Genomic DNA, 65,078 nt, shown 5'->3' with positions numbered 1-65,078 from the left:
TCCTGCCGAATGCCAGGTCCTCCTGGGAGGCAATATCCAACCGATAGTGCTTTGCAAATGTCGAGGAACTTGACCACGTTGCTGCTCGGCATATTTGGTCCAGAGATGCACCCCTTTTTTCGGCCCAGGATGTCGCCATGGCCCTAGTGGAATGGGCTTTAATATCCCCCGGAAGGGAAGTGTTTGTGGTCTTGTAGCAGAGAGATATAGTGGATTTTATCCATCTGGCTAAGGTTGCCTTTGAGGCTTTCAACCCTCTATTCTTTCCCCCAAAGTTAACTAGTAAACTGGAATCTTTACACCACTCTTTTGTTGCTTCTAAGTAAAAGAGAACACATCTCCTAACATCTAAGGTTTGCCACTTCCTTTCCCGTTCAGATTTAGGATTAGCACAGAAGGAGGGAAGAATAATTTCCTGTTTACGGTGGAATTCAGACACAACTTTAGGGAGGAAGAGGGGATCTAGTTTGAGAATTATTTTGTCATCTAAGATATTTAAAAAGGGTTCTCTGCGAGAGAGGGCCTGGATTTCACCCAATCTGCGTGCTGTGGTAATTGCTATCAGGAAGATAGTTTTAAATGTGAGGATTTTTATGTTTGCAGAATCCAGAGGCTCAAAGGGGGGCTCTGTGAGAATATTCAGGACCAGAGAGAGATCCCAAGAAGGGACTGGGTTGTGTATACGTGGTTTAATACGGGAACAGCCCTTAATGAATCTCCTGATCCATCTGTGATCTGCTAAGGGAAGGTCAAAATATATACTTAAAGCCGAAATCTGGACCTTAAGGGTGCTTGGTTTAAGACCTAGAGAAAACCCGGCCTGTAAGAAATCTAAAATTTGGCCTAAGTTTGGATTTTCTGGAGAAGGAGGATAATCCCCACACCAAGTACAGAATTTTTTCCAGATCTTGGCATAAATAGCGTTAGTCACTGGTTTCCTGCTTGCTTGAATAGTGTCGATCACTCCGGTAGAAAGGCCTTTGGTCATTAGGTATGCCCTCTCAGGATCCAGGCCGTAAGCTTTAGATGTCGCACGTCCTGATGAAACAGTGGACCCTGTAGAAGAAGATCCTGACGATAAGGAAGATGAACAGGATTATCTATAGCTAGTTCCTGAATAACCGGGAACCAACTTCTTTTTGGCCAGAATGGAGCAATAAGGATTAATAATGCCCGTTCTGATCTTAGTTTCTGCAAGATTTTGGGAATTAGAGGTATGGGAGGGAAGGCATAGACTAACCCCGACCCCCATGTATGACTGAAGGCATCTAACCCCGTAGGAGAGCCCCTATGGTCTAAAGAAAAGTATTTAGGGGATTTATTATTTAGATAGGTTGCGAAAAGATCTAAGGTTGGGGTCCCCCAGATATGACAGATTTCCCCGAAAGTTTGTGGGTTTAAAGACCATTCATGAGGATCTAATGTAACCCGGCTTAAGAAGTCTGCTTCTATATTTTCTGTACCTTTGAGATGGATAGCTGAGAGGGATAGAAAGTGTGTTTCTGCCCACCTAAAAATTTGATGTGATAACTCAGACAAAGATTTAGACTTTGTGCCCCCTTGCCTGCGAAAATAAGCTACTGTAGTAGTGTTATCAGAGAGGATTCTTATGTGTTGATTTTTTATATGCAAGTGGCCCTTTTTGAATGTTTCTAGGACTGCCTTTAACTCCCGAAAGTTTGAGGACCTAGAACAAGTCTGGCTGTCCCACTGACCCTGAAAATAGTGGCCTGCCAACGCAGCCCCCCAACCTGACAGGCTTGCGTCTGTTTGAATTGTTAAGATTGGGTTTGGATTCCACCAAACTCCCTTCTTTAAGTTTATGGGACTCTTCCACCATGATAGTGAATGTTTGACTAAAAGGGGAATCTTTACCTTGTGGTCTAGATGTAGAGGGTTTTTGTCCCACACCCGGATAGTCCAAGCCTGCATAGTCCTTGTGTGGTTTTGAGCCCAAGACACGCACTGGATACAGGACGTCAGAAGGCCCAGAAGACTCAGAGCTGCTCGAATGCTGCACGACTCTTTCCTCTGGAAGAGACTTATGTTTTCCTTTATTTTTTGGATCTTTTCTAACGGTAGGAAAGAACTCTGCTTCACGGAATCTAGTTTTACCCCTAGAAATTTTTTCACCATCTCTGGTTTTAAATCTGATTTTTTCCTGTTTATGACCCAACCTAAGTCCTGGAGGAGACCTATGACTAACTGAAGGTGGGTCTTTAGGTCTGATTTGGTCTTTGCAACTAGAAGAAGGTCGTCTAGGTAAGGAACTATAATTATGCCCTTCAATCTTAGGTGGGCCACTACCTCTGCCATAATTTTTGTAAAAATACGGGGTGCCGAAGAGATCCCGAATGGTAGGGCTTTGAACTGAAAATGAAGTATTTTTCCCCCCGGGGAACGAACTGTGAATCTTAGGTATTTTTGGTGATCCTGGCAAATAGGGACGTGATAGTACGCGTCTTTTAGATCGATCGTACAAAGAAAATAATTTTTTCCTATCAAGGGGGTCGCTGACTTTATCGACTCCATCTTGAAGTGTTTGTACTTTATAAATTTGTTTAGTTTTTTTAGATTTATAATTAGACGGTAAGACCCATTGGGTTTTTTTATAAAAAAAAGAGGGGAATAAAATCCTTCCCCTTTTTCTATCTCCTGGACTGGAACAATCACATCCATCCGAAGCAATTGTTGGATGTTGGTCCAGAGATGGAGAGTTTGACTTTCTGGTAGATTTGGGTTCTGAAAATGTTGTGGGGGAATATGGAGAAATTCTACCCTGTAACCTGACTGGATGGTCTGGAGAATCCAAGGGTTTTGGCAGATTTTTTCCCATTCAGGCCTGAAATGGGAAAGTCTCCCCCCCACCTGTACGTCATTGTTTCCTCTGCTTGTGGTCGGGGTTAGAGAAAAACCCTCGACCTGCGCCTCCTTTTGTGTAGCTCCATCTACCTGTCTTTCCTTTGCCCCTAAAGGGAGGTTTCTCTTCCCTGGAGGAACGAAAGGGAAAGGGAAAGGAAGGTTTTTTAGGGGGAATTCTATTAATCGGAAACCCCTTTTTTCTGTCTGCAGCATTTTCTAGTATAGAATCTAATTCGCTGCCAAACAAAAATTCACCTTGGAATGGGATACCGCAGAGCATAGACTTAGATTTCGTATCCCCACCCCACTGTTTTAGCCAGAGAGATCTCCGGACAGAATTGGTTAAGGCCGCCTCTTTGGCCGAAAACCTTAAAGCTTCAGCAGAAGCATCTGCTAAAAAGGCTGTGGCAGATTTGAGGAGGGGTAAAGACTCTATAATGGAATCCCTAGAGGTTTTATTTACCAGGTGTGATTCCAATTCTGACAACCAAAAATATAAAGTCCTGGCGACAGAAGTGGAGGCAATGTTGGTCTTAATATTTAAAGAAGACGTCTCCCAAGCCCTTTTAAGTAAGGCATCAGATTTACGGTCAAGGGGGTCTTTTAATTGGGCACTATCTTCAAATGGGAGATCCGTCTTTTTTACTACTTTAGCCACTTGAATGTCGACTTTAGGTATTTCCTCCCATAAAGTATTGTCCTCAAATTGTAATCTATTTCGGAATTCTTTGGGGATAGAAATTCTTTTTTCTGGCTCCTTCCATTCAGATAACACTAAGTCTTTTAGTGTGTCAATTACAGGAAAGAAACTTTTCTTTCTGTATTTGAGTCCCCCAAAGAGATCACTCTGTACAGAGGTTGGTTCAGACACATCCTCTATTTCTAGTGTGTTTCTCAAGGCTTTTAATAAGCTGTCTAGATCCTCGGACGCAAACAAATACTTTGTGTGCCCCTGATCTTTTGAATGTCCCCCCTCTAGACTTTCTTCCGGTCTATCATCTAAAGAACAGGAAGGAAAATCTGAGTCTTGATCAGAAGAGGAAGACTGAACGTATCTAGGTTTTTTCCTAGGTGGTTCGGGTAAATGAGCAGCAATAGAGGAGGAAACTTCTTCCTTTATTGCGGACCTTATTTCGTCCATTAATGACGACCTTTCCTCTTTTAAAATTTTGGTCAGACAATCTGAACACAGGCTTTTCCTATAGTCCTCTGGTAATTTAGAACTACATAAGCCACATCTTTTAGAGGGTTTTTTAAGGGGTTTATCTCTCTCTCTCTGTTCTTTCTCTTTAGGTTCTTTCTGCTCTTTTCCCTAAGAGAAGCATACATGATAACAGTTAATAACAGGTATGAAATGTATGGTGAGAGAGAAGAGGACAGCCCAGGGCTTGTACTTACGGGTACCAGGACCTGGAACAGGTTGGATGCGTCATCAGCCATTTTGCTGGAAGCACCAGAGCCACCGACTAGGTTTTCCTTCCAGGAACGCTTAAATTTGATTTTTTCCCGCGTTCTGGAGAGGCTCGTCCCTCCTCCCCCTTCCGGTTCAAACCGGAAGCGATCGGGCTCCTGGACTGCGCATGCGTCCACGGAGCCGGCTTTCGGGTCCGCCCCCAATGACGCGACCCTGTCGCTCTGACGTGTATACCGGAAGTCGCGTCTGCGGCCGACTTCCGGTACGCGGCCATCCCGGACCACGCACACAAGCAGCACGTGCGCGCGCACGTAAACATCCTACCGGAGCCGGAACCCCTCACCGCCGAGGACCGATGCCCCTCACACACCGGTCCTCCAGCAGAGAAAAGGGCCCCAGCACAGGTACCGCTGCATGTCCCCCCCGCAACCACCCAGCATTGGTCTCCCGGGACCGTTGGTTGGGCTGGCAGAACGGGGGGCGGGGAGGAGGTACATTTTGGTGTTCCCCCCACTCGGTTGTGAGGCGGAACCATTAAAGTAAAAAGTAAAAAGAAAAGGTAAAAAGTAAAAAGTAAAAGAAATCTCGTGTCTCCCTAGGGAGACTCTCTTGCATCCTATATCCCGAAGGGACAGGAAGACACTGGTGTTGGGTGCTAGGGAGGAGCTTTTAATCTCTTGCGCTTCCTGTCCCTACAGGATATAGGAGCATCCTCCAGGTGGGGGCCGTCATGGAACGTGGTGGAAAAAAACTGTATTGGATGGCGTTTTCCTGCACGACAATCTGCAACGTGCCTAAACTGCCTAAACTCCTTAGCCTAAGGTAGCTCCTACACACACACACACACAATCTTGAAAAGGTTAAATTCCCAAATAGGTCTTTAACCCCACATCTCCAGATCAGTAGGACACAGAATCACAGCCCTGGTGTCTTGAAATATGAGATCCACACCCTTCTAATGAAGTTATGAATCCATCTGTTTTGGAGACCAGGATGGGGGCATGTGTAGGGATGCCCACTCTGGCCTCTGCAAGGGACTCATCCCAGGCAATAAATAGTGCTATTTCTAGTGTTGAAAGTCATATGAGGTGAGAAGCTAACTGAGTGGTCAGTTAGTTCAGTGGTATAAAAGGTTCATTTTAAAGAACAAAAACAATAGATTTAGTTTACCACGTTGTTCAGAGTGTTGTAATCTTGTAATGGGACTTTACATTCTCCTGTCTCGCGTGATGCGCCCATCATAGAGCGGATTGAGTTTGGACTAAATGGGTAGGTCTGGAAAAAAGAAACTTTTTAGTTCTCAATTTACTCTTTTTTCTTCCTTTATTATACACAACATTGGCATGGTTGTAGTTATTATTTAAGTAGCAGTGGTACATATAGTTGCCTCTTACTTAGATGAAAATATTCCAAACCACAGGTTTAGGGACTGAAACAGTTTTCTTTTTCAACTATTCAAAGCAGATGAAGAAAAAAAAAAATTACACATTGCTCCCCCCCCCCTTCTCTCTCCATCTCCATCTAGGATTTATGGTGGCAATCATCCTGCCTAAGCTCTAGTATCTTTGGGCAGATAGTTGGTGAATTAAAGGGGTTGTCCAACATTAGTAAAGATTTTACTGGGGGTTGAGAGTGAAAAAAAAAAACTAAAAAAAAAACCAACCCTATCAAAAAACCTATACTTTCCTCCATCAGCGCTCCCAAGGTCCTGAGCCAGAGACTGTTGCTTCCCTGTTTGTTTACAGCACTTCTGCTCTGACAACTTCTGTCAGCCTGGCACACCCACTGTCACTGGGACTGGAAACAGGTAGTCGTGCAAGGTGAGTGGCATTGTTGGAGCAGAGGTGCCATGGCCCTGTAAACAAACAGGTATGACAGTGACGGACAACGGTTAGGGACACCAGGAGTGCAGAGGGAGACAAGTATAGGTTTATTTTTTTCCCATAGCCCCCCTCCCCCAGTAAAGTTTTTATTCATATCGGACAACCCCTTTAAACTGTGCCATCTTTTTTCAATAGTGGATGCAATGACAGATTTACAACATTCAAGGTATGGTGTAGCAGCGCATAATGCAAGTCCTGCCCCTTCTGCTATGCCAATATATCTAGAGGCTCTGGCTTCATGATAGGTCCAGTGGCCAGTATACCATTCTACGCCAGGCTATAGCTAGTGCATAGGCAGTAGGAAAGAACACTCAGTGATGTGGCATAATGGGGATTGGTTGTAATACCTGGCTGTGCACCAGAAAATGTAAATATTTCAGGAAACTTGTGTACAAGCTCTGTAAATCTGCCCCAATGACCGCGTTCACTATAGAGGAGAGAACCCTTGCTTTGGCCCCCAATGGGTTTTAAAGGATTACTGCAAAACTCCATTAAAGGGATCCTTTCTGAGTCTTTGTATGGCAAAAACTGCTGGTAGCATTAGCTAGCAGTGCTAGACATATATAACTTTTGTAGGTGTCATTTGCAGTGGCATTTATATTCCAGGATTGTAGCTGAACCTTGGAGCACAAGGCGAGTCTAATCAAACTGTTATGTTCGTTGATCTCTGTATTCTATCTGCTCAACACTCCCTTCTGTAATATCCAAAATCTAATATTTTATAGCACCAAGCTGTTATAGGAAGATGTGGGACACTAAACTAAAAAGTGGTTTCTTTAACCAAATCACCTTGACATGTTCTCTTTAAAAAACAGTCAGTCAGTCTCTGCAGCTAACTGTCACCACTACCTGTTGGAGCAGCTCACAAGGATTTCATCCCAGCCTTTATCTAGTTAATTCATACATTAATGATTAAAATCATATTTCCTTTATTATCACCCTTGTTACCCCTCCCCTCATGTCTGTGTGTAATGTATAGTAAAGCATTGCTAGTGTCTGTGCTTTATCTGCTGACATGCTCTCCATCCTAATACACATGTGTGAGACAGACATCAGCTACACAAGTACCTGACATGTTCTGCTATATCATGGCTGCCTGGAGCGGTTGCATCTCTCCTATACACACACAGGCTGCAGGGGGCGCCAGCACCAGGGAGCACATGGAGGAGCCATACACCATTATACAGGCTGTCAGTCAAGCACTGGGGGTGTGGCTGTACCTCCCACTCATGAATAAGCCAGACAGCTTGAATATGATAAGGACTCATTGGACATTTCACAGGTAATTTGCATACAGCTTTAGGACCTCATTGCTCAAGTTTACAGGCATGTAGAGGGACAATGAAGGGATAGAGGCAATGCTTTCTATGGGCAGTTTATGAAAATATATTTAGTTTAGGGGGTTAATTTGCCTGACGGGTTCTCTTTAAAGGAAATCAGATCATAATAAATAATGTGTCGGCAAAGGTATATTATGAAGCAAACCTTATCTATACATTATGTCTCACATTAAATATTCTTACCCCAAATACTTTGTAGCCATTTCGCCGTTTGAAATACCAACATCCAATGATCATGACAAGGGCAGCTATGATGGCAAGAATGGCAATGCCAGCAGTCCTAGCAAAATATAAGGTAGAGCTTTCAATGTGTTTAATGTCAAAGTACCACCATAATGACAAATAGTATTTTCAGGTCACCTTGTTAATTGAAGCAAAAAAAAAAAAAAAAAAAGGAAAATAGGGGCAAGAATTTCAACTTAACAATTCTGTCAAGTCAACCTTTAGAAATGGATTCAATGAAGATCATGAAATACTGTAGTTAAATTTTGATACAGATTATACTTTAACAGTATGATTCTATCGTCAACATTAAAGACCAAGAAGGACATTTACTTCTGTCAGTGTCATACATTCCACTCATACTATTCCTGGTGGTGGTTTACGGGTGATAAAATTCGGAATATGGGTCACCTCTTAATGGTCCAAGCAATCTAAGCCTCTATCCAAGAAGTCACCTTCACGATATACAGATGTAGCAAACTGGACAGTTAATATTTACAGTAAAAGGAGTATTGTTTATGAAGGGTCCCCCTAGATATCACTTTGCTCGGGGCCCTTAGGACAGTTGTTGGCGTTGTGTGAATAAACCCTTAGAGCTTTTTCACAGTTAATGACCACAGACTGTAGAATCCAGCGTCATAGGCTGACCACATGGAAGGAATCCTGTCGATCTAAAATGCAAGGAAACCCTGCTTCATTGCAGTGCCAATACTGTAGTCCATTACATTCCAGTTTTGCTGTATAATAGGGGGAGCAAGAACTCTAAGGCTATATTCACACTGCCGTTGCCCGCCCGTACCGTACCGTAGCGGGCAACGGCAGTGCACGGGGAGAGGAGGAGGAGGTGAGCGCAGCTCACCCCCGCCCCTCTCCATAGGAAGTAATGGCGCACGGCGCCGTATTACGGTAAAAGATAGGACAGGTCCTATCTTTTTCCGCGTACGGAGCCGCACGTGTGCTGCACCGTACCGCTCCCGTAGGGCGCCGTGCGCCCATTGCCGTCTATGGAGGACGTATATCGGCCCTATATACGTCGGCCGTATATACGTCCTCCATACGGCAGTGTGAATGTAGCCTAAGGCCGGCGGCACACGTGGCATTTTGAACCCGTTTTTGGGCCATTTAAGCAGTCCGGTTTTACCAATTTTCTTAATTAAAACAGGTAAAAAATGCATGCGTTTTTCACGGACTGCTTAAAAATGGTCCAAAAACGGGTTCAAAGCGCCACGTGTGCCCGCCGGCCTGACTCCTAGATTTATATGATGCAATGAATGAGGTGTGTAGTCTGATCAAATGTCAAGACAAAGTACTGAGGCATTCACACCAGGGTCTTGGGTTTTCAACAGCAACAATTTTTGCAGCCATTATTAGCTTTAACTATGCTGCTCCCCTATACCAGCCAAATAGGGCCCAAGAGTTTTAGGATACATTTATGAAACACCATTGCCAACACTGTTAATTGGCTGGTACAAAGACAGTTATCTTATGACCCGAAGTCATATTGTACAGCAATTTGGCAGCAGAGAACAGCCAGTTTCAGTCGCAATTTTCCTCTGTGCCCAAAGTTAAATTCTGCATCTACTGTAGTGATTGACATGCTGCATAATGTTTAACCTGCAGTGTAGTTCATTTTATGCTGCTAGCAATGCAAATTGCTGCAGGTTAGGAGCGGTCACATGTTGTGTTTTTAAACAGCTGAAGTGCAGATTTGCCTACAGGTACTGGGGAGTCACTCACTAGTGGACCACAGGGAACCAGCTATGCATTTCCAGCCCAAGTACTTAAAAAAAAAACAAAAAAAAAAACACACCACACACTGAACTTCTGTATCCATTACCAAGGGTAAAATGGCCCAAAAACACCATGTGTGCAGCTGGCCTAAAGATTATTCTACATTGGTGCTTTTACTTCCCTAGTGAACTTATATAATTTTATAAATGCACAGGTTTGTAAAATGCAATGTAAACATGATGCTAACATGCGTCAACATGTGGATTTTGTTAACGCATGCATTAACATTGCTTTTTCTAAATGCAAATGTTATCAGTAATGTAACTAGGCACATCACCGCTCCTCAGCTGTAGTAATGAGTTTCAAAACGCAACGTGTGACTGCGCCCTGTGTCTAACACTTCGCTTTTAATTAGTTACTATTTTATCATCTGGTTTTTAGGTTCTTATTTTTACATTTATTGAAAGAAAACAGAGGTGCAATGCAAGGAGTGCAAAAAGGAGTTACAAAAATAATGCAGCAGCCTGCCTTATTATTTTCATTAAAATGACAAAAGTGAGTTCAATGAATATGAACAGACACCATTACAAAATGCATTAAAAATGTTATAAACAGAACTAAAGGAGGGCAGTAAGCTAACACCCATTTGTGTATTCATACATCAGCAGCATTTTCCCAAAACACTGACTATTTAGACAAAAGCAATTCCACTTACTCTTCAGCACTGAGCCCCAAGTGTGGCCGACCCCTGCTAGCACTGTATGCTCCTAGTGCACGAGATGAATCTGGACGAGGCATTCTCCAAGGTTCACAGAACCAGCTTTTACTAAAGAGAAAAAAAGAATTGTTTAAAATCATCACTGCAGTTTTGAATAACATCTATGAACTACCTTCAAGAACATACCTAAATACCCTCCCAGCTATCCAATTAGTAACTGAGAGGAACATTAACCCCTTCATTAACCTGCAATGTGCTAAGTATAGGAAGGTGCATTCCCACATTCAGATTTTCTGGTGCAGTTTTTGATATCCAAACAAGGAGTGGAGTAAAATAAAAAAAAGAGGGAGGTGATATTCACACCTGCTTTTGGTTTCATAAAGGCCGCGGTCACACGTACCGCTAGGTGCCCATCATAACGCAACGCTAGCGCACAGGGGGAGGTCCTCGGCCCGAACGCACATGCGTTTCCAGGGAAACGCATGCGATTGTTAAGCCGATTGCATGCGTTTCTCTGGAAACTTATGTGCGTTCGGGCCGAGGACCTCCCCCTGTGCGCTAGCGCCACGTTATGAACGGACGCCTAGCGGTACGTGTGACCGTGGCCAAACTGCACCAGAAAACCTGAACACGGAAACACATCCTCAGGGCGCATTCACGCGATGCGTTATGTTGCTTTTTTATGTGTTTTTGACGCATTCCAAAGGCTCCAACCTTGATCACATGAAGTAACATTGCGTTTCCATTGCATTTGCTAAAATTTGCTAGATTTGCCTAATTACATCACTATTTACATGTGTTAACGCTATGTGTTAACAGTAATGTAATTAGGCAAATCACCTCATCTCAGCTGTTGTAATGCGTTTTAAAACGCAATGAAAACCCAACCAAAGCGCAATGTGTGAACGATTAATTATACTCAAATAGAAAATTCTTTGTGTCTTCTACTATATCTTTTTCATGTGTTTCCACTAAATGTACATGAACATGTATGCATTGTACATTAGTACTTAAATATCCATATTATTCAGCTACATGCTGAACAAATGAGAATATAACTAGTCAGGAAGATTACTCAATGAATCTCTTGTATTCTATGCTCAGTTGTAAAGACTTGAGGTTGCATGGTAAATCTAAATAAAAACAATAAAATTAGATTAGCTGCACAAGTTCTTAACATGCAATATGTGTAACTGGTATTATCTTAATTTGACATAAAACTGCCATAGGCAGAAAGAGGTTACCCATATCCGGATAGTAAATGTGATAATTTAAAACGTCATTTTTATTATTCAAAAATATAAAATGACACTAGCATTGCTCCTGAGTGCTCAACTGAGAAGTGTTTAAAAATCTCAGATTAGCACTCAGTAGCAATGCTACTGTCATTTTATATTTTTGAATAATAAAAGTGATGTTTTAAATGATCACATTTGCTGTCGGGATACGGGTAACCTCTTTCTGCCTATGGCAGTTTTGTGTCAAATCTAGTTAAAACTCCCTGCTGTGAAATTAGGTCCAGTTATTTGTAAAATATGTGGTAATATCTTAATGACCTAATGACCAAATTACTTTATTGGTAAAATCTGCAGTTAAAAAATATTTGAAGTTGCCTCAAAGTTCATGAGGCTTTAAGATTATTCATCAAGCATAAAAAAGAATCAAATTTTAAAGGAAAATAGAGGCATGAGCTTAGACTTACCTCTTGCAGTAGATATTTGTTTCTGGTCACAGATACTGCTTTCCTCTCTTAATCTTTTCACTTTGAATCTTGTGACGGTCATGTGTTGAACTCTGAAAAAAACCTTTTGATATGTTTAATGAGCGTGAAAGCTGAATCTGTCCATTCCTTCTAAATGCCCTCTAGATATGCAATTCTCCTAAATATCTACTATATATGAAATAAAATATCTATAATATACAACTTTATGTTAGTTCTATGCTATTTCTGTAGTGTACTTTTGGCAAATATACAGATAATTTTTCAGATGCATACACTGCTTTGCCCATACAAATTCTTAAGCAAACATTTGGCAAAATGGTGCCCTTATTGCACAATGGTGGTGGTGGTGGAGGATTTATCAAGCACTGGTGTATCATGTGCCAATGCTTGTTGCTATCCCGAATCCCTTTGGTAGCACTGGATATACCAGTTTAATTAATTGGCAGAAACAGATGCATACTATAGCTAATGTGCTAGTGCACCCTAAAAGTCCAGGGAACAGCCAACTCCATACCCCTCTGTTCACTGATTGCAACTGTTAAATGCTGATTGTCGCTCCCAGTGATGTAATCCCCATGACAGCCTGGAGTCTTTATGATAGTTAAGGAACTGTCATTCTGCAAGATCAGTAACAATGTGCAAAAGCACACTCTTACAGATCAATAGAAAAATCGCACTATACTGCAATACTTAATACAGTAAAAAGAATTAAAAAAAATAAAATAACCCTAAAAGTTCTAAATAATGCAGGAACTCCCGTCCACTGCATTGTGTGCAGCCTGTCGGATCGTGCCACCATACGGCACATATACACAGGCTGCGAACATCCATGTGTAATTGGCCTAAGGCTGTCAAATTTAACTTTGTACCTGATATTAGTTGACTTAATTTGCGGCAGAAAAATGTTCCTAAATCAGGAATATATGCATAAGTTTGGCATACACCCCTTTTCCAGTTAAAGGGAACCTGTCACTAGGGACCTCATTTTAACTAAAGACAGATTGTAAAAGCCCATGACACTACACATGTAGTGGAAAAACACACTACAGGCAAATCGAACTTTGATAAAATGTCCTTAAAACAAGTGAAAATGATGCTCAGTATTGTGTGAGGCCTCCATGTTCATGTATGGCCTCCCTATGATGCATTGGCATGCTCCTAAAGAGGTTGAAGATGATCTACTGAGGAATCTTCTGCCAGATCTGTATTAAAGCATCTTCCATCTCCTGGACAATCTGTGGTGCAAAGTGACATTGGTGAATGGAGTGAGATATATGGAGCTGATACACTCCAGCCACATGAGGTCAAATATTTTCCTGCATTAGGAGGAACCCAGGGCCAACCGCACCTGCATATGGTCTTACAAGGGGATCTTATCCCTAATTATACCTAATGGCAGTCAGGCTGCCTCTGGCAAGCACATGGATAGTTGTACGGCCCTCCAAATAAATGCCACCCCATGCCATTACTGACCCACTGCCAAACCGGTCATGCTGAAGGATGTTGCAGGCAGCAGATCAAAATCTACCGCGTCTCCAGACTGCCACGTCGGTCATATGTTCTCAGTGTGAACCTGCTTTCATATGTGAAGAGCACAGGATGCCAGTGACGAATTTGCCAATCCTGAGGCTCTCCGGCAAATGCCAAGTGTCCTGCACGGCGTTGGGCTGGAAGCACAGCCACCATCTGTGGACGTTGGCCTTCATACCATTCTCTTGGAGTAATTTTCTAAGCATTTGTGCAGACACATGCACATTTGTGGCCTGCTGGAGGTAATTTTGCTGTGCTCTGGCAGTGCTCCTCCTGTTCCTCCTCGCACAAAGGCAGAGGTAGAGGTTCTGCTGCTGGATTGTTGCCCTCCTATGGCCACCTACACATCTCCTGGTGTACTAGTGGTCTGTTTCCTGGTAGCGCACTCAGCCTCTGGACACTATGATGATAGATACAGCAAACTGCAACATCCCCCACTAGTGCGGCCCTGGGCACGCTGTAGTCAAAGTGCTTGGTATCTATTTTTTTGAGTAGTGTATAATGTCAAGGTTAGCAATCCACATTTAAATTGACATCTCAGTCATATTATGATCTTCCTCATAAATGGAGTGCTGGAGGGTAACAAAGGAAATACGGTAGGTAAGAATGCCCAAAGCGAGTACAGCGTCAGGAGGTCAACGGCAAACTTTATGATGAGGGTGCTCAACCACAGACACGATCTGTTGAAATCGCACAAAGGCAGAGGTAGAGGTTCTGCTGCTGGATTGTTGCCCTCCTATGGCCACCTACACATCTCCTGGTGTACTAGTGGTCTGTTTCCTGGTAGCGCATTCAGCCTCTGGACACTATGATGATAGATACAGCAAACTGCAACATCCCCCACTAGTGCGGCCCTGGGCACGCTGTAGTCAAAGTGCTTGGTATCTATTTTTTTGAGTAGTGTATAATGTCAAGGTTAGCAATCCACATTTAAATTGACATCTCAGTCATATTATGATCTTCCTCATAAATGGAGTGCTGGAGGGTAACAAAGGAAATACGGTAGGTAAGAATGCCCAAAGCGAGTACAGCGTCAGGAGGTCAACGGCAAACTTTATGATGAGGGTGCTCAACCACAGACACGATCTGTTGAAAGTCTACAATACAGGCAGTCCCCGTGTTATGTACAGGATAGGTTCTGTAGGTTTGTTCTTAAGTTGAATTTGTATGTAAGTCGTAACCATATACTTTATAATTGTAACCCCAGCCAAATTTTGTTTGGTCTCTGAAACAATTGAATTTTAAAAATGTTTGGTTGTAATAAGAACCACGATTAACAATAAAGCTTCATTACAGACCCCTGTGATAGCTGTTACAACTGTTTATTGTAGCCTTAGGCTAAAGTACAGTAAATTACTGTCATCCAGAGGTCCGTTTGTAACTAGGGGTTGTCTGTAAGTCAGGTGTTCTTAAGTAGAGGACCGCCTGTAGTTCTTAAATGGAATGCTTAGTGCACACCACTCGAGTATAAAGTTTAAAGTGTTTTTTTGTATAGTGGATATGGAAGGTATTCAGACCCCTTTCAATTTTTTACTCTTGGTTTCATTGCAGCCAATTGGTAAGACCAAAAAAGTCCTCTTTTTTTGCTCATTAATGTACCCTCTGCACCCCATACAGAAATATAGATGTTTTGCTAATGTATTAACCCCTTCACGCCCTGCGATGGATATATCCGCCCAGTGTCGGACTGGTGTACCTTGGGCCCACCAGAGAAAATTTGGGGAGGGGGCCCACCGCAGTGTGAATGCACACTAACTGTGTCCAATCATCGCTGGGAAAAAATCTTATTAAATTACAGTGTACTGGGGCTGTAGCTCCATGTATGGCTGTGTACTGCTCCAGTAGCTCCATGTATGGCTGTGTACTGCCCCTGTAGCTCCATGTATGGCTGTGTACTGCCCCTGTAGCTCCATGTATGGCTGTGTACTGCAGCTGTAGCTCCATGTATGGCTGTGTACTGTGGCTGTAGCTCCATGTATGGCTGTGTACTGTGGCTGTAGCTCCATGTATGGCTGTGTACTGCTGCTGTAGCTTCATGTATGGCTGTGTACTGCGGCTGTAGCTCCATGTATAGCTGTGTATTGCGGCTGTAGATCCATGTATAGCTGTGTACTGCTGCTGTAGCTCCATGTATAGCTGTGTACTGCAGCTGTAGCTCCATGTATTGCTGTGTACTGCGGCTGTAGCTCCATGTATAGCTGTGTACTGCGGCTGTAGCTCCATGTATGGCTGTGTACTGCGACCGTAGCTCCATGTATGGCTGTGTACTGCTCCTGTAGCTCCATGTATGACTGTGTAATGTGGCTGTAGCTCCATGTATGGCTGTGTACTGTGGCTGTAGCTCCATGTATGGCTGTGTACTGCGGCTGTAGCTCCATGTATGTATGTATGTGTACTGCGGCTGTAGCTCCATGTATGGCTGTGTACTGCTAATGTAGCTCCATGTATGGCTGTGTACTTCCCCTGTAGCTCCATGTATGGCTGTGTACTGTGGCTGTAGCTCCATGTATAGCTGTGTACTGTGGCTGTAGCTCCATGTATAGCTGTGTACTGCGGCTGTAGCTCCATGTATGGCTGTGTACTGCGACCGTAGCTCCATGTATGACTGTGTACTGTGGCTGTAGCTCCATGTATGGCTGTGTACTGTGGCTGTAGCTCCATGTATGGCTGTGTACTGCGGCTGTAGCTCAATGTATGTATGTATGTGTACTGCGGCTGTAGCTCCATCTATGTATGTATGTATGTATGTGTACTGCGGCTGTAGCATCATGTATGTATGTGTACTGCGGCTGTAGCTCCATGTATGTATGTATGTGTACTGCGGCTGTAGCTCCATGTAAGTATGTATGTGTACTGCGGCTGTAGCTCTTTAAGTAAAAGAGTTTATTTTCTCCTCAGGACAGTCACAGCACAGGAGAAATGCTGCAGCATTGTGAGTTTAGGGGTTATTCCCAGTCCCTCCAGTAGCCAGTATAGAGACAGGGCCTCACCCCCACCTCAGTATAGAGACAGGGCCTCCCCCCATCCCAGGATAGAAATAGGGCTTCACCCCCCACCACAGGATAGAAATAGGGCCTCACCCCCCACCCCAAGATAGAAATAGGGCCTTACCCCAGGATAGAAATAGGGCCTCACCCCCCACCCCAGGATAGAAATAGGGCCCCCCACCCCAGGATAGAAATAGGGCCTCCCCCCCCACCCCAGGATAGAAATAGGGCCCCCCCCACCCCAGGATAGAAATAGGGCCTCACCTCCCCACCCCAGGATAGAAATAGGGCCTCCCCCCCCAACCCAGGATAGAAATAGGGCCTCACCCCCCACCCCAGGATAGACAGACACACACAGAGGGCCTTACCATGCAGCAGCTGCGGGAACTCGCCTTCTCAATGAGACACAGGCCGCACTGAGTGTTGGCGCGGATGCAGGATGTCGGGACCCACCACACCAGCAGCCGACATCGGGCTCGCGGGGCCGCGCAGACATCGGGTGTGCGGGGCCGCGCAGACATCGGAGCGCCGGGGCCGCGCAGACATCGGAGCGCCGGGGCCGCGCTGTCATCGGAGCGCCGGGGCCCCGCAGGCATCGGAGCGCCGGGGCCTCGCAGGCATCGGAGGTTTAGGAGCAGAGGGACCCAGCAGGCGTCGGGGGCCCACCGGAGGATTCTCCGGTACTCCGGTGGGCCAGTCCGACGCTGTATCCGCCGGAGAGTTATGAAGGGTGTATGAAGAGGGCTCATAGCGCTGAAATGTCCGAAACGCGACTTTTACAACTTTTTACATCACATAAAAAATGTAATAAAAAGTGATCAAAAGGTTGCACAGTCCTCAAAATAGTAGCAAGGAAAACATTGTCTCATTTTGCAAAAAATGACGCCTCACACAGCTCCGTACATTGAAGTATGAAAAGGTTATTAGCGTCAGAAGATGGCGAAAATGTTTTCTTCTTTTTCGTACACATTTGTTTAATTTATGAAAATGTATTAAAACGCAATAAAACCTATATAAATTTGGTATCATCCTAATCGTACTGAACCAAAGAATAAAGCATAGGTGTTATTTGGAGTGCACAGTGAAATTCTTAAAAACTGAGCTCACAAGAAAGTGACGCAAATACATATTTTTTCCATTTTTTTCACATTTGGAATTTTTTTCCAACTGAAACATCACATGGTCATAAGTACTCAGACCCTTTGCTGTAACACTCACATTTAACTCATATGCTGTCCATTTCCTTATAATCCTCCTTAAGACGGTACTCCTCCTTCCAGCTTTGTTTAATTAAACAGTTTCGACTTCATTAGGAAAAGAAAACACCTTTGTGTATAAGACCTTGTCAGAGCATCATGAGGTCTAAGGAACTTCCCAAGAGACAGACTTGTGGCAAGACACAGATCTGGCCAAGGTAACAAACGAATTTCAGCAGCACTCAAGTTTCCTAAAAGCACAATGGCCTCTATAATCCTCTATAAAAGTTTGGATTACCACAACTCTTGCTCGATTTGGCCTTCCAGACAAACTAAGCAATCCTTTGAGAAGAGCCTTGGTGAGAGAGGTAAAGAAGTACCCCAAGATCACTGTGGCTGAGATCTAGATGTGCAGTAGGAAGATGGGAGAAAATTCCACAAAGTAAACTATCACTGCAGCCCTCCACCAGTCAGGGCTTTATGGAAGAGTTTGCCGATGAAGCTTCTCCTTAGTGCAAAACATATGAAAGCCCTATTCAGTTTGCCAAAAAAGCACATGAAGGACGAAGATTGATGTTTTGGTGTTAATTCAAAGCGGTATGCGTGGAAACTGCTTATCACATGTCAAATACAATCCCAACAGTGAAATGTGGTGGCAGCATCATGCTATGGGGGTGTTTTTCAGATTCAGGGACATAGCGACTGGTTGCAATTGAAGGAAATATGAATGCGGACAAATACAGAGATATCCTGGCTGAAAACCTCTTCCAGAGTGCTCTGGACCTCAGACTGGACAAAAGGTTCACCTTCTAACAAGAGAATGACCCTAATCACAAAGCTAAAATAACAAAGCAGTGGCTTCAGAACAACTCTCCAATCCATCCTACTTGAGAGAGCATCTGCAAGGAAGAATGGCAGAGGATCCCAAAATCCAGGTGTGAAAAACTTGTTGCATCATTCCCAAGAAGACTGATGTTTGTACTAGGTAAAACAGTGCTTCTACTCAATACTAAGCAAAGGGTCTGAATACTTATGACCATGTGATATTTCAGTCTTGTTTAAAAAATTAGCAAAATTATCTACATGTCAGTTTTTTTCCTGTCTAGATGGGATGCAGAGTATGCATAAAAAAAGAAGCAAAGAAAAACTTTTTAGATCTTACCAAATGGCTGCAATGAAACAAAGAGTGAAAAATTGAAGGAGGCCTGAATACTTTCTGTACCCACTGTAAATAATCACAGAGCTATAAAAGCTTACATCAATTAAAATGTAATATTTCCATAAGAACACCAAACACCTTGCTCAACCCTGGTTTGACACTTTTCATACAATAAAGGGACATGGCTTCCGAGCTTTGGAACGCTGTGAGATATCCAGGGGATTTTGAGATTGTTTTCTCGTGACACATTGTACTTCAAATTAGTTTAAAAATTTGGATGAAATCTTTTGCATTTAGTTATGAAAAAAAACAAAATTTGGCAAAAATTTGGAATTTTTTTTTATTTTCATCGTTCTAAATTCTTTTCTTTTGATGCAGATAGTCATAGCACCCAAATAAATTCATAACTTCCATTTCCCAAATGTCTGCTTTATGTTGGATGGTTTTTTAAGATTCCACATATTTTACTAGAATGTTATGAGGCTCAGAATTTAGGTATCATTTTTCACATTTTTTGTAAAATCACCAAAACCCGTATTTAGGTGGACCTGCTCAACTTCTAATTGACACTGAGAGGCCTAAATAATAGCTAGACTCGTAAATTACCCCATTATGGAAACTACACCCCTCAACGTATGAAAAACCACTTTTTTTTTTTTAAACTGTTTTTATTATTAAACATGTTCACAGCAATCGTTCAGTGCAATGAGACATTAACATCTGTATAGAATAATACAAAGTTGTATGAATACAATGATGCATAGCCTATCAGTCTAATATATGACAATGAATAAATCATATCTCTTTTAACGAAAAAGGAGTGTTTTCTATCGTGTCTCTATTTGTTCGGCTGTACACTTGTGCCATGACATATGATAATAATCATAATAAAATAGACGTAAAAAAAAAGAAAACATAACATAATACGCAACAGACTAGAGTTTGAACTCAACTCTTCTAGTCTCAACTATGAAACAATACAGGTACTTGATGTGTCAGCCCCTTTTCCGTTCCTTAATCTTCCACTCAATATCTCTGATGCACCCTCAGCTCCAATGCCTTTCACCATCCCTCATCCCACCCAGGGTCTGCCTGCCTCCATGTCCGGTGGATTGTCCCCCCGAAAACAGAATATGAACCGTCTTTCCTGGTGTTCTGCTGCTTTATATTGTCGAAGTCAGGTCTCTCAATCCCTGTCTTAATCTGCGCGTTGAATAATTTGTGTCTCTCGACTCACACCAGCCTCCCCACACACGTTCAAACTTGTCAGGACATTTGCGATGTTTATACACCAGTCTCTCGTATGGCAGAATTTGGTTAATTTGTGCTTTCCACATGTTTAAATTTGGGGTATTAGGATCATACCATCTGAGTGCTATGCTCTTTCGGGCCATGAATAGAGTTTCCCTCAGGAAAATAATTTGGTAATGGGACCAATCTTCTTCAGAAAGAAGACCCAAAAGACAAGCCCCAGGGGACATGGGGATGGGAACGTGTAATAGGGAGGACAAAAAGCTAGTGATGTCCTTCCAGAACTTCTGAATTGGGGAACAGGTCCAGCTCATGTGCCAGAAATCTGCCCCGAGCTCACCACATCTTGGACAGGCGGTCGACGGAACTCGTCCCATCTTTGCCATGCGTACGGGTGTTAGGTAGGCCTGTTGGGTGAAGTATAATTGAGTCATCCTGTTGTTTATTGAAAAACCACTTTTAAGAAGTTTGTTAACCCTTTAGGTGTTTTATAGGGGCTAAAACAAAATGGAGGTGCAATCTGCAAATTGTAATACTTTTTCACAATACACTCATTTTGGGTGGAAAATTAAACATTTACATTGGATTAAATTTAAAAAGGCTCCACAAAGTTTGATACCCAATTTCTCCCGAGTACACTGATACCCTATATGTGGTGGTAACCTGCTGTATGGGCGCACTACCGGGCATAGAAGGGAAGGAGGCGCCATCCAGATCAGATTTGCTATGTCACATTGTACAGGCTATAATTTTTTTCTTTTTTTAATGTGGACCTATATAGGCTTATTTCTTTTTCCACATGAGATGCACTTTTCTGGTACGTAATTTTGGGGCATCTATAGCTAATTGGTGAGATTTTATTAACTCTTTGTTGTGGAGGAAATTAAAATCATCAATTTTTAGGAAAATTTTTATGTGTTTTTTTTTTTAACCATAAAATAGTATGGGTCGCCACGATTACGAAAATACCTCATTTATATAGATTATTTTTTTTTCTATTTTTACTGAATAAAAAGTAATTTGGCAAAAATGTTGTTAATTTTAGCATCGCTGTCTTTCATATGCATAACTTTTTTATTTTTCGCCTCACAAATCTGTTTAAGGGATTATTTTTTTGCGAGAAGTGCATAACATTTTTTAAATCACTTTTTAGAGCATTTTTTTATAGGGTATTAATTAAAAATTATAGTTTTTTTTTTTTTACGGGGTTCACCTTGCGGATCTAATAACGATTCTGTTTTATTATGCAGATCGATACGGATGCAGCGATACCAAATATGTGGGGGTTTTGTGTGTTTTATTCAATTGTACTGAATAAAAACTCGGCTGACAAATCTGGTTAGGGGCTTATTTTTTGCAAAACAGTTGTTCTTTTTAGTGGGCTTATTTTAGAGTGCATAACATTTTCTAAATAACTTTTTAGAGCATTTTTTTTTATAGGGTATTAATTAAAAATTATCTTTTTTCAGAACATTTTTTGCGGTTTTTTTCCTCCGGCGTTTACCGTGCGGGTCCAGTAACGATTCTGTTTTATTATACAGATTGTTGTGGACGACAATACCAAATATGCAGGGTTTTTTTGTGGTTTTGTGTTTTTTATACTTTATTAAGTGTTTTTATGGGAAAGTGACATTTTAGGGGCTTATATTTTTAAGTATTTATTTTTTATTTATTCTAATGTGTAGTGTTAATTGTTGTTACATGTTTTTACTTATACTTACTTGAATTTGAACCAGCGATGCTCTGATCGCTGGTTCAAGTTCAACACACTGCTCTACAATACTATATTATTGTAGAGCAGTGTAAACTGAAGGGGTCTGCCTCGGACATCTGGCAGCTCCGGGGCACATGGCAGTCCTCGGAGCTGCCCAGAAGTGGATCGGATCCCCTGGTAAGCGGCACGGGGGATCCGATCCATAGCGGAAACACCCTTACACGCCAGGGTCATGCTTAACCACGGCATGTAAGGGGTTAACACCCGCGATCGGAGTCGGCTTCGATCCCGGGTGTTACAGCGCGGTGTCAGCTGTCATAGCGGAAACACCCTTACACACCGGGGTCATGCTTATACTTATACTGGGGGTGGGAGGGCTGTATACATTTATATGGGGCCACATTATTCTTATACTGGGGGTAGGAGGGCTGTATACATTTATATGGGGCCACATTATTCTTATACTGTGTGGGGGGGGGCTGTATATATTTATATGGGGCCACATTATTCTTATACTGGGGTGGGGGGGCTGTATATATTTATATGGGGTCACATTATTTTTTATACTGGGGCTGGGGGGCTGTATATATTTATATGGGGCCACATTATCCTTATACTGGGGGTGGGGGGGCTGTATATATTTATATGGGGCCACATTATTTGTATACTGTGGGGGGGGCTGTTTATATTTATATGGGGCCAGATTAGTTTTATACTGGAGGAGGGGCTGTGTATATTTATAGTTGGGCCAGATTCTTCTTATACTAGGGGGGGCTGTGTATGGGATACAATATATTACTAAGCTGGGGGCAGTATATGGGATACAGTACATTACTAAGTTGGGGGGCTGTATAGGGGTACAGTATATTACTAAGCTGGGGGGGTGTATATGGGGTACAGTATATTACTAAGCTAGGGGGCAGTATATGGGGTACAGTATATTGCTAAGCTGGGGGGGGGGCTGTTTATGGAATACAGTATATTGCTTAGCTGGGGGGGCTGTTTATGGGATACAGTATATTACTAAGCTGCCGGGGCTGCATATGGAATACAGTATATTACTAAGATGGGGGGCTGTATATGGGATACAGTATATTACTAAGCTGGGGGGCTGTATATGGGATACAGTATATTACTAAGATGGGGAGCTGTATATGGGATACAGTATATTACTAAGCTGGAGGGGATCTGTATATGGGAGCTGTATATCATTTAATTGGGGGCTGAATAATGAGGCCTTTAATTTATATGAGAGCAGGGCTTTATAAAAAAATTCTTTACTGAACAGTGAGCGGGGGCAGCATTCTAATATTCCCCTCAGGCAGCAAATATGCTAGAATCGGCCCTGCCCACACCCACCCTACAAATTAACATGTACTCTGCAGATCTCTGGGATAAAATAGGTTGGGCATGTTATATATAAGATCTATTGGGTATAGTATATATAGTGTCAATTAATACAATTTGGCACTGTTGTTAAGCAGAAACACCATGCAACATATAATGGAGATTGAAATGTATGATCACTTCATTTTTTCAGAAATAAAGTCATCTCCATTGATCAATGTTTGATGGATGTCTTTTAAGAGCCAAATTTTGCACATAGGGAAAATAAACTCTATGTAGAGATGTATATCTCTAAAAGCGTTTCAGAGGTTCTCCCTCCTTTCTCAATAGCTAGTTGACTAGCTATTGAGAAAGGAGGTAGAACCTCCGAAACGCGTTTAGCGATATACGTCTCTACATAGAGTTTATTTTCCCTACGTGCAAAATTTGTGTTTTCATTGAAAAAAGAAAAAAGAAAACACCTTGATGTCTCCAACATAAATCTAAAAGTCTCCATTACAAATCAGGAAGACTCTTCCGGCTTAGTAGCAACCAGAGAAAGACTCGCCGAATGAGACACGTTTGTCGAGCACTGTATGGGTCGTGCGTAACGTTACCACTCTTTTTACTATTTTTTCCACTATTTCCACTAACGATTTTTTATAGGTTTATCTGCTGCCACTGAAAAAGAAACAATTACTGGCACATGATAAACTAATAGTGTTGAAAAACAGTTCTGTGACTGTGCACGGTCACTTAGATCTATAGCGCTAGATGGGTAATCATCAAGACGATACATTGTTGCAATTTGCCAATTAAGAACACTGATGGGCAACATTTGTTTCAAAAGATAAAATATAACATCACAATATCGCCTTGTGAAAATATCAAATATGACTCTACAACTAAAGGTGCACTTGTTTTCAATATCTCCCTACAATAACACTAAGTCTTAACCTACAACTAAGGTTGCAGCACTGGATACAAGTCCAATACACAGACGCACCACATGCTGGTTTTACCAAAGTGTGAACTAGAGCCATATGCTGGTCGTACTAAAGTGTGAACTAGAGATATAACATTCAATTTTGGACACTGCTTTTGTGGATAGTCTTCAGCACTTGAATTACGAATTAACGTGTGATATGTGTGAAATGTGTGAAAAGTTGTTTAAGTATTAACTACTACATGGATTCTTAAAGTTGGAACTGTCTCATAAATTATTTATTAATTTTTCATCTATAAACCATGAACACTAATGTACGGTAGTTTTATTAAGTGTCATATTGTTAGGTATATTTTTTATTTTTATTTATTTTTAGTATTATTATTTATTATTTTTCATTTAATAAACAAATAATTCATATTATCCTCACTTGAATGTATACATCTGTAAGAATATAGCAGCATTTAGATGTGCTAAATCTTGGTGCTCTGGACACTTCACAAAACATTTTTGCAAAGTCATTGAAATCTGAAAAGATAGGCTGCCACTTAAATAGGGTTTCTCAGATTATGAAGGAAATCAGCACCAGGTGTCAGATCAACACAAATAACTTGTGTTTTCTAATTTAATTCTTTTATAATTATTTCATTCACATTTTTATTTTACCCTTCTGAATATGTACAATTTATGAAATAAACTTAAAATACTGCTATTTTACTCATGTTGAGATAAATTCACATAGGACTACATAATGACCTTGACATTTATAGGTGTTGTTCTCTCATTTTGATCTCCAGTGTAAATCACTATGATGAGTTCTGTCTTGAACACTGTAGTCATTCCATGAAACAAGAGACCAGCCACTCTTGTCGGTTTTACCTTTAATAGTTTGGATTCTGTAAATGAACTCTACTTAGCATACCGTTTTCTCAGCTGATTTTTTTGCATTCTCATGATGGTCATGAGTTTTAGCCTCAAACATTCCTTTTCAACAATTACAGGCTCTGTTAAAGTGAAAATATGTCACTTAGGGAACAGTTTTAAGATTAATAGAATACTATCTAAGTAGAACATTAGGGTATATTTACAGTACAGGCAGTCCCCGGGTTACATACAAGATAGGGTCCATAGGTTTGTTCTTAAGTTGAAATTATGCAAGTCAAAACTGTATATTTCATAATTGTAGATCCAGCCCAAAAATTTTTTTTGCCCCAGTGACAATCGGATTTTCAAAATTTTTAGTTTTATGGGACCAAGGATTATCAATAAAGCTTCATTACAGACACCTTACAGCTAATCATTGCAGTCTGGGACGATAGTAAAGCATCCAGAGGCCACAGTGGGCAGAGGGGTCCGTCTTTAACTAGGGGTCGTCTATAAGTCGGGTGTCCTTAAGTAGGGGACTGCCAGTACTTAACAAAATTAAGTATTTTTTTGTGAGGGAAGTTTTAGATCTAGATGTGTGATGTTAATGTTATGTGTTACCTTTGATGTGTTGTTTTTTTACCAGCTAATGAGTAATAAAGGATGAGCGTTCAACATTAGGTATATTATGTGGTGTATTTTGAGCTTTACATAATGTGATTGTATTATGTATTCCAAATGATCCTAAGAGAGACTGTGGAATTAAAAGTGCTTAAACACTTAACCTGACCAGTTACCTTAAATATACACTCACCGGCCACTTTATTAGGTACACCTGTCCAACTGCTCGTTAACACTTAATTTCTAATCAGCCAATCACATGGCGGCAACTCAGTGTAATTAGGCATGTAGACATGGTCAAGACAATCTCCTGCAGTTCAAACCGAGCATCAGTATGGGGAAGAAAGGTGATTTGAGTGCCTTTGAACGTGGCATGGTTGTTGGTGCCAGAAGGGCTGGTCTGAGTATTTCAGAAACTGCTGATCTACTGGGATTTTCATGCACAACCATCTCTAGGGTTTACAGAGAATGGTCCGAAAAAGAAAAAACATCCAGTGAGCGGCAGTTCTGTGGGCGGAAATGTCTTGTTGATGCCAGAGGAGAATGGGCAGACTGGTTCGAGCTGATAGAAAGGCAACAGTGACTCAAATCGCCACCCGTTACAACCAAGGTAGGCAGAAGAGCATCTCTGAACGCACAGTATGTCGAACTTTGAGACAGATGGGCTACAGCAGCAGAAGACCACTCCGGGTGCCACTCCTTTCAGCTAAGAACAGGAAACTGAGGCTACAATTTGCACAAGCTCATCGAAATTGGACAGTAGAAGATTGGAAAAACGTTACCTGGTCTGATGAGTCTCGATTTTTGCTGCGACATTCGGATGGTAGGGTCAGAATTTGGCGTCAACAACATGAAAGCATGGATCCATCCTGCCTTGTATCAACGGTTCAGGCTGGTGGTGGTGGTGTCATGGTGTGGGTAATATTTTCTTGGCACTCTTTGGGCCCCTTGGTACCAATTGAGCATCGTTGCAACGCCACAGCCTACCTGATTATTGTTGCTGACCATGTCCATCCCTTTATGACCACAATGTACCCAACATCTGATGGCTACTTTCAGCAGGATAATGTGCTATGTCATAAAGCTGGAATCATCTCAGACTGGTTTCTTGAACATGACAATGAGTTCACTGTACTCAAATGGCCTCCACAGTCACCAGATCTCAATCCAATAGAGCATCTTTGGGATGTGGTGGAACGGGAGATTCGCATCATGGATGTGCAGCCGACAAATCTGCGGCAACTGTGTGATGCCATCATGTCAATATGGACCAAAATCTCTGAGGAATGCTTCCAGCACCTTGTTGAATCTATGCCAAGAAGAATTGAGGCAGTTCTGAAGGCAAAAGGGGGTCCAACCCGTTACTAGCATGGTGTACCTAATAAAGTGGCCGATGAGTGTATGTCATAATGATGTATGGAGAGTGTTCATGTACTAAATTCTCTACATACACGTTATCTGTCTTTTGGCTTACACCATTTTACCATTAGGTTATATCGCTTCTTCAATATACTGCCTCCAAAAGAATAAAACATGCCAAATGATAGCCATGTCATGGTAACTGATCTGCATCAATGGGCATAGCACTGATTGAGGAAGTTAACACTAGATGTCTGCTGTATAATAATAATAATAATAATAATAATACTACAGCAGACATCTACTGTTAACTTCCTTAATCAGTGCTATGCCCATTGGTGCAGATCAGTTGGCATGACATGGTGATTATTTGGCAATTTTTATCCTTTTGGAGGCAGTATATTGCAGAAGCGATATTACCCAATGGTAAAAGAAAATAGCAGTAAATAGTAAAAGAAATTGTAAGTAATGCTATTTAGTAAATACATAAATTTAAGACTTTAGTATTTTAATTACCCCATTTCCTCCAGAATGCATATATAAAGAAGATAAACAAATAATGCCAGCATAAATAATGTTAAAAATGCCTGCATTCCAAAATGCCTAGTCTCAATTTGGCTGTCTGAGAAAAGGGGTCTTTGGATCCCCATTCTGGAGATATATGCTGGTCCAAGTGGTGGTCTAAAGTGCCGGTCTGAGCAGCAGTGTACCTAATCCCCATGGGGATTGCCTGAGCAATAAATGTTCTTCATGTACTAGTTCCTACAAGGGTTACTGATTTCCCAAATAATGATTTTTTGCTGTGTACTTGGCTTCACCTTACTTCCGATTTTGCGATTTTAACTCCTACTTCTAAGTGCAGTGGACCCTAACTTGTCTCTGACTTAGTTTCTGTGCTGCCCGTTCTCAGGAGCATACCACCCATGAGGCAAGTTCAGGAAATCTCCTCGGGCGGCACCCCCTGCTGCTTAAGGCTGGGACGGCATCTTGTGGGTTGGTATGTAGGCAGCCAGGCTTGGGACTGCAAGGGGAGGAGCTCAGTGTAGAGAGGGGGGCGGCACAATTAGTGCATAACAGATGGAAGAACTTACTGGTTGTTCAGGGCTCAAGAGTATGTGAAACCTTTACAGCACAGTTAGTCAGTTGGGCCATCCTCCTTTACTAAACTTCCCAAACAAACCTCCATTCACGATCCTGTAAATGATCCTTCCTGCAGGCACAAACAAGGCAGTGGATTGGTTGGCTCTGGAGCAAGAATTTGAGAGTGCCTCAGCCCTAGTCGTTTGGTAAGCGGGCTGGCTGGTAGGAGCCAGATTGTCTCTGTTGCTTGGGCAGCAAGATGGCAGTCTCTATGGTATCATTACACAGAGACACACACAAAGAACACTGACTGACAGGTACTAAGACCCAGAGCCTTGGATTGAATTTCTATTTGTAAACTTTTGCAAGACAAGGCCAGTCTTAAAGTGTAAGGAAGTTTAAAGGTAGAATGGGAGAGCTGGCCAGACCCTCTCCAGCCAACGAAGAAACTAACTGAAGCTAAATTTAGTGATGACCCGACCAGGAGGCAGGGCCAGTTTTAGACAAAGTGGGGTCCTGGGCAAAACTAAAATTAGGGCCCCAAACTTTCTATGACCAGTCACAGTCATTAAGAGGCTTTTTAGTATGGTAAAACAATCTGTAATATGGGAGAATATAGGAGATAGATGATCGGCAGCACAGTGCCTCAGTGGTTAGCATTTTAGCCTTGCAGCGCTGTGGACATGGGTTCAAGTCAATATCTGTAAAGAGTTTGTATGTTCTCTCCGTGTTTACGTGGGTTTCCTCCGGGTCCTCCAGTTTCCTCTCACACTCCAAAACGTAATGGTATGTTGATTAGATTGTGAGCCCCATTGTGGACAGGGACTGATTTGGCATGCTCTGTGCATCACTGCTTAATCTGTGTGTGGTATATGATTAAAGGAATTATTATTATGATAGAAGATAAATATGAAAGATGATAGAGATTTCTAGATGCAAAACTATAAAGTAGATTATATATACAGTAGATATATATGAGAGATAAATACAGTAGAAGAGAGATAGAACATTGCAAGATAGATATTTCAACATTCCCCCGGGGCCCAGCCTTTTCTTGTGGCCTGGAGGCAGCTGGGCCCAGAATACCAGAGTGGCTGGCAGTTGGGGCATGGGCTTGGTATGGTGACCGGAGGACTGTTCTACAGCCTGGCAGGTCTCCAGCAGGTGGTGTGTGCAAGAAATTAGATGAGAGAGAGGCTGATGCAATGGTTTCTCCCTGGGACAGCCCCTGAGGTGTCTGTAGGAGGCAACGTTGTGCAAATCAACTTACAGTTCTTTTTTGAACAGCAGACAACAGGCAAACGTAACAGCAGTAGATTCTGCAAGCTGGTGTAAGGTAGCTGGTCTGCAGGAAGGTTACTCTCAGTCTGGTAGAAGATGCAGGCTGTGTCCAATAGCTGTAAAAATAAAGCTAGCACACGTCTGTAAAACCCTGTAGTGTACATCAGCCCTAAGCAACTTCTTTTTATTCAACCGCCCGGAGCCAAGAAGAGGAGCCAATTTCGGAAACCACTTTAATGGTAAAAACTAGGAAATTATCCTCAGAATAACCGGACCAGTATATGGCTAGATGTGATCTCTACAATGAAAGTACAGATCTGGGCAGTTTTAGCGCTTAGTCTACGCTTATGATCAATTCAGTTGATCAATTTGACCCTCTCCGCCTCCTGTAATTTGCCGGCAAGGACGACCTGGAACTCTCCGCTTCCCACAGCACGATGATTGGACGAATCAATGACAGCGCGTCTTCTGGTTGGCTGGAGGTTTCCATGGCAGCGGCAGGCGGAGCTACAGTGCTTCAGGCATGGATAGAACGGGGTATGCGGTCCGTAGGTCCCGGCACAATGTGCTACATTCTGGGGCAGGATCCGGTCATGGGAACCGACGGGAAGATAACGGTGGTAATAACCGGAAGGCGCGGAGCCGTAGCCTGGTGTTTGGAGCTGCAGTCCCGGCTGTTCTGCTGCTCTATGTGCTCGGGATGAGAGGGCTGGTGCACTTATCATTGCGGCAACTGGTGACACCGGGTACCCGCGACACCGGCTTCAATGCCACCTCTGCCAGGTAACTGAGGGGGGCATCTGCAGGTTGATGGGGATGCAGTGTATGTATGGCCAGGCACATCATGCAGGGTGCATAGATTACCATTGTACCCTGCTGTGGGGTGTTCATGTATGTGCAAGTATACACTGCAGGGAAGCCTGTAAGACTGGTCTGGCCTGTAATGTGCACACCCTCATTTACCCGTGTTGTCTATCCCACACTCCCCATGATTCCACACATTGCAGCAGTTCTGCATTGTAGCCCCAATTCTCCCTCCAAATGCATGAAAGACCTTGTCCCATGTTCAGTAGTTGTCCCTTTCCCGCAATGTGATAGGTGCAGGGTCCTGTTCCCCTTTATTGAAGGGGTGACAGGTCAAGCATGTATCCTGGTGCCCCTTATAATGCCTACAGTGCCAGAAATAGTTGGGGATGGCCAAGCACAGTGCGGATCACATGCAGATTTGCAGCGTGGTAAATTTAAAGTAGCATTGTTGTGTATGGGATTTATGACAATCCCTCGTGTCATCAATAATGGGGAGTGGGACCCCAGATCTTGTGTTCAGAAGTCAATGTCAGAACAGCAATGTGGCCAATAATTAGGGTAAAAATGCCTCCTCTGAAATGACTAGACACAGATGACATTGTATGTAGAGTAAACAAGTCTTTTGCTGTCAGGTTATTTGGTATGGTGCATGAGGTGACCTTGTCCTCTCGCTATATTGATTGCTGTTAATCTCTTGGTGTTCTCAGTTTCACTGTGCCTACATGATAACCATCACCTCCACCCATTTCCCATGCATATTATTTTCCAGATTCCTGTTCAGGACTTGTCTAACTCGGAGTGTAACACCTCATCTACTTGAAGGATAGAAGTGACATCCTCCCATCCTTTTAGTTATGAGCACATGTCTGTTCATGGTTTCCTTACCACTCTGTATTTTCACTTGTTCTTACAAGACAGAATATCTCCTCCAAATATGGCTAAAAGTTATTTACATATTTAGTTGCTGTTTGCTCGTCAGGTAACTATCAGATTTTATGAGGGAGACACACCCGTGCTACATGATAAAGTATAACTTTATATAAAGGGTGTTGTTTTGGATAATTATTTTCAGTATACATGCAGTCCCTGGGTTACATACAAGATTTGTTCTCTAGGTTGGTTCTTAACTTTAGGTTGTATGTAAGTCAAAACAGGTATATTTTATAATTGTTTCATAGAAGAGAAAAACATGGACAATACTGCTTAAAGGGAACCTGTCACCGGGGACCTCATTTTCACAAAAGACCGGTTACAATGGCCCATTACAGCTGCATTGCAAATATGCCGTTTTGCTTTCTCTGAACATTTGCATAACAATATAATTGTGTGTTAGAACTTACCTTGCACCCTGACCGAATCCTCTGTGTAGTCCTAGAGGTTGGGCTTTGGTTTAGAAACATTTCAAAAAACAACATGTGACTTGTATGTGCTATTGACTGCTCTACTATTGGCCCCCACCTTTGTGCTCCAGCACAGCTCCTCCCTCCTGCTCCTTCAGTGGGAGAGGGAGGAGCTGTACATGAGCACAAAGGTGGGGGCCAAGAGCTGAGGACTCTGCAGCACAGACAAGTCATACGTTGTTTTTTGAAATGCATCCAAACCAAAGCCCAACCTTTAGGACTACACAGAGGATTCTGCAATGCAGCTGCAATGGACCTTTGTAAACTGTCTTTAATGAAATTTGGATTTCAGTGGCGACTACACAAAAGTTCATCACAATGAGACTGTGGATTTCAGACACTTTTTTAAATTCAATCACTGGTTTTCTTTTTGCCATTAAACTCTATCTGCAGGCCACCACTTTCCTGAACAATGTAATTTGCTCACAGAGGTTTCGCTGTATATACACTGTGCTGTGTTTGCAGGATCTGATAGCCATTCATTAGAACTGATGGGGAGCCTGAGCTCCAGCTTTATTGGTGCATTTAAACTTTCACAAAACACATTTCTACTATATTCAAACTTTCAAACACAAACATCTCTGCTACATCCTATTCCTGGTATGTAATTGGATGACCTGAATCATGTGATCAGTCACGTGCTTATGACATCTCTCCAGATCCTGGAGTTTTTTACAGAAGCTACTGATCAGGAGTATGCATGTGATCTCCCAACAACATCCACCCACCCTTCTATCCTTTCCTTTGTCTAGCTACGGTTTCCTATGGCAACCAAATAAACAAAGAGTGCCAGTAGGACAAGGTAACTGCTAGCTGACAAATGGCTGCAGATCGCTAATGAGTGTAAATTAATTGCTTATTTTAGCTTAGTGAAGAGCTAGGCAAAAGTTTTAATACTTTATAGTTGTACTTTAGGCTTTAGACTGTTTTTTTCATGTATTTTATCACAACTATGTGATGTGGCCAGTTGTGGTTGGCTCTGCCAGCTAATAGACTCTACACAGGGCATCCTGTTACTACTCCTATGGTATGTATAACCACTAAGAAGAAGTCACACAAACATTAGCTAAATCGTAGAGGTAGCGTCCTGGATAATACTCATGATCTTTTATTATAAATGATCAATTTATTTTTTGGTGTGTTGCCTGACACTATTAGGCTACCTGCACAAGACAAGGAAATGAGGACAGCCATATATATTCTACAGCTACCACACATCCTCATTTGCTTCTGTAGGCTCATGCACTCAGCTCTGAATTTCACAGCCCCGTGCATGAGCCAACTTCATGAGACGCAAAAAACAGAACAGGTACTATTCCTGCTTGTTTTTGCATCCTGGGCACTCCGTTTTCCACTAGTCTGGTAAGGATCTTTACATTTGTACATTTCAATCCTGCTAATTTCATTAGTATAGTTAAGGTGTATAAGGAATCATTGAAATGTGATCTTTTTGGGTTTGGTGCTGTCAAATTCTTTTTTTAATTTTTCTTTTGCAGGGTTTACTTGAAACACATTACCTCTATTGACTCCAGGACAGTAGGGAGCCCTGCAAATGAAGTTCTTGCAGTCAACTACTTATTGGACAAGATCAAGGAAATAGAAAAAAAGAGCAGCAAGCTCCACAAAATCACTGTTGATATCCAAAGACCTACCGGATCATTCAGCATAGACTTTCTTGGAGGATTTACCAGCTACTATGATAATATAACTAACATTGCTGTAAAACTGGAGCCAGCTCGGGGGGCACAGCATGCTGTGCTAGCAAATTGCCACTTTGACTCTGTAGCCAACACCCCTGGTAAGGATGGTATTGATACCCTTAAATAAGGACAAGGGTCAAAGCCTTTGCATGTTTTATATGACGGTTTCTGCTAGGAAAAATGTAAAGTATAAACAAATATTGTCCTGACATATGCTACTGATTAATCACTGTATAGTACTGACATTTCTCATGTTGGACAGGTGGCAGAATAACCTTTCTCTCTTTACCCTTTGACCGTTTTATCAGTGCATACTGTCAGTGCCTGTCAGTCATGTTTTATGTGTACTGCCTCTCCCATGTCAGTAATGACATCCCGACATGGTGTTTTGTTATAGGTAATTATACACTTTGGACATGGGGACAAATAGGTTTGTTTATGTATATTATTCGCTGACTAGATTGTTGTCTTTTAGAACTGTCCATGACTCTTTTTCCCTGATCCATTCCATATTATTATTGATATATTTATTGTGTAGGACATTTACATGTCTTAATGCTCCTTATCTTTATTGTACCATCTTTTTGATATGAGGGATTTATTGTACTGTTTTGTACACATGATGTTGCGCTTTTAAGTGTTTTTAATATTTTTTGGTTTGCTTTAATAAAATCTACATTGTATAGACTTCCTATTTTTTAAACATTCTTCTTAGGGCGCATTCTCACTGACATATGCCCACACGGCTCATAGCACGGGGAAAGATAGGGGGATGTCCTATCTTTTTCCCGTGTACAGAGCGGTACAGTGCTGCACATGTGGCCATTGCCGGTCTATGGGGGATGTATGTATGCCCACCATCTTGGGTCTGTTCATATGTCCCCCTACGGTCATGTGAATACGGCCTTATACGTAGCTTTCAAAGTTTGGTTGCTGGGGTGCACATTATTATTATTATTATTATTATTATTATTATTATTATTATTATTATTATTAATAATAATCTTATATAGCGACATCAAATTCCTTAGCACTTTACTTTTCTGTCATTCACCAATGAGACCCACTTCTTTGCTGTTCACATTGTTTTGTTATCACTGTCATAGTTTTTCCCTTTCACAAACTCAATCCATAACCATTGATTCTTGGTGTGTACTATTACCGCAGGTGCCAGTGATGATGCAGTGAGCTGTGCTGTCATGCTTGAAACCCTGAGTTCCTTGTCAAGCGCATCTGTCCCTTTAAAACATGGAATCGTATTCCTTTTCAATGGAGCAGAAGAAAATATTTTGCAGGTAATAGATATTGTGCTTGTGGCATACTTTAAGAAATTAACAAATATTGGCATACTCTTAAAGGAAACCTACCACTTCATTTTGATTTACCTCTCCGAGGTAGCTTCGGCGCTGCGCGCCGCCATGCGCGCGTGACGCCTCCGGCACTCGGTATGGAGGCGCGCGCGTGCACGGCCGCGCGCACCGCCGAAGCTACCTCGGAGAGGTAAATCAAAATGTGTTTAAACCGCAATATAGCGGTTTAAAACACTCGCTAAGATAAGCTCCGGCACCAGCTCACCCTGAGCTGGTGCCCGGTGTCTACATCTCATACCTACCATCAGAAGTGGTAGGTTTCCTTTAAGTGATAATATTTCACTAGCATATGTTGTCACATCTTGATTATTGTTGCTAGGAATACTAAGGGTATCTGTACGCGTTGTGAAATTTATTGTAACAGTAATCCCGCTGCAATACCACATGCATCAGCTACCACTCATTTCCTCGTTTTTTTAGCAACGTGTGCATGGGATTGTCATAAATACCATACACTACAATGCTATTTTATTATGCTGCAGGATTATGTGTGCACATGTACTTGTTCAGATACCCTTAGACAACCTGGAAGGTCCCTCAGGCTGCTGGTGTATGTGATCAAAGGCATAAAGACCTTCATCTTTTAAAGGCGTAAATTTCCCTTGCAATACTCCCCCATGCATGGAAGATGAACACTCCATATACATCACATTTATGTACGGCCCTGGTTGAAACTGGCTTGTTGCATTGGTAAAGCAGAATGGCAATGGTTGTAAAATAATGGCCCTGTCAGGAAGGTAACAGATCACTTGGATTCTCTTTGTACAGGGCAGTCATGGATTCATCACTCAGCACCAGTGGGCAAAGCTGGTTCGGGCTTTCATCAACCTGGAGGCTGCAGGAGTAGGAGGGAAGGAGCTAGTATTTCAGACTGGTATGTAACCTGGTCACATAAGTTACTTTAGACCAGAGGTCGCACTAACATTTTTCCATAAGGGTAATAATACTCCTCTCACCATTTTTGAGGAGTAATCTCAGCCGAGGAGGAGTATGAAATTTTCAGTAATACAAATATATAACTCCTAGTCGTATATAGTGTTAATAGACTTTTGTTCCATATGACTATGTTTTTACCCTGTACTGTCTTATTTTATTTGTAAAATTTGTCCCCTATGATTTGTAAAGCGCTACGGAATATGATGGCGCTATATAAATAAAGATTATTATTATTATAGATGTCTATTTATAGAAGAAAATTTGTTACAGCCCATGTTTTTGTAGCTTCTTGGGACAATTATAGTACTATTTGGGGCCGACGCTGGCCCCAGACCACCAACCACCCACAGAGTTGCCCAAGGCTGACGCTGCGCCCCAGACCCCACCCACAGAGAGGGCCAGAGCTGACGCCCCCCCCAAGACCCCTCCACCCATAAAGTGAGCCAGAGCTGACGCTGGCCCCAGACCCCCACCACCACCCACAGAGTGGGCCAGGGCTGATGTTGAGCCCCAGACCCCTACCATCACCCACAGAGCGGGCCAGAGCTGACGCCGGCCCAATAACTCTCCACCCACAGAGCAGGCCAGAGCTGACGCCGGCCCAATAACCCTCCACCCACAGAGCGGGCCAGGGCTGACGCTGGCCCCAGACCCCCCACCACCACCCAAAGAGCGGCCCTGCGCTGACACTGAGCCCCAGACCCCACCCACAGAGAGGGCCAGAGCCCACACCAGCCCAAGACCCCACCACCCACAAAGTGGGCCAGGGCTGACGCTGGCCCCAGACTCACACCACCACCCACAGAGCGGGCCAGGGCTGACGCTGAGCCCCAGACCCCACCCACAGAGCGGGCCAGAGCTGATGCTGGCCACCGCACTCCACCCCCAGGACCCCCTCCCACATAGACCTGGCTGATGCCTGACACCGCTAAACTTATTCAATTTTTTTTTTTGGGGGGGGGGATTGGGGGCATAACGCTTTTTTTAAACTGTTTAATTTTTACTTTTACTGTCATTTTTTAGGATTTTTAATTACATTTTTTTTTTACAAGGTCACATGTGTTCCCTGCTAAACTTATATATAGATCACAGATAACAGTGACCTAATGGTAACAGTCTATTGGATCACTGTTATCAGTGATCTGTATACAGAGTCATGCAGGGAGGATGCATATAGCACCTTCCCTGCAGCCTCTCACTGTATACAGGGGCTGCTCTGGCTACAAGATTGGTCTGTCACATAGACAGCCCGATCTTGTTCATAGCTCTGTGTGCACGGTCGCACACAGCCATGGGGGGGTGGGCGGAGCTACTCACTGCTTCAGCCCGCGGCAGATGTAGAACGTCATGTGACCTGTGCTCCGGTCACATGACTTTCCATCGGAGCCGCAAAATAGCTCGGCAGGAGAGGAGGGGGCAGCACTATATTGTGGGTGTTGCCGAGTGTTGCGGGCGTGAGCTGAGATCCTGGGCAGCAAGCGCCGGCAGCCAAGCACCCAGCAGGCAGATAACCACCAAGCGTATTTATACGCTTGGAGGTTTTTTGGAGGAGTAAATCAGCCTCTACAAGCGTCATAGACGCTTGTAGAGGCGTTATCGCGATCTCTGCTTTAGACATTACATAACTACATAGTAAAAATTGTTCTGATGTTTTCTCGGTGAAGAAAAAAGTGCTCGCTAGGAATCCCTTAATGGAAAAATGTGTTTTTAAATTGCTTAACTATTGCATGTTCTGTAGGGAAGACCATTTCTATATTCTGCTTCTTATAATCATTGCAGGGCCGGAAAATCCATGGCTTGTACAAGCCTATTCAGCAGCTGCTATTCACCCGTTTGCATCTGTGGTAGCCCAAGAAGTATTCCAGAGCGGCATTATTCCCTCAGATACAGATTTCCGTATTTACAGGGATTTTGGCAATATACCAGGTCTGTTCTGATTCATTTCTAAAATGAGTAGCTTATTATGTTTTAAATCTGTTTTAATAAATGTATTAGATCACATACCAGGATTCCCTATTCCTCAGATAATTTTGAATAACTTTGTTGGTTTTCATTGGTTCATTCTAAAATGGACAGTGCCTTTCCCCCCTCCCAACTGTGAAAAAATATTATTGCATACTGCCGGTCTCTGATAAAAAAAAAGAAAAAAAAAGATACCACTGCCATGCTTCGTATACACTGTATAATTTAGTTTCTGTGACACATATTATTCATATAACTGTTACTCTCATATCCCCTTGTTTGCAGGCATTGATTTGGCTTTTATTGAAAATGGCTACATTTATCACACAAAGTATGACACAGCAGACCGGATTCATACGGACACTATCCAGAGGGCAGGTAAGTGATGCTTTCCATTTAGCTTTTCCATTCCAGTTTTCATTACTTATGGTAATGTTGTCAGGGTTACATAAAAAATATACATTTGCTGTTATCCTTACCATCCACCATTATGGAGCAATGTGTCAGTATTATTTTTGGAGTCTACCACCTACACAAGCATTCTAGTCTGTTGGCAGCATTTATGGAGGAAATGCACATCATATGTAAGCTCTTGCGAGCAGGGCCCTCACTCCTATGGTCCTCTCTCTTCCCTCTCTCTTCCCTCTCTCTTCCCTCTCTCTTCCCTCTCTCTTCCCTCTCTCTTCCCTCTCTCTTCCCTCTCTCTTCCCTCTCTCTTCCCTCACCATGTCATCATATTTCTGCAGTTTCTGAGAATGTCCCATTTTCATCCATAAACTAATGAAGCAGTTGTTGTACCAAGGTTAGCACCCACAGCACTGCTATTCCTACCTTGGCCACTCTCTCATATAAGTAGGTGATCTTTCTTGTAAGGCGTAAAACAGGGTTACACTGGAGGAAGAGGTAGGTGATTTAGGCAAGAACGGCAGTTCTCTGTGAGGACATGACCTTGGTGCACAAACTAGTTCATTAGAATACAGATTTAAATGGGAAAATCCTGTTAATAGTTTAATATATAGAAATAATAATTTGTGTACATTATGCTGCCAGCATATTATAACATTTGGTGGAGGTTTTACCGGTGGCTAAGCAGAAAATGCTGAGTACCATACTTGATCAGGAGCACAGCCTCAATTAACCAAGGAAATCAGTAATTAGTGCTTGCTCATTCTGATAGAATGAACAAATAAATAAGTAGTCTGATGTCTACAACCAACATTCATACTTTTCTCAGTGTTTATCATGAATAACATGTCTGTGTTTTCCTAGGTGACAATATACTGGGTGTCTTGCGGTATTTGGCATCCTCTCCCCTGCTTGCTGATTCTTCAGAGTACCGCCATGGCAATTTAGTCTTTTTTGATGTCAGTGGCATGTTTGTGGTGTCCTATCCAGCGCGCATTGGAACTATTATAAACTATGTTATAGCAGCAGCTGCACTATTTTACCTTAGCAAGAAGACCATTAAGTACAGAAGAGGAGGTATGCTTTACAAATGTATATGGAGGCAATAATGTTTCATTTAACTACAAGATGATATGTTTATCTGTATGTATTTGTTGATGTTCTTCCATTAAAAATGACTTTTGTTTCGTCATATTGCTTTAGGTAAAAACTATGCCCGAGACCTCATGGTGGGACTGTTCATCAATGTAACAAGTTGGATTTCGGCACTTGTTACTGTCCTCATTCTAGCTGTGCTGGTTTCTCTCACTGGCAATTCCTTGTCCTGGTATACACACTTCTATGTTGCTGTGACTTTGTATGGGGCTGCTGCTCTTGCGAAACTCATTCTAATGCACACCATGGCTAAAGCCTTCTACTTTACTGTAAGTTTATATCATTTGTAATCTTCCATTCCATGTGGGGCTGTAATTAATTAATTTTTGCTTAAGAAGCCTATGTTAATTCCATATCAGTATTTGGAAACTTTAACCTTGTTCCAAAAATGTTTCAAGAAAGGTATTGGGACATATATTTGTTAATTAATTGCTCATAGAAAAAATAAACAGCACATGCTAGATACAGTGGGTTAAAGAGGTTTACAAAACTTTACCTGAGGCAGGAATTAGGGTAGTACTAATTTTTTTTCTTTTAATCCCTAAAGGGGTTTCCATTAAGTATTATTTTTAATAAATAAATGAAGACTTAAATCTTCCTTTGGCCCTTACCTCCAGTCTAACAAGCTGCCTCTAGAAGATGTCCTTAGTACTGTTTTTAACAAGTACTGCAGGCTAATAGCAACAGAGGTGGGTGGTGATGGGAAGAGTACTTTTTAAGTGAGGATTTTATGGAGGTTTTCCATTGTACAAGTCCCTAAGCTCCTGGATGTTATTTAAGCGCTCTACTGACCCTCCTCTTGGACTAGAGCAGATGACCCAGGACTGCCTAAATGTGCAACTATATGGTGATGCCATCCAATATACAGATTACTGATAATTCATAAGAAAATGATTTAATAATTGTTTCTTATTCATGGTACTGTAAATTAAATGGCAACTTAATACTGTTACTATTAATTATCAGCACAATCTGTTAATTGGATGTGGCCAGCCGCAGCATAACTGCACCATATGTTTACTGTATTTCACCCGTTTATACATGGAATGTGTCATCTCCCATATTTATTGACAGAACCTATTTTTTATATTCCTCAGAATACAAGCACGCAGTATTTAGGAGACTTGTTCTTCGATGTCTCCTTACTATCTTGGGGCATTCCAATGATGCTTCTTACGCAGCAAGGCCTGTGCTCTGCCTACTTCTTCGCCATGTGGGTGATTTTCCCATTGGTCACAAAGCTAATTGCGGAAAAAGAATCTGTTCATCAAGGTACTGATGTAATCTGTGCAGACCATGCTTGATTTTGCTAAACTGCTTAAAAACACATTCCAGTGATACCCCCACCTCTTTCATTATATCAATGCATTGCTACCCCCCAGTAAGTCTGTGAGTATTATTTTATTCAATTACCACTTTCTATCTGAAGACTCATGTGATCTCCTGAAGACCTGCTCAGTATTACATGTATTTGTATATCTGACCAAAGGTCTCTCTCACTTCTTGATGATGTAATTGCATGGACAGTATCACAAAGGATTCTGTAGGAGAATATTGGGAGAAGGATTATCATACTAACTTCCCAGGCATAGATGGTTCAGTGTCTAGCTGGCCATTTTATGCTCTTTTGATGCATTTTGAGTAACCAGTAAGACAACACAGTCCTGATGGGGTTTGATAAGCCAGGCTGTATTGTAGTGAACTGAATGTATTGCAACAGTTTTATTACCCACAATGCAATCAAGGGGAAGGGAAAAATGTGTTTTTAGAATTATCCTTTAACATCCCCTTTACTGGAATATGTCTTGTACATAATAAAGTATATAAAGCCTTTCAGTAGCTCTTCCAAGAATAAAGTTAGTGCTATATTATAAAATGGTCTTGATTGTCAGACATATTAGTCTTGCAATTTTCAGAAATTTTATTTTATTGTATTGTGGTTAGGGTTAGGTTGTTAGTTTGGTTTTTGCCAGTAACAAGATTTTCTAATATTCACAAAGACCTACCTTATATAAGCCTAGTTTTTCAGCAAAAAAAAAGTGCTGAAAAACCCAAACTCGGCTTATACTCGAGTCAAAAAAATAAATAAATCAAAACTCACCTTTGGGTGGCACCCGTAGATCTTCTGTGCGATCCATCCGGTATTGTTGTGCTGAACGACGGGGCAGGGGCTGGCAGGCTATATACACTGGGGCAGGGGCTGGCAAGCTATATACACTGGGGCAGGGGCTGGCAGGCTATATACACTGGGGCAGGGGCTGGCAAGCTATATACACTGGGGCAGGGGCTGGCTGGCTACATTCTTGAGAGGCTGTGACCTACCGTATATACCGTATATACGGTATGTTACTTTGCTGAAATCGTACTAAATATTCCTATAGCTAGTCATAAGAGGCACTCTGTGTACGTCACACAAAGCTCTCTGCTCATTAAATGTTGTCACCTAGATTTTCCAGTTTATAATATGTATTCTTTTTGTTAACAGGTTCTTCTTTCAGATACATAGCGGTGTATCTTCTTGGATTGTTTTACCCTTATTTGCACACAACCTATCATGTATGGGCCGTTTTTGAAATGTTTACTCCTATATTGGGCCGTAGTGGTACAGAAATCCCACCAGACGTTGTAATGGCTTCTTTCCTCGTCATTTGTACTGTCATTTTAGTGACATGTTTTGTAAGTACATTTGGAGGTTATCTTTTGTTATACTTATGAATCACATGTTAGATAAAGCTGTTTTGTACCCAGTAGTACAATTTTAATTTAATATAAACCAATTCTGTGTGTGAATATATAAAATGGAAAAATTGCTCTCCTTTGTCTGTTTGATTGAACCAAACTTCTTGGTTGGGTCATATTTTTATTACAAAAATGTTTTTAAAAGTTTAAGTAAATATTTTAGCTAAATGGTCTGGTCATTAAAGTGATATATTATATATATTTTTTTTATTTTTAACATTGAGAATGATTATAGAAAATAATATTAGAAAAATATGAATTTGGAGTGCATACTGAAATGCTATTATTAAATGTATAGTTTTTGGATGTGGTTTGTTCTCTTTTAGATCAAATTCATTTATCTGGTCAAGAGTACCAAAACAATAATGCTGCTTCTGGCTGTTCTGTCTGGTGTCACATTTATCCTTGTGTGTTCTGGGATGTTTTTTCCTTACAGTGGCGATATGGACAGCCCCAAGCCAAAGCGAATCTTCTTACAGGTAATTATACCTATACTATACCTATATCATACATACTCTCCTTATGGACTTTTATTGTAGTGCAGATGTATTATATTTCTTGTAGATTTACCTAGTGCATACATTTATTTGGAACATAGCAGTAATGTTAAGCAATAGCCTAGGTTCTATCTACAGTGGGTAAAGAAAATATTTACTCTTTCATTGCAGCTAATTGGCAAGATCAAAAAAGTTTTTATTTGCTCATTAATGTACACTTTTCTCCCAGGAGATCTTGACATAAAAAAAAAACTAATGTAGATATTTTTGATACTTCAGTTTTCCTTGTTGAATAAATTATCATATGGCCATAAGTATTCAGTAAGACCATTTGCTCAGTATTGAGTAAAAGCACCTTTTTGAGCCATGAATCGTTTTGGGAATGATGCAAAAAGTTTTACACACCTGGATTTGGGGATCCTCTGCCATTCTTCCTTGCAGATCCTTTCCTAATCAAGTCCAGTCAGTTTAGTTAAACACAGCTGGACTCCAATGAAGGAGTAGAACCATGTCAAGGAGGATCAGAAGGAAATGGACAGCATGAGAGTTGAATATCAGTGTTACAGCAATGGCCTGGATACTTATGACCATGTGATATTTCAGTTTTTGTTGTTTAATAAATTAGCAAAAATATCTACATTTCTGTTTTTTATCTGTCAAGATGGGGTTCAGAGTGTACATTAGTGAGCAAAAAAATGATCTTGCCAATTGGCTGCAATAAAACGAAGAGTAAAAAATGTAAAGAGGTCTGAATACTTTCCGTATCCACTATATATGTTCATTGGTTGTGGGCCCACCTATATCTTATTTTGTATCCAAGTTGTAGCCATAGCTTTTCAATATAGTCTGTCATCAATAGTTATTATATATGTTTAACATGGTGTGTTGTAAATAGGACGCCCGCTAACCATTACCAAGCAGAACACATGTGAATTGAGAGCAGTTATTTAAACAGATTTGTAAAAACGTCACTGTGAGGACCCTGCACTGTGGAACTATATCTGTGACTAGGACTGGCTTCCACATTGACTGTTATTCACATGTTTTTAGATTTTGCTTTTATTCAATGGTTTTACTAGTATAAGCATATGTGTCAATACATTTTGTTGCCATTTGAAAACACAATTTCCGTCTGAGTTCTGAGAAATGGTGTAGTAGGTTTATATTCACATTTGTATCTAACCTGTCTTTAGATACCAAGGGCAGATTCTTTGCACCCATTTTTTTTCATCCATTATACTGAAGGGTGAGCACACATATATAAACCTTCTTTTGAAATATCTATTAACATTTATTTTCTACTTCCCTAGCACACATCCCGGGTCTTTCACAACTTGAATGGAGATGTGGTAAAGCAAGACTCCGGCATATGGGTAAATGGCTTTGATTACAATGGAGTAACACACATCACACCTCATATACTGGAATTAAATGACTCTGTAAGGGCCCCGTGTGATGTTGAACCCTTCTGTGGGTTTCCTTGGTATTTCCCTGTGCACCGCTTAATCAGGTTAGTATTATCTGTTTCATATTAATGTTAATATTTAGTACGTATTACCATTCTGCGATATCTGCTTATACGAATTGTACGATTATAGATTGTATCTAAAGTGAATGTTTTCTGTTCTGGTTAGTTACAATTGTTACCTCACTTTAAATTGAATGAGGGCAGTAGTCTAGGATAATAAATGCTTTATATGTAGTATGGATGATGTACGCACTCACTGTATGAAGAATTGAATACAGCAGCTCAATTTTTATATTCTATTTTTTTTCTCTAAATAACAGAAAAAATTGGTACATTCCTGCTCCACATCCTCCTGTAAAAGAGGACATGGATTTTAAACTAGAATCCAAAGAAGAAATGCCCTGGGGTGCTTTGCGTCTAAACTTTGAGGTTAAAGGTAAGTACCCTGATCTATTAATACATGATGCTTAACATTATTTATAACCTAACAGCGTTAAGTTATATTTTCTATTCTTTGCTGAAATTTCAGCATTCTAACTTTCTAAGTATCTTTCCCTTCTGGCAGGACCCAGTCATATCACAGTGTACATCCATCCACTTGAAACTTGTGTGCTGTCCAGCTGGTCCTTGGGCGATGGCATACCGGCATCTAGTAATGGAGGAGACTATTTTATATATTATTCCCATGGTCTTCATGCTCCAGCATGGAAATTTTGGGTTGAAGTTAAGGTAAGCAGTGTCCTGTTTCTGTCATGGAAAGTAACCTTTAGAAACAGTTTTCCTCTGATAGAGTCCTGTTCTATCTCTGGAACTTAATATTCAGCTTCTGCATGGCTCATAATACACCCATGTGAAGAATGCTTTGTATATAGTTCCCATATTTTAGAGTTGTTTTGTGCTTGCTGGTTCTGATTTGAAATAACAATGTCTTCCACCCAATTCACACCCAGAACTGCATTCCAAATCCTTTCATTTTTTAACTCTCTCTTTTTCACATCTTTTTTTGCTGGTCTGAATTTAGTTGGCTTCAGTGATCTTTGTATTCTTGTAAATACAAATTGAACATTTTAAATTATATATTTTTTTTGCACTACAAAGCAAACATTGCCTTGTTTTGAGTCGCTCTTTTTAGTGAATATAGCCAAACTTTATTAAAGGAAGACCTATAAAATGATCAGTCACATCAGTCAAGCCTCATTGGTCTGTGCTATAGTAACTTAATTTCTTGGTTACTTTTGGGAATAAGATTTGATTTTTGTCAGATAACCTTTTAGGCCTGGATTCCCAAAGAATCAGCAGTCTTCTTCAATACTCCTGTGTGCGTTGGCTGTACGCGCCTGCTCTGAAGCCGGCAGACATGATGTGATCACATCCATCACATCTGCCGGCATTAGAGCTGGCGCGTACAATCAATGTGGGAAAAGAGTAAATTATAAGACTGCTGCTTCTTTGGGGGGAGAAAGGTGAGAAAGGTGAGGGGTCAGATAACACAAGACCTGGGTTGACTTGACCTGTAGGCTGTGTGTTTGCCACTCGTTCTTTAGCCTGTTCTGGATCTCCTATGTGTATTTTCTTTCTTCAAATATTTAAAATATTACAAAAACCCATAAGAAAAGCAAGGAAGAATTTAACAAGCAAAAGCATCAACAAGATGTTCATTGTCAATAAACTTTTTCAGTACAATTGAGATAGTCTTTACATCATCAACAAACCACTGTATATTATTACATGAGTATCTCAAATATCTAGCATAAACATGCCAATTTCACTTATACGATTCAATTATAGACATATAACTACAACAATGAATATCTTGATATCATAGTACTTTTCTTTACCCTATCATTCCCTCTTCCTTTCTCTTTCTTTCTTTTCTTATTCCTTTTTCTTCCCTCCCCACCCCTCCCAGTCAGCAGGAAAAGAAAAAAACAAACAAACATATATGTATATATAAATATTCTAAATTTTAATCTTACAAGCGATTCTCCTCACAAGTATGTAGATATTTAAAGTGATATTTGCCAACTATTTGTTATTATTTTACTTTGTCATAGGGGTGTGTCCATACACAGTCTAAGGCTACCTGTGTTGGGAGTCTTTGTATCATAGATATAATGCAAGGAGTCCCTGTCTGCCATCTGAACTGAAGTGCTGGCACTGCAAAGAGTTGCTTTGAGACTCATGCTTTAATTAAAGTGCAATAATACAGAAGCACAGTTTGCCCCCCCCCCCCCCCAATATCTCCTGTATATCATAAAGACACTGACTTTTTGTTCTCTTCCAGTGTTCAGATGGACACCTTGATGGCGTACTCACCATTGCAGCTGCTTCGCATTATTTTTTTGGAGAGAATCAGCATTCACCTGAGCTTGACTCTTTACTGCAGAGGTTCCCAAAGTGGAGCTTTCCATCCAGCTGGGTCAGTTCATATAAGCAGTATGTGTACTGACACCATTCTGTACAGGCATCACCATAGTGCTGTGTATGCATGTACCATAGCAACAACTCCAAAGCAAAAGAATTGTTGAAAACCTGTCATGACAACTGGACCGCTGCTTTATTTCTGATGTTTAGGGAATTGACTGAATTCATAACATCAAAACTGCACTGAATTTTATAAAGAAACATGGGAAAAAAATCATGGAGATACTTAGAACTTGATATATATTTGTGTATTGTGGATTAATTTCATGCAAAGAAGAACCTCATACATGGATGTTTTAATATTTTTCACACTGGATTAACCCTGTTTACATAACATCAATTTGGTCTAAACTAATGTTACTTGTACTGTCTTTGTGATAACATGCATTATACTTACTCTGGAACAGATAGTTCTATTGTTGTTTTCAGCAATGGCATATGTGCCCTAAAACATGAAAAGTAGGAGTTTGCTTATCTTTAAAAAGACTCTTCTTCATAAAATCATTTTAAAATCCGCCCTAGTGGCAGTACCTAGAACAAAATGCTATTTTGTACTTGGCTGTGTGATGACAGGAATTTTGCAGCAGCCTTATTGAAAAAAATGGCATATCTCCTATAGTAAAAACTGTATTTCCTACTAAATTACACTGGAGTATCTTTACTTGGACCCCTGGATTGTGCTTTTCATCATTTATTCCTCCTGATAATGTATGATTAAATTCACCTGGTTAGGACCGCCCGCTGGTCCCAAGTGTGTGAATCTTTTGGCATCGTTGTTGTTCCCCCATGTTCCTATGTGTGATAGCGAGGGATTCTGGGGACAGGACAGAAGTTGTTTAATATCACTTTTGTTTTCTACTTTACTTAATATATATACTGCTGAACAATATATATTGATTAGAGACAAAGTCCCTCTGTCTGGTTAGGGATGACATGGCTCCTGCAGTTGTCACTGAGGTTTGTGATCAGAGGGATGCCAACATTGTCCTACAGAACCATAGAGGGAGATTTTACACTACCTTGTACTAATCTACGTATGCTGTAATGGCCTAAGAAACGGTTGAATACCTTTCTACCCCTGCCATCCACTCCGTCTCCTGAGGACTGCACAGCCCTGGCGGCCTCCATTACTGAACTGGAAATTGCTGAGGCTGTCACGGTTTTGCCTAACTTTAAACCCCCTGGCACTAACGGGCTGTTGCCTGAATTCTGTTAGCAACATGCTGACTATTTGGCCCCCTTGTTGAGCAAAATATATGCCTCACTCCATGGCTGAGGCACGTATAGTAGTAATCCCCAAGCCGGGAAAGGACCCTACCCTCTGAAAATCTTACAGGCCAATAACATTGCTTCAGGTTGATGTCAAAATCTTAACCAATGTTTTGGTGCACCGAGTTAACTCCTGTCAATCACTGGCCCTGACCAAAACAGTTTCATGCCTGTAACTTAGTACAGTGACTGATTAAGTTTTTGCTTCACCTGAACAGTGGATATTTATCCAGCGAAAAAAGGAAAATAAATTCCATGCTATCTGGGACAAATGGCTTGATTCACTATTTACCACTGCCCCTCAAATTCCTATGTAGATACACAGTCACTTATCTATTATAGTCTCTGCCATCTCCATTGCATGTTATTATATAAGCTGGACCCTGAGGTAATGGGGGCTGGCTGGTACATGGTGACAATCAGTTTTGTTTTCAATCAAGGTGAACACGGCACTTCCTTAAAATCTTGCTTCTTTATTAGTTTAGAGATTAAAACATGATAAGCAGAACAAGGTTTCAGCTGACGCGTTTCGAGCTATTGCAGCTTAGTCCCTTATTAGGCCTATCACATTGGTACACCCCCTTTCCTCCTACCCCGCTCTCTAGGAGGCAGTGAAGGAGACTGCAAATACCAGTGGGTAAACCCTCGAGATGTGATGCAAAGCAACCGACATACTTAACAGACACCACAGAGGGGCACACAGAAAAAGTAGGGGTAGGTAGACAAGGTAACGGGGGAACTCAAGAGTTAGGTAAGGGAGAGGAAAGGAAAGACTGGCAGGGCGAGATCGGGTTGGTGAGTCTATCCTCCAAAGAGGGTCTCGGACTCCCGGTAGTGCATCCAAGGCTCCCATACCCGCAGAAATCTCTCATGGGTGTCTGGCTTTACAACGGACAACTCCTCCATAAGGAAAAGATGGGACATTTCCAGAGCCCATACTGATAGTGAAGGACAATCATCAGAGCCCCAGTGGCGTGGTATCACCGCTCAGGAGGCTACCAAGCAGCATCTCAAGATATCTTTTTTTGAGCACCCATGGGCCCAGGGAGAACTGACAGTAATGGCACTTCAGGAAAGGGATTTACCTGTTTTCCAGATATTTGTTGAGATGCACCAAATACCTGGTCCCTGTTAGGCACATTATAAAAGGGGGCATAAGGAAAGGGGCCTATATATATATATATATATATATATATATATATATATATATATATATATATATGGGGGGGAATAATGGAAGGTGCATTATAAAAGGAGTATAAGGAGAGGTGGCACTATTTATATGTGGACAGTATAAAAGAGGGCATAAGGAGAGGGCACACAAGGAGAAAGGGCACTATATATAGGGGCATAATGCAAGGAGCATAAGGAGAGGATGCATTCTAAAAGAGGCACTATAAATGGGGTCATAATGGAGGGGGCATAGTGAAATTATGAATGGGGGCATAATAAGAAGCGGGACACATTGATATGTGGCATTAGGTATTGGGTAAAACTAAGTATATAAGTCCAGCCTTCCAAACCATTTCTCATGTGGCCCCATGGGAAAATTATAAATATAAAACCTGTCGGGTGATCAAAGACTGACTGCTTAACCCCTTAAGGACACGGTGGTTTTTTATTTCTTCTCTCCCCACCTTCAAAAATCTATAACTTTTTCATTTTTCTGTGTACAAAGCTGTGTGAAGGCTTATTTTCTCCGTAACAAATTTTACTTCTCAGTGACGTTTCTTTATTATTACATGCCTAAACTAAAAAAATGGTCATAGACCTACGGAGGAAAAAAAACAGCCCTTGCTCCTATCTTAATCAACCAGGTCCATACCTATAAGTATCTTTGTGTTGTAATTGATGATAAGCTAGAATGGACAGCGAACATTGATGAAATTATATATTTTTCCAATATACCTCCTATATCAATTTCTCATGGTTTTCTAGATCTCTGCTTGCTGACATTCTATAGAAAGCTTCTATGTTTGCTTCCAGTGGACAGAAATTTGACCATGGTCACACAGGTGAACGGCTTGTTATAACACACAGCTCTGATTAACTCTCTGTGATACTAATGAGCCGTGCAGTAAACATAAAAGCTTTCTATAGAAGGACAGCAAGCAGAGATCTAGAAAACTGTGAGGAATTGATACAGAAAGTATATTGAAAAATTGTATAACTTTTCATTTTACAAACAATAACATTTTATTTCCTGAAATGGGAAACATCTGTAATAAAATCCTAAAGATGTTTTAGGAATCAATGGCCTAGCATAAAATGCTTGCGATAGTTGTCTGCTGGGGAGGGTTATTTAAAAAGAAGGATATAATAGGCTGGCCAAAATCACCAGAAGGCGATAGCCTGAGCCCTATCAATAGCATTTGGCAGGTTAGTAGGCTTATTTCCATTGCAGGAAATGCAGCACACCCATTGCACCAAGTACTATTGCACTAGTACCAACAACGGAGCACAAGTAGTGACCGGTACAGTTAGATCAGCTGCCGAACAACAAGGTTTCAAAACTCCTTTAGACCAATAGCCAATGATTTCTACAATAAGTGGACTCTAGGAGCAGCCAAACCAACTTAATAACACAGCTTTCCCCTCCAACGAAAACCCCCCAAGCCATATTGTACCACTATTTACCGTGTTATCTTCTGTGTTTCTGACTATGATTTTTTTTATTTTGTGTACTCTAAATGCTGGAGCCATGTACAACACAATTTCTTAAGGGATCAAAAAAAAGCTTTATTGTATTGTATTGTGTATTGTATGCTGTGTACGGGGAAGCTGGAAAAAAATTCCAACAAAAATGTGTTGAGATTGACAAAAAAAACTCATTACATCTCCTTTATTCTTTGGTTTGATACGATCATGGTGATACCGAATTTATGTAGGCTTTATTGTGTTTTATTGTTATACTGTATAGCAGTATATGGTGTTTTTACATAAGATCCAATAGAGAAAGGAAAAGGCGACAGCATCTGATTTAATGAAAAAGGTGATAAACCTTTATTCACACAGGCATGAAAAAACTGCAACGTTTCGATTCGCCATGAATCTTTGTCAAGCATACAAACAATTGTGCACATGCACATACATATATATACACCCACTGGTGACATAATTTCCTGTTTAAACATTAGTTAATAAATATCTTTATCAAATTTACATAGTATGTAACAGTATACATGGATTACATACAAATTAATGCAATATAGTGAAAAACATATAAAAATAAATAATCCCAACCGCTCTACAAAAGAGAAATATAATGCATCCATCATATACACCTGTACCAGCAGGTCCCGTGTCCATGTGTGCAGCCACTGCGCATACGCAAAGTCCTTGTTACTATGGCCACCAAAGTAGCTTCCTTTTCTTTCAATCGTTCAGACGCGCATGAACTGCTTCATTCATTATCCTGAGAGCACCAATCTGATTACGTGTCCAAAAGTCCAATCATGTGATCTCTGTATTTGTGTCAATCAAGACAGTGTCTTCTCCAAGTTGTTAGGTGAGCATGAATCGTTATTTCTGTTATCTTGGTGACGGAAGTCCGATCACCTATCTATTGATTTATTCATGTGACCACTAATACTGGTTGCGGTCACCGTTACTACGATTCATTCTCAAGGCTCAAAGGTAATACTAGAAAAAAATAAGGCATAAGATCATGGGGCACATAAAAAGGAGCTGTAACAAAGCAGAGGCAGTTTGGGGTGCAGGTATAAAAATATGAAGAAAAAAAAATATTTTTATAAATAAATAAGGACTTATTGAGGGGAACCAAGCAAAATTTCATGCATACTAAGCCCCCCTTAGTATGCTTAGAGAAAAAGGATAGCAAACCTCCCATATCACAAAATGACCGGGACAATTATTACCATTTCTCAAACTGCACAACATTTGGGCCAACCAACTGAACGTGCTAAGTGACCAATTGTTTCTTACAGTTAAGTCTCAGCTGGGATACTCCGTTGCACAAAGAATGGTTACACGTATTTGTTGGAGAATAAAGCAATTCATACATCTATGCATGACATCAACATCAAAGACTGCGAAGAAAAGTGTGATAAATATGATGCTGGATTAAAAATTATGCTTTCAGCTCAAGAACATAAAGATTTTGTGGATAAATATGGTAAACCTGCACTTTTTAGAATTGAACAAGAACCGAATAAACGTCAGGCATCGCAATCTTGAAGATTATAGAGAGGGAAATATATACGAATGGCAACATATGGATACAATTCCATCTTGGAACATCTACAAGCGATAACGCAGACGGCATGGACAAGGTATGGGTGAAACTGAGTCATCAGATGAATCATCTAGTGTCCAATCCTCCACTTTTTTAGGACAAAGAGACAAAAAGTACAAACGTGGAGGGAGGAAGCACAAGAGAACCAACAAAAGGGTATACGACCCGTCCCAAGTTACAACCAACCGGGAAGAAGTTATCCAATAATCCAACACAGAAAATGAACCAGTTATCAATATTTCCTCAGTTCAGCTAACGAAAAATGAATTAAGTGTACTGAATAAGGGATTATCTTTCTCCCCTCAGACAAAGGTAGATCGGTTCTCTTATGAGTGTGATTTGTTTAAATTTTTAAGACAAGAAAGACTCAAAGCTTTCTTTGCAGATGCGAGTTGTGATTCTATGGATTTAGATAATATGCCCAATGTTACGAATTGTAATACCTTTAAGGCTAAAGAAATAGGTCTTTTTATCCCAAGTGATTTTCAACGTCCACAAACATATAAGGCGATAGAAACATCTACCGGTATATAAAAATTGTTAAAACCAAGATTGCACAACTTAGAAATGGCACTTCCAATACTCTTCATCACCCCAATTTTACATCAGAGGAGGCACTGGCTCAAGCTGGGCGATCGTGGTCATGGACCCCACCCAGTATGTCAAGGAAGACTTGATACAACTGAATGATGATAATGTATATAGAAAATGTTCTGATGACCCAAAATTTGATATTTGTAAGAAAATGAAAATGATAGTGGACAATGTGTTTGCTAATGACATCATTGATCAAAAATTACACAATTTTCTATTGATGCGACATCCTGTTACTCCGGTTCTATACTTGTTACCGAAGATTCATAAAACAGTCATATGTACAGGATACCACAGATTTTATTAACAGATTGTCGGCATTAGATGTGCATGAAGGTGATCTTCTTAGCTTGTATACAAGTATTGAACATGAGAGAGGTATTGGAGCTATAGTGGAAGTTATCTGGGTTTGGGATATGGAAGATAGATGTAAGGAATTTATCATTTCCCTTCTTGAGATTGTTTTATAATGCAACTACTATCTCTTCCAATCTGACTTCTATATACAAAAACGAGGAGTCGCTATGGGCTCAAACGTAGCCCCCACATTTGAGGAGGTGTTTGTGTACCCATCCAGCCATTTTCACAATGTGATTGGCTGGATGAGGTACATAGACGATATCTTCTTTATATGGAGAGGCAGCCATAAAGATTTACTACAATTTACAAAAGAAATCAATTCACATATATTGGAGTTACAGTTTACGAGGGTTGATTCTTGAGAGGTGTTACAATTTTTGGATACTAAGGTCAGTATCCACAATGGCAGGTTAGTCACTGACTTACATATAAAGGAAACAGATAAGAATAGCCATTTCAGCAGTAATCTTCAAAAGTATATGCCAGATTCCCTCCCTATTAGTCAATTATTGAGAGTGAGGAGAATTGTTGCTGTAGAAGAAAAAGTGGATTCCCAACCAAATATTATGGGGCAGATTTATCAAGTTGTCTGAAAGTCAGAATATTTGTAGTTGCCCATGGCAACCAATCACAGCTCAGCTTTCACTTTACCAGTGCTCATGAATATTTTAAAGGGGAGCTGTGATTTGTTTGCCATCGGCAACTAGAAACATTCTGACTTTCAGACAGCTTGATAAATCTGCCCCAACGTGTCAAAAATTCTTACAAAGAGGATACTCCAAAAACTACTTGCACGCATTAAAAATGAGGTAAAGGACTTTGATAGAAAAACCCTCTTATAACCTAGGAGGGTTAAAGAAAAAAACAGGAGAATACCTTTGTATCCACCTTTTGCCCAATCAGTGCCAAAATTGCTAAGATTCTCAATGAACCTTGTACTATTCTTACAGTTCCTTCCCTGAAGTTCCAGAATTTCAAAAACCGCCTATGATGGCATATACAAGGGCCAAGAATTTACGTGATCGCTTGGTCCATGCTGATATACAACCAAAAGAGAAAATGACAGTAAACAATGTGGGTTGTTATCCCTGTCTTGGCTGCTGCATTTGCAGAAATATGATAAAGGGCGAAACTTTTTCTCATCCTAGAACGGGAAATAGATACAACATTAGACAGTTTTTTACATGTACATCAGATTATGTAATATACTTGATTCAGTGCCCTTGTGGCTATTTATACGTAGGGGAAACAACACAGGAGTGTCAACATAAGTCCACGATCAGAACCAATAAAACTGATTTACCTCTTCCAGACCATTTTGTGAAAGCAGATCACCGCATTTCCCAACTCCGATTTAGAATTATTAATGGAGGACAGAGGCATAGAAGGGGTGGTGATAGAGAGAAAGCATTGAAAACGTTGGATCCATGAACTTGATAGCCTAGAACCGAAGGGGCTTAGTATGGACTTCAGAATTGTCAGGTTCTCTCTGCTTGTCATGTATATGTTTAGTTTTTAGGTTTTTTTTTAATTTATTATCCACAAGACTTGTACCCAGTAATATTACTGTGATTCTAATATTATTATTTTATCTTCACAGAAAAATTCACATTTATCACTTATATCATGATGGTGTTCTTCTCTACTTAACGTAGTTACTGGAAGCATTGCTCCATTTGTGACAGTTCTGGACTTGCAGGTATTTTAATCTTTAGGCTTTTTGGACTATAGGGGTGATTGTCTGATTAAATATGATATAAAGAACGACACTGCCACATAATGTTGAGTGCCTTGCAACAATGCATAGATGTATGAATTGCTATATTCTCCAATAAATACGTGTAACCATTCTTTGTGCAACAGAGTGTCCCAGCTGAGACTTAACCGTAAGAAACAATTGGTCACTAAGCATGTTCAGTTGGTTGGCCCAAATGTTGTGCGATTGGAGAAAATGGTAATAACCGTCCCAGTCATTTTGTTATATGGGAGGTTTGCTATCCTTTTTCTCTAAGCAGTAAATGAGGCTTAGTATGCATGATATTTTGCTTGGTTCCCCTCAATAAATATATATTTTTTCTTCATATTTTTATACCTGCACCCCAATCTGCCTCAAGGGAGTTTTGTTACAGCTCCTTCCTTAAAGGAAACCTGTCACCAGGAGACCCATTTTTAGCACTCCCCCAGTCCCCACAGAGCATAGTACATACACTGCCAAAGTGTTTTTGTATTAAAAATTGGTTTTACAGAAAAAAAGATATGTTATATTGTACCTTTCATTAGCATGTGCTATGTGACTAGGCAGTTGCCTTTTGGGAGGGTCTGGAAAGAAGCAGTTTCCCCCCACCCTTGGGGAACAGCTTCTCCATGTGACCTTTTCAAATATATGAAAACCCCCATCACTGGGCTTAGCGACGCCCCCTGCTCTTCTACAGCCAATCCCGAGTGTGGGGAGTTATTCATATATTTGAAAAGGTCACATGTTTCCCAAGGGTGGGGGGGAACTGCTCCTTTCCAGCTCCTCCCAAAAGGCAACTGCCTAGTCACACAGCAGATGCTAATGAAAGGTACAATATAACATATCTTTTTTTCTGTAAAACCTATTTTTAATACAAAAACACTTTGGCAGTGTATGTAATATGCTCTGTGGGAACTGGGGGAGTGCTAAAAATGGGTCTCCTGGTGACAGGTTCCCTTTAATTAATTTTTCAATTCTTTTTATGTGTCCCTTATACCTTATTTTTTTCTAGTATTACCTTTGAGCCTTGTGAATGAATCGTAGTAACGGTGACCGCAACCAGTATTAGTGGTCACATGAATAAATCAATAGATAGGTGATCGGACTTCCGTCACCAAGATAACAGAAATAACGATTCATGCTCACCTAACAACTTGGAGAAGACACTGTCTTGATTGACACAAATATCGGACCTCCGATCCTACACACCAGGACCCTGGCCTGTGTGCATCTCATATCTAATAATTGGTAACTTTTTGGTTGCTGTCTTTTTTTTTCCATTTTTTTTTCTAACATAATATTCATTGCAATGTGCCAGAGGCACATTGTAACAAATCTGTAGAAGCCATACAGCTTGTCATGGCAACCAATTGCGGCTTCTTGTTGAGGACGTCATGGGGAAAGAGGTTCTCAACAAAGATGTCGGAGCCAATGCGCCATTGTCTTTTAACCCCTTCCCACCTAGGCCCTATTTTTTTTGTTTTCATTTTTCACTCCCAGCATTCAGAAATCCCAAACTTTTTTATATTTCCATGTACAGAGCTGTGTGAGGGGATACCAAATTTGTATTAATTTTTTATAATGTTTTCATAATTTACAAAAATTTAAACCTCATGTACAAAAAAAAATTCTTCATTTTGCCATCTTCTGGCACTAATAACTTTTTAATACTTCGGTACAGAGCTGTGTGTGGTGTAATTTTTTCCGATGTTTGATGTTTTAATTGCTATGATTTGTAGGACTGTACGACATTTGATCAGTTTTTATAGAATTTTTTATATTTTTCAAAATGGCAAAAAAAAGTGGTATTTTTTCGTTACAGGATTAAACGCCGGTAATAACTGATTTTATATTTTGATAAATCGAACATTTTGGGACGCGGTGATACCTAACATGTTTATGATTGTTACTGTTTATTTATATTTATATCAGTTCGAGGGAAAGGGAGGTGATTAGCTTTTTTTAATCTAACTTTTTATTTATTTATGAATATTATCTATGAATAGTAAAAGATTAATATCATTATTATTGGCTGCAGAAAAAAAACAACATGTGTGACTTCTGAGCAATACTCCAGTCATCGTCAGAGCGAGGTTATCGGCTTCCTACCAATCTTTTCCAGATATTTTATAAAAACAGCAAAGCGGTCTCCAACACTCTAAGAAGTTAAAAACGTGGTTCCTTTATGAGTACATGATAAAAAAAGGATGTACATCCATGGGGACAAAACTCACTACAAAGGACCTATTCGTTTCAAGCTGTAATATTTAGCTCTTTACACATTAGAGTGTTATAAAACACAGATTGGCATAATAATCATTATGTGACATCGTAGGGGAGGAGGAAAAAAGAGGAGACAAACAGGAGCCATGCACATACAATATCTGTGTAGCAGAATAACACAAAAGACATAATTTACAATATTTACATCTTATGGTTAATAAATATACATTAAACCAGTCCTATTATTAAGGCCCCTAGAATATCTTGTAATCAGTAAGCCTCACAATTCCTCATCTTATGGAACCAATCACCTTCTCTTTTGGGAGGACTTTTTCAGTAACAGTGGCTGTAAAATAAGATAAATCACCATCATGTACCTTGGGTCAGGAAGTTAGAGTTCTCCTCATGGAGAGTTTGCCAATTAAGGCCGCCTTATGAGCATGTAGAGACTTAAAGCCATTAAGGCTCCACTGGGGGATTCTGGGAAATAAGCAAATATGTTTTCCACAATGCCTCCTCTTACTAGCTGCAGCAAACTGTAGTGAACACTGTACCAAACCCTCAGCTGTGCACAGCTTCAGTCAGTGGAGAGCAGGTGGCACAGCAATCAGAAACAGACACTGTACAGAACCCTCAGCACCAGGTGCATCTGCAGCTCACTCATCCGAAGAGAGGCTCAGCACTGAACAATGGCGGATCTTCATATAGGCGTACCCAGGTCCCACATGAAGATCCCCTATCAGTCTTAAAAAATAAAAATCTATACTCACCTTTTCTTCCCAGCTCTGCGGCTCCGTGTTCTCTGTCTTCTGAGAATATTACTATGACACGGCGGTGTTGCGGCCACGTGAGGTCATAGTTTATATGTCGTCAGACGGCCGCAACACCGCTGCGTCATAGTGATGCACCCGGGCCGGAAGACGGAAACACTTAGCCACGGGGCTGAGGAGAAGAAGCCGTAAGGTGAGTATAGATTTTTTTTTAAGCGACTGGAGGGGTTTATTTAAAGGGGGATGGGGGCATCTGGGGTGGACATTTCATTAAGAAGGGGCATCTAAAGCAGTTATCATTAATAGGTGGCATCTGGGGTGGACATTAAAGGGGGAGTTGGCTGTGGACACTTCATTAAAGGGGGCATGTGCTGTGGACATTTCAGTAAAGGGGGGCTCTGCAGCGGACATTTCAGTAAAGGGGGGGGCTTTGCAGTGGACATTTTCTGTAAAGGGGGCACCTGCTGCTGAAAGACATTTCATTAATAAGGTATGGTTGCTGCTGGACATGATATTAGAGTAGTGGCTACATTTCCTACCCTAGGGACTTATACTCAATAATAGTCAGTAATATAGTCACTCACATTTCCCAGTTTTTAGTAGTGATAATACTCTGCTTTATACGCAAGTATTTACAGTATGAGAGGGGAGTTCAGCTGCAGAGCACAGTGGCCGCGGGGCAGCATCCATATCTCCTACAGTCATGGCCATAAATTTTGAGAATTATACAAATGTAAATTTTTACAAAGTCTACTGCATCAGATTTTATAATGGCAATTTGCATATACTCCAGAATTTAATAAAGAGTGATCAGCTTAACAGCAATTAATTGCAAAGTCAATATTTGCCTAGAAAATGAATTTTTTCCCCCAAAACACATTTCAACTTCATTGCAGGCCTTCCTTAACCCCTTAAGGACGCAGCCATTTTACAGCTTAAGGCTCAGTCCCATTTTTTGGATTCTGACCTGCGTCTCTTTATATGGTTATAACTTTTGAACACTTTTACTTATCAAAGCGATTCTGAGATTGTTTTTTCCCCACATGTTGTACTTCATTTTAGTGGTAAATTTTGGCTGATAAGTTTTGCGTTTATTTACAAAAAAAGGGAAAAAATGATGATTTTTTAGAAAAATTTGCCATTTTCGAAATTCAAAATCACAGCGTTTTCAGGCAGATCGATTTACCACCTAAATAACTTGCCGAATAACATTTCCCATTTGTCTACTTTACATTTTCATAATTTTTGAAATGTTTGGATAATTTATTTTGACGTCACGCGGCCTACAAATCGAATAGCGATTTTCCGTATTTTCAGAATTGACTATTTTGGGGATAAATACTGTTTGAAATTAAATTTTACATATTTAGCATCAAAAAACCCCCATATAACCAACCCATTTTCAAATCTGCACCCCACAAACTATCAGAAACAGCATTTACAAAGATTGTTAACCCCTTGAGATCTTCATAGTAATTGAATCTAAATGGCGGTGAAATTTAGAATGGTCAAATTTTGTCGGTTATACGTTCATTTAGCCCTAAAATTTACACATTTCCAAAAGATAAAAAGAGAAAACCCACCATAAAATTTGTTCTACAATTTTTCCTGAGTGCAGCGACCGACCCCCCACATGTGGACATTACTTGTGTTATGGGGGCACAGCGAGGCGCAGAAGGGGAGGAGGGACCTGCAGCTGCCAGGATTTTAGTTTTCTCGTTGCCCCCTTTTGAAGGCTATAAAATTTTCGCTTTTCCGTTATTTGGGTCATTTGACGGCATTTTTTTTGCTCAATGAGATGCTTTTTCCAGTGTTACCCTTTTGGGGTTGGTATCACCTATTGTTGAAAATTTAGGAACTTTTTTTGAGGTCATGAGTAGAAAAGCATCAATTCTGTACTGCATTTTTTTTTTCCGTGTTCACCGTATATCCCAATAATCCTGTTATCTTTATTCTATGGGTCGATACGATTACGGGGATACCAGACATGAATATTTTTTCTTATGTTTTACTAAATTTGCCAAATAAAACCCTAATGTAGGGAAAAATCTATCATTTTTGCATCACCGTCTTCCAAGTGGCATAACATTGTTACGTTTTTGGCTACAGAGCTGGTTGATGGCTTGTTTTTTGCGGAACATGTTGTTCTTTGCAACCGTATCATTCTGGAGTACATATGTTTTGTTGATCACTTTTTATTGCATTTTAAGTGGGATATAATAGGTAAAAATCATAATTTTGGGCGGGTTTTTAACTTTTTTTTTTTACGGCGTTCATCATATGGGTTCAATAGATCGGACCCCAGAGGTGCCATAGCACCGATCAGCCCCCCCGAAAATGGCGCAGGGGGGGGGACGATCGTGGGGTAAAGACCCCCGGAAGGCATGTTAAACACTCCGACCGCGGGTGTTAGCCGGGGATGTCAACGGTAGATTACTGTTGAAATCCCGCGGCTAACGATGCCGGTTCGGCTGCTATGCAGCGCTGAATCGGCATCGTCTCTGCGCAGTAGCTGTACTGCGCTGAGTGCCAATAGTGGGAAGCTGCGCAGTACAGCTACGGTGCAGAGCGCTAAGGGGTTAAAAGGAGCAGCTAACATTGTTTCAGTGATTGCTCCAGTAACACAGGTGTGGGTGTTCTTAAGTAAGAATCACATCACTGGACACTTTACGAGGAGGCTGGTACTTGGCATCATTGTTTCTCTTCTCTTAACCATGGTTATCTCTAAAGAAACTTGTGCAATCATCATTGCACTGCACTAAACTGGCCTAACAGTATCGCAGCTAGAAAGATGGCACCTCAGTCAACAATCTATCGCATCATCAAGGAATTCAAGGAGAGAGGTTCCATTGTTGCCAAAAAGGCTCCATGGTGCCCAAGAAGGACCAACAAGCGCCAGGACGGTTTCTTAAAAGTGTTTCAGCTTCGGGATCGGGCCACCAGCAGTGCAGAGCTTGCTCAGGAATAGCAGCAGGCAGGTGTGACTGCATCTGCACACACTGTGAGGCGGAGACTCTTGGGGCAAAGCCTGGTGTCAAGGAGGGCAGCAAAGAAGCCACTTATTTCCAGAAAAAACATCAGAGACAGACTGATATTCTGCAAAAGGTACAGGGAGTGGACTGCTGAGGACTGGGGTAAAGTCATTTTCTCTGATTAATCCCCTTTCCCATTGTTTGGAACATCTGGAAAACGGCTTGTTCGGAGAAGACAAGGTGAGCAATACCACCAGTCTTGTCTCATGCCACCTGTAAAGCATTCTGCAACCATTCCTGTGTGGGGTTGCTTCTCAGCCAAGGGAATCGGCTCTCTCACAGTCTTGCCTAAAAACACATCCATGAATAAAGAATGGTACTCCAAGACTTCTCCCAACCATCCAAGAGCAGTTTGGTGATCAACAATGCCTTTTCCAGCATAATGGAGCACCTTGCCGTAAAGCAAAGGTGATAAATAAATGGCTCAGGAAACAAAACATAGAGATTTGGGGCATATTTATCAGGACCTCTGCGCACCGCCAGTGGCGCAGAGGCCCTGAAATAATCGCAAATGCTAGCTTATTGCTAGCTTTTGCGATTATTTTCCCCAATCCGCCACCTTCACGCCAGTGGGGTGTGAAGGGGGAGGGCGCGGCCGGCCGAGCGGGGGGCGCGGCCGGACGGGAGTGGGTGAAAAGGTGAAAAGTCGCCGGCTGCGTTCTTTTCTACACGCTGCGCAACTGGCAGCCAGATACATCAAGAGGCAGAAGCCTCTTGATGTATCGGGCTGCGAATTCGCAGCGGCGGGGCGATCATACGTTTCCATGGCCTGGAAACTCCCCAGATCTTAATCCCATTGAGAACTTATGGTCAATCATCAAGAGACGGGTGGACAAACAAAAATTGTGACAAAATGCAAGCATTGATTGTGCAAGAATGGACTGCTATCAGTCAGGATTTGGTCCAGAAGTTGATTGAGAGCATGCCAGGGAGAATTGCAGAGGTCCTGAAGATATTGACTTGCTGCATTAACTCATTCTGTCAATAAAAGCTTTTGTTACTCATAATATGATTGCACTTGTATTTCTGTATGTGATAAAAACATCTGACACATCTGATAAAAACACACATAAAAGCCAGAGAGCGACACCTCATGTGAAAATATTGTATTTGTGTCATTCTCAAAACTCATGGCCATGACTGTACACTGACTGGGAGATCTGGTTTGGACAGTAGTCAGGGTGGAGAATTTAATGCAGTTAGGGAATGTGATCGGATTTCCTATATAGATGAGTTATAAGAGCAGGTAGGAAGTTCATCATTAAATTACTTTTATGAACAGTATAAGATTAAGGATATAGAGGATGTAGAGTTTATAGAGTAGCACTTAAGTCCTAACATCCAGGCACATGTGGGTTTGGACGCTGGAGTGCCCTAGTCGTGTGAACTGCCTGGGGCCCATGGGACACTTAATTGGCCACTGGCACTGAACGCTGTAACGATTAGATACACAGGCCCAGAACAGGACATCCCCTCCAGACTCTATATTGGAAGAGATCTACTGAAGGACTTTATGGGGTTTGAGGCATGTGAGATCTTTGCCCTTATCCATTTTCCCTCTAGCAGGATATTTGATATCAGTTTCAAGCTTCAGTGCAATCTGGACTTATTCTGAGGTATCTATAATGACACCAAAAATAATGAGATCTGGGAACATCTGCAGGTGATCCCACCGCCCAAACCAGAGGTGATAATGACCACCTTCTTATTTCAGTCTGAGGTGGAGTCTGGATTTTATTTAATGTAAGTTTCAGAAAAACTGCCTTATAAAATCATATAAAAGCTTATAAAAATGTCCTTTGTTGATGCGTTTCGGGGATACAGGCAGTCCCCGGGTTACATACAAGATAGGGTCTGTAGGTTTGTTCTTAAGTTGAATTTGTATGTCTCTGTCTGTCTTTAACTCGTTTTCTCTGTCTCGGTTTCTGACTGTCTCTGTCTCCAAATGTCTCTGTGTCTGACAGTTTGTCTCTGAATCTTCGGAAGACCCCAATGATGTCACGGGAACCAACAATCTTCACCAAGATGGCGGCGCCCATGCGGCAGCTTTGCCAGCGGCGATGGACGGGTTAACACCTGCGATCTGTGCTAGATTCAATCACGAGTGTTACCAGTAAGTGTTTTCTGCAATATGCAGCAAAAACTTACCGGCTATGGAGAGCTGTCTCCAAGCACCCGCAGCTGGTGTGTGCCGTACTATTACAGAAGGGATTAAAGGGGGCTCTGCTGTGGGCATTTTATTAGAGGGTGGCTCTGATGTGGCCATCTCATTACTTTAAAGAGAGGCTCTGCTGTGAACATTTCTTTAAAGGGAGCTTTGCTGTGGACATTTCTTAATAGGGGGGCTCTGCTGTGGACATTTCTGTAAAGGAGGGCTCTGCTGTGTACATTTCTGAAAGGAGAGCTCTGGTGTGGACATTTTATTAAAGGAGGGCTCTGCTGGGGACATTTCATTAATGAGGCACAGCTGCTGCTGGACATTTTATTAGACACTATGCACATTATTATTTAAGCCTTGGCTTATACGCCAGTAGTAACTGTATGAATTTTTTTTTCCGCATAGTGAAAACATGAAAGAAAAGGGGCTATAGAAATAGGCGTATTATAGTGTCCTCTTTTCCCCCTTCTTATATAGACACACAACAGGAGGGACTACAGAAAAATGAGGAGCTGCAGGGAAGGGGGGCATTTTAGAACGGTGGCTGCTGGAAATGGCACATTATATGGGTTGGGGTTAGATATAGGTTATTCGTTTTTTTTTTTTTCCAAGGAACCACTGTAAGAGGGTTACATGACCCAATTCCTGTAAAAAAAAAAAAAAACCAGTACGGCTGTGGTGGTGTCATTGGGCAGAGGAGATTAGGCCTCAGAGCACAATTTCGGGGGAAAAGGACAATTTTTTAGCTGCAGGGCGCACAAGTCTGGGACAACTAGGTGCAGCAGTCCAGATCTCTTACAGTGTCTGAGAGATCTGGTCTGGATGGTAGTCGGGGTGGATGGTTTCATGCAGTTATGTGATAGGCTTTCCTAAATAGATGGGTTATAAGAGTGCATTTGAAGTTTCTCGTTAAACTACTTTTATGAACACTTATACAGAAAAGTACTTACTGGTGCAACTGATTCCAACTGGTGCTGCAATATACTAAATCCCTCCTATCATGGTATTAACAGAAAAATGGAAACAAATGTGGGTTTTGTATATCGCGCTCCTCCAATATGATATAGGGTTTTAATAGTTTTTACCTTTTGCTGCGGTGTTCTATTCCCGTCCAACAACCTGGAGGGGAGGTGAGGGATAGGTGCACTCTTTCTTCTGCCACGGATCCGGAGCAGCCCCGGCTGGTGACTGTGTTTGGATGTGCGTGGACGCTATTCGAAGTTCTACGGTGTCTGCTTCGGTGACGCTACCATTGGAGCTACGGAAAGAAATGAGGGACAAATTTCCTACGCGTTTTGGACACAGGAACGGTCTCCTTCGTCAGGGATCGTTACACTCATTCAGAGGTATCCTTATATAGCTACTTGGCCTCACCTTTGAACTTCTCACAGCTGCTACTGAGTGAATCCATCAAAGGTAAGTCTCTAAAAAGCAAATATTTCTATTTCACTGTTTAGTCCTATCGGATCAAGAGTATTTAGATTGTAGATCCATCTGCTTTCAGCTCTCGACATTTTATTAATGAAGTTTCCCCCCCTTTGATTAGGGGGGATGATTTCATTACCGAAGATGGAGATTCCGGGTATTTGTCCTGAGTGTTTCTCCATGAAATGTCGGGACAGCGGGTGCCCCTTGTTCTTTTTCCTTATGATCCGTACGTGTTCATTTATTTTCTTATAAAAGGGGCGTATTGTTCTTCCTACGTATAATTTTTTCACACTTACATTTTAGTCCATATATCACCCCTTTGGTATGACAATTTATTTTTAATTGCAAAAGAAACATGGGACCCGCACGTATTTACTGCATGGACTGGATCTTTTAATTTCAAGGTTTTACACATAGAACACCTTTTGCACAGGAAAAATTAATTTAGCGTTTGCATATCCAAAATGGTTTTGTTTGTATTTTTGGTAACACCTTTTTATTCTTGATGGTCGGCGCTATTAAATTTCCTAAAAACTTTTTTAAAAAGGCAAAAAAATTTAGGAAATTTAATAGCCCCGACCATCATAATTTCATAACCCTATATCATATTGGAGGAGCGCAATATACAAAACCCACATTTGTTTCTACTTTTATGAACAGTACAAGATTAAGGATATAGAGTAGTACTTAAGTCCTATCATCCAGGCACATGTTGGTTTGGATGCTGGGGGCCCATGGGGCACTTAATCCGCTACTGCTTCTGTATCTAACTGTATCTTATATTGTATTCAGGCTAGAGGCTTAGTGGTCCTATTCCAATGTAGAGTTTTCCTCAAAAGACTTTATTACTAGAGATGAGCGAACATACTCGTCCGAGCTTGATGCTCGTTCGAGCATTAGCGTACTCGAAACTGCTCGTTGCTCGGACGAGTATTTCGCCTGCTCGAGAAAATGGCAGCTCCCGCCGTTTTGCTTTTTGGCGGCCAGAAACAGAGCCAATCACAAGCCAGGAGACTCTGCACTCCACCCAGCATGACGTGGTACCCTCACACGTCGATAGCAGTGGTTGGCTGGCCAGATCAGGTGACCCTGGGATAGACTAGCCGCTGCCCGCGCTGCTCGGATCATTCTCTGTCTGGATGCCGCTAGGGAGAGAGCTGCTGCTGGTCAGGGAAAGCGTTAGG

The 65,078-nt window shown here is 41.2% G+C and overlaps 3 protein-coding genes across 6 annotated transcripts in view; 1 reads left to right on the top strand and 2 right to left on the bottom strand.

Annotated features, from left to right (window-relative positions):
• The window catches only part of LOC140132851 (uncharacterized), a 3,177-nt gene extending 331 nt beyond the window's left edge, over window positions 1–2,846 (bottom strand). Inside the window, exons 1-2 of the mRNA XM_072152151.1 lie at window positions 1,876–2,846; window positions 1–1,056 (exon numbers count right to left, since the gene is read on the bottom strand). The exon at window positions 1–1,056 is cut by the window's left edge and continues 331 nt beyond it. Coding sequence (XP_072008252.1) covers window positions 1–1,056; window positions 1,876–2,836 — 2,017 coding nt within the window. The 5' untranslated portion in view covers window positions 2,837–2,846. The remainder of the gene's footprint in view (window positions 1,057–1,875) is intronic.
• Window positions 1–11,978, bottom strand: part of MLANA (melan-A) — a 16,440-nt gene extending 4,462 nt beyond the window's left edge. Inside the window, exons 1-4 of one of the 2 annotated variants that reach the window (XM_072126525.1) lie at window positions 11,873–11,978; window positions 10,168–10,278; window positions 7,683–7,779; window positions 5,447–5,551 (exon numbers count right to left, since the gene is read on the bottom strand). In XM_072126525.1, the coding sequence (XP_071982626.1) occupies window positions 5,447–5,551; window positions 7,683–7,779; window positions 10,168–10,250 (285 nt within the window). In that variant the 5' untranslated portion in view covers window positions 10,251–10,278; window positions 11,873–11,978. Of the gene's footprint in view, window positions 1–5,446; window positions 5,552–7,682; window positions 7,780–10,167; window positions 10,334–11,872 lie in introns of those variants that run through there. The other variant, XM_072126524.1, reaches the window with a different exon arrangement.
• A 17,669-nt stretch (window positions 11,979–29,647) lies between these two features.
• Window positions 29,648–46,474, top strand: ERMP1 (endoplasmic reticulum metallopeptidase 1). 3 transcript variants are annotated; one of them, XM_072152121.1, is made up of 15 exons: window positions 29,648–29,990; window positions 32,911–33,212; window positions 34,282–34,409; window positions 35,253–35,358; window positions 37,200–37,346; window positions 37,668–37,760; window positions 38,652–38,864; window positions 38,991–39,211; window positions 40,040–40,214; window positions 41,428–41,618; window positions 42,008–42,160; window positions 43,489–43,688; window positions 43,967–44,082; window positions 44,212–44,375; window positions 45,931–46,474. In XM_072152121.1, exons 1-15 carry the CDS (start codon window positions 29,731–29,733, stop codon window positions 46,093–46,095), a joined length of 2,634 nt encoding a protein of 877 aa, XP_072008222.1. In that variant the 5' UTR covers window positions 29,648–29,730; the 3' UTR covers window positions 46,096–46,474. The 3 variants fall into 3 exon arrangements, with proteins under 3 accessions (XP_072008222.1, XP_072008239.1, XP_072008230.1); XM_072152138.1 differs by having other exon boundaries at window positions 29,669–29,744; XM_072152129.1 differs by lacking the exon at window positions 29,648–29,990 and adding an exon at window positions 30,859–30,993.
• Window positions 46,475–65,078: the final 18,604 nt, after the last annotated feature.

The sequence above is a fragment of the Engystomops pustulosus genome, chromosome 1 (genome assembly GCF_040894005.1).
Source record: "Engystomops pustulosus chromosome 1, aEngPut4.maternal, whole genome shotgun sequence".
Taxonomy (NCBI): domain Eukaryota; kingdom Metazoa; phylum Chordata; class Amphibia; order Anura; family Leptodactylidae; genus Engystomops; species Engystomops pustulosus.
This window is presented reverse-complemented; position numbering and strand designations above follow the sequence as displayed.

Bases quoted from the DNA above. Each gene is read 5' to 3' on its own strand.
- ERMP1 (XM_072152121.1), top strand. From the start codon at position 29,731: ATGGATAGAACGGGGTATGCGGTCCGTAGGTCCCGGCACAATGTGCTA. The intron at 39,212-40,039 runs GTAAGTTTATAT...TATATTCCTCAG, and splicing joins CTAAAGCCTTCTACTTTACT to AATACAAGCACGCAGTATTT. The intron at 43,689-43,966 runs GTTAGTATTATC...TCTAAATAACAG, and splicing joins CCTGTGCACCGCTTAATCAG to AAAAAATTGGTACATTCCTG.